Below are 72,089 nucleotides of genomic sequence, written 5' to 3'. Positions count from 1 at the left end.
GCTTTACACACCACTTCACTTATCCGATTCATTTTCCTGGTGATTTCAGCGTGCAAGCGACAGTTCAACCTTTTTAAATCGTGAAACAGGAACTCTGGTATATCATTTCAATCCAGCACATGTTTCACCCTTTTTTTATGTTTAGGATCCGATTGTTTCTTTCTCTGATCAATGAGTGGGTGCTTAATTTTATTTTTACATACTTCATTCATAATTGTAACTAAACCATTTTACTACACAGTTTCTTTTCTTTACCGGTGGGATTGTATTCCTGACGCTCATTATCAATGGATCGACGACACAATTCCTTTTACGTTCTTTGGGTTTGGATAAGCTATCAGCGGCAAAGGCGATATTATATTTATTTTTGCCCATCTTGAGAATTATGTGATTTTATTTGTAGAGACTAAAATGTACTATCTGTTTTGTAATGTGTGTTCAGCATTGCACAAACATTAGTTATATTTTTTCTTATCTGAGTTCCCTCTGGTACTAATTCTGATCTCTGTACGATATCAGAAACGCATCTTGGACTACACAAGGTATGAAATGATGAATAAGGCACTGGAAGCATTTGGTGATCTTGGAGATGATGAAGAACTAGGTCCTTCTGAATGGCCCACGGTGCAAAAATATCTTGCTTGTTTGAATAACCTGGAAGAAGATCAGGTGCATCCTCACACTCAATCCCAGAATGAGATTAACATCGATGCTATGAATATAGAAGACACCCGAGTACGCCTCTTAAATGGTTAGTCCATCTGTACCTGTTCTACAGTAATCTTCTCTCTCTCTCTTTTTTTTTTTACAGTTTTGGCTTCAGTCCAAAATATGAAGCACAACTTGCAATTGACTATGAACTCTATTTTGGTGCCAGGAGTCCAAGCTGCTTATTGGAGGATGCTAGACGAGGGAAGGATAGCCCAGAACACTGCAACTATCTTAATTGGATCGGTAGATGAGGCAATGGATTTTGTCAGCCATGATTCCCTGTGTGACTGGAAGGGCCTAAAATCCCATGTTCACTTTCCAAGTTACTACGGATTGCTCCAGAGGAGCATCTGTCCAAAGAAGCTGGCGAGCTTATTTACGGTGGACCGGTTAGAGTTTGCATGTTACATATGTGCTGCGTTTCTCCGTGCTCATAGGATTGCGAGGAGGCAACTGCACGACTTTATAGGTAACCTGGTCTTCAAATCTGAAAAGTAGACTGGATTCTACCTTAATTGATTGCTTTCTCTTAAACTTCTACTCCATTTTTTCAGGCGACAGTGAAATTGCTTCTCTTGTAATCAGTGAAAGTGAATCAGAAGGAGACGAAGCAAGGAAATTTTTGGAAGAGGTCCGACATACTTACCCTCAGGTTTTGCATGTTGTAAAAACAAGACAATTAACATATGCAGTGCTAAAACATTTGGGCGAGTATGTTCAGAATCTTGAAAAAGTAGGGATATTAGACAAGAAAGAGATGATACATCTTCATGATTCTGTGCAGGTAAGTTGAATCTAAGGGAGTTGCATTTATGCTATTACCTTACACCCGTTAATATACATACACATCTTTCCAATTGGTTCTCCAAATACTAATTTAATTTGCATGCCAGACTGACTTGAAGAAAGCTCTAAGGAACCCTCCTGTAGCGAAGATGCCAAAGTTTAATGATATGTTAAAAGTCCATCCTCTCCTGAGAGCACTTCCTTCAAATGCACGTATGCATCTTGAAACATGTACTAAACAATTATCAAAACCTCATGGAGTAGCACTTTGTAAAGAGGGAACTGAACCAAAAGGAATATGGCTTGTTTCAAATGGAACTGTGAAGGTAAATCAATTTTAAATCGAGTATCAGTTATTTTATATAAATTAGTTTCTCTTCAGATTTGCCAACGACTATGTCTGAATCTGATTTGAAAGAGACTATAAACTGTTATATTGCAGTGGGGGAGTAAGGCTTTCAGAAATAAACACTCTTTGCATCCAACATTCTCACATGGAAGTACTTTAGGCCTCTATGAAGTACTTACTGGAAAGCCCTACATCTGCAATCTCATCACAGATTCTGTTATATACGGTTTCTTCATTGAAAGTGAAACGATACTATCCTTGATCCAGTCATATCCTTCTGCAGAAGATATCTTGTGGCAGGAAAGTTTCTTAGCCATTGCCAAAACCCTTCTTCCACAAATATTTGAGAAAATGGCTATGCATGAATTGAGATCCCTTGTTGTGGAAAAGTCAGATATGAACATATACATAAGTGAAGAAATTATAGAAATACCCCCACACTCTGTTGGATTTCTATTGGAAGGGTTTATTAACTCCATAACTGATCCAGAGGAAATGGTGACATCTCCCGGAGTGCTGTTACCCTCGTACGGAGATTTAAGCTTCCTCAATTTGGAAACATCAGGTAAGCAAGAATTAACCTATCTTTGTCGTTCAAAAATATATCAAGAACAGAACATATTAGATCATTTATGGGTTCTCTTTTTATTTTTTTTGGTAAATGTAATCTGTCAACTTCTACATGGTAAAGCCATGTGATTGACTTTATATAATAGATACGTCCTGTTATGACGATAGAATAACTCAATAACTTTATACGAAAATTGGGTTGATTACAGGTCCCAAGGCTGGAACCTCGTACCAGGTTATAACAAGAGCTAGGGTGATTATACTTGACATGGCGACAGTTGAGGCTGACACTCAACCACGAAGGAGAGCAACATCTTCATGGAACCCTGCTGCAGTCGAATCCCCTAGAGGCTTAAATAGAGAGCATGGTGGTCTAGTGAGTTGGCCTGAGAACTTATTCAAACGCAAACGACGCCAATACGAGGTAACCTATAAGCTATAACTGACAGCTGTTTATTTGCAAAAACAGTGACTCTCGTGCTTGAATGATTTGTTTTAAGATGCAAGAACCTTATAATGCTTATACGGTAAACTGTGTGCAGTGATATGCCCCCATGATCCCCTGTCTTCGTATGGATGGTGCACTTTGTTTTAATTTTTCTTCTGCAATTGTAGATCAAGTTCTCCATCTAATTGTTTGTTTATTTCTCCAAATCAGAAGCAGGGTAGTAGCTTTAGAAACTCCAGAAGTTTCAAGAGTTCTCAGACGAATGAACTGCACAGTCATTCATACCCAAAGGTTCCATCAAACGGACAGGTTAGACCATTTGTGTCCGTCGGATCAGAAGGGTCTAATACTGCAAGAAAAACTAGCTTCACGCTTAAAGAATTTACAAGTTCAGATGAAAATTCTGTCTGCAGAAACACTAGTGAGAGTGGTAGAGATGATGTCTCAAGTGATGAATCTGGTAAAGAAGAAGAACTCATCGTGAGAATCGATTCCCCAAGCAGGCTTTCGTCTCAACAGCTACCATTTTCATCCCAGAACCCGTAGATGGTTATGATTGTGCTATTCATAATTCCCTTTGTGTGCTCGTGGAAGAATACAATAAAAAACAAAATAAAAACAGCTTCAAGAAGCTTTGGAATATGGAAGGAAAGATGTGAGATGCTCTTTCAGAATAAGACTCCAATTCCAAAGAGCACAGCCAGAAAACAACATCTGTTCATACTTATTTGTATAGAAGTTGTAGAAGAAGAACAAAAACCCACAAGTGAACCAGCATATTCATCAGAATTCTCACTGGAACCCACCCATGCATCCATTTATATCTGTAACATGTGATGCATTCCATCTTTCTAAGAGTGATGGAGCTGGCGTTGGACTAGTCTTATGCGATTTTTCAGGTAACTTCAAAGGTTGCAGAATAAGGTTAATCCATGGACACGGAAGTGCTGAGCGCGCAGAATGTGGATGCTATGTAATACTTCAATATTTTTAATAACTGGCAGTGTAATTTCTAGGAAGATAATGTACGGCCGCCAACAAGCTGACCAAATATAGCAGAAGATTTGGTGTTTCCAAACATTATTTCCAGGCTTTTGCTGGAGGGACATAAGACCATGTAACAGCTTAGCTTTATTGTGCAGCAAATAAAGTTCTTTCAATAAATTTAGTTTCTTGAATGTTGATAGATGTTCAACTGCAACAGGTGAGGACAGAAATGGCTACTCAAAAATTTAAATAAAAACTAAACAGAAATAAAACAAGCCAAAAGGCTAAAATAACAGGAAGAAAAAAAAAAATCTGCCCAAAAATCTCAAGTTCTTTACTGTGTAAAGAAACCCAGTGTTCAAAGAACACCATTTGGACTAGTAGCTTCTGCCCCAGTAAGTCCACTTTTTGGCGGGTTTTCCAGAGGCGCGAAGCACAGCGTCCCCTCTGGGAGCTCTGGCTGATCGAAAGGGGTGCAAAGAGTCTTGCATGCTCCCGTCTCACCCTTGGTACGTTCTTTAACATCTCTTTCGACTTCCTCCTCATCACACCAAGGAGCTAAGATCATCTTCTTCTCATTTAAGGCCGCGGTAAACTCTTCCCATGTCTTAGCTACCGTAATACAAGCATCACGTTTTTTCTTTGCAGCATCAAATAGGCTTTGTTGGACATTGTCCAGTAGGTCTCTAATCTGATCACCAATATGGTTCTTGACATATCCTGTTTTGCTCCATTGTCTCGGCAAACAACACGTACCTGGTTTCTGGCCATATCCTTTGGACCTATCTCAATCCTCAAGGGAACTCCTTTCAACTCCCAGTGTGAATACTTCCAACCAGGTGAGTAGTTGTCTCTTAGATCTGTCTCAGCACGGAAACCGGCTCTATTCAACTCTCTAGCAGTTTCAGAACAAGCATCACAGATGGCTTGAGTGTCAGCATCTTTGTAAGGCACGGGAATAACTATGACTTGGACAGATGCAACTTTAGGTGGCAATACTAATTCCTTGTCATCTCCATGAACCATCACCATCACTCCAATCGTTCGAGTGCTGTATGCCCAAGAATTTTGCCACACCATTTGCCTTTCTCCCTTGTAATTCTCAAAGTTGATATCAAACATTTTAGCAAAATTTTGGCCAAGGCAGTGTGATGTTGCACCTTGTATTGCCCGACCAGAATTTGGTCTGACCTGGTCGACATTATGTGCATGACCGTTATGAAAATTCTTGAAATTAATTCGGATTTTAATTCAAAATTTATTCTCTCATTAATCACTCTTAACGCACAATAAATTCGACCTCTCTCTTCTCCCTTATATAAACCACTCGACTTTTTCATTTCAACTCGTGTCCAGAAGAGCTACTATCCTCTTCTTTTCGTCTTTCTTCCTCTGTGTGGTCGTTTACTTTTAGTCTGTGCAATTTCTGTTGGGTTCGTAAGAGTGGCCAAGTACTGTAGTGCTAACAGTGCTTGGAACGGGCAGTTTTATCCTGGATACGACTTGACCACAGGGTATAGGCATCACTCATTCTTGAGGCGTACCGGTCAACTATCGTGTTAAGGACAACGTGTTGAACACGTGACTCTGTCCTCTGTGTGCTGTCCGTTCGACCTTTTCATACTCTCTATAAATCTCCATCCTCTGCACTTTTCTTCATCTTCAACTTTCACAAGCCTCTTCCTGCTGCTAGTCTCATGGAGTCTCCTTGGTTAGTTTTACTTCTCTTCCTTGATTTTGTTGGAACTGATCAAATATTGGAATGTATCTTGCTTTGTCGTCAATCTTATCATTATATTAATTCCCATACTGATTTTGTTTCAGCAAAAGCACCTCTAGCACCAGATTCAAAGTTCAGAACCCTAAGGTTCCCAAAAGCTCGCAGCCTAAGGTTGTTGTCAAAAGGAAGCCTGCAAATAGCAAGGTAGTAAGAAACATTCCTTCTTTTAGTAACAATATTGTTGCCTTGGTTTCTTATCTGAGTTGGTATTCGCAGGATGCCGAAGATGGTCAGAAACCCGCCAAGAAACCTCGCCAATCCAGGACTATCAAAACTACGATTACCTTTCCTGATTTTAATTGCCAAGTGACTCCTACCGCACCTTTGCCAGCTGAGCCTTCATTACTAACTACTCCTGCCTGCGAAACCATCGCTACTGATGTCGCTCCTTCAACTGACCCTATTGCGAATAAAACAACCACTCCTCCCCTTATTGATCCCTCAAAGATTGATTCTACTCTAACCCCTTTTACTAATCCCCCTCAACCTTTACTTTTAAAAGACATACCCGTTGCGAAAGACGATTCGATTGCCCAGTCTTCTCTCGCCACTGCTTCCATCATCTTACCTTCTTCACCCTAACCCTTCTTGGAGGTAAGGAAATTTCGGAAGGAATCGACATTGCCTTTAGGGTTTTGTCTGATGTCCTTGATGATGTTTGTACATCTTCCACAGATCCCATCAAACATAGTGTCTGCGGGACTTTGGGAAAATACTTTAGTTCTGAAAAAGCCGTTCTGCAAATGTCTTTGGAGAAGAGTCTTCAAGCTATGACTCTATAATGTGGGGTCTTCGCCTCAAGAATCAGAGGCTTGAGAACATTTCGTTGGACTGCGACAATCTTCGCAAAAAGAATGGAGAACTAAAAGGTATGATCTTTTTGTTTTCGCTCTAGTAATATTATGACCTTTTTATTTTTGCTGGTTTATTTTTTATTTTTTTTATTTTTACTATTATCTTAAAACTTTATTGGCACATTAAGCTTTAATTCAGAAACGAGTAATGGAGAGGTGTGACTTTCAATTCGCTGCTGAAGAGGCTCGTGCTGACAAAGAGGCCTTGTTGGACCAATATAACCGATTAGACAACCTTTATTCGTATTATGTTGGCCAAATTGACGACCTTACCAATGAGAACGCCCAATTAGTTCAAGAACAAGAAACATTAAGTAGCGAAATATCTCGCCTCTCTTATTCATTACTTAAAGCTGACTTGGAGCTTGAAACTTTATCAGATGAAAATAAAACCCTGTCTCAAGAGAAGCGAATTCTCCTAAACAAAGTGGCGATATCTTCGCGACAGCTTAGTATTCTCCAAAGATATGTGATGATCATGAGCGATCTCTTCGCTTGTTGAGAGATAAACTTAAGGAAGTGACTGAATCATCCACCGCTGAGAAGAATAAACTCATCCAAGGTAGAATAATTATGAGTACGAAGATGAACCAACTTAAAGAACAATACACTCAGTTGAAAGAATCCCACACTTTCCTAGTAAACCAGAATGCTTTACTTGATTATGATGAGAAGAAACTCCAATGTCGCCTTGAAGGTTTAGTTGGTGATAGTTTTGATGATGCAATGAATTGCTTGGAAAATAGTAACTTTACCCTAATAAAACATCTTATTTCGCAGAAGGAAGGTGGTCATAAAAACTGATTGCCTCACTCATCTTCTTATCTTTACTATTGAATGTTTTCTTCGCGAAATTGTGGCTCTATTTACAGCTTTTTCATTATTTTTTTTCGCAGTGTCTGAGAGGAGTCTTCACTCTACCATTTTTGCTTTGGAATCTGAATTAGCCAAAATTCGCAAGGAGAATGCGAGATTTTTTACTGCTTTTGCAAATTTTCGCGATCGTGCATAAAGAAGATTTGATTACCTTCAACATCTCAAGGAAATTGAGAGCAGAAATTGTCAAAGAGAACTTCTTCGCCAAGTTCACCTTAAAGCTCAAGTTCTTGTGAATAACATCTTGCTTTAAAATGCACTTCCTCCTACAACAGTCCTTCCTCTTGAAGTAGAAGCTGATGTTGTTCCTCGCGAACCTGATAGTGATTATGATTACGAAAGCGGTGATGAAGCCACTCTTGAGGATGGCGAAGTAAATTGACCCAATGAGGAGGAGAATTTTGGCGGTAACCAAGATGGAGAAGAAGCTAGAGTGGATCAGGAGAAGGAGAAGGCTTGCGAAAATGAGAAAACTGGCGAAGGTCTTCATCCAACTCCTCCTCGCGAAGCTGATGTAGAAATCTGAAATTTCTTTAATTACTTGACTTTTTCTTCTTGAATTGTTTTATTCCTATTTTAATACTATTGCGAGTGATTTATTTCAATGAATCTTGAAGTTGATTTACGTTTTTGGTCGCCCATTTATTGGCGAGAAAGATAATGCAACTTCTTTGTTGATTCCCATACTTGCCTCTCATTATCTTTATTATATAAAAATGGGTCTATTACCTGCAAGATATTAATTAGTTAATGTTTATAAAGTTACTTTTGTTTTGTGTGGTCTTATTTTGCCTTACTAAGTAAAGGTCTTATTTCGACACCCCCTGTCATTGTGACAAAATCGCAGGACGTCTTTACACTTTCATGTAATGACCCATTGATCTTGTCTTATCATTTTCTTGTATTATTTCCTCAGCAGGATATTTCTCATGCGATAATATGACAGGCCTAAATATTCTTGTGAACATAAATCCCCATGACATTGCCGTCTTGCGACGAAATCGCAGGACGTCTTTATACATTCGTGCACCGACCCATTGATCTCGTCTTATCTTTCTCTAGTATTATTGCCTCTGCAGGATCATTGCACAAATATGACAAGTCTTAAAACTCCCGTGAGTAAAAAGCCGCACGACATTTGCGTCTTTCACACTTATCATCTCCCTAATGGAGGGTGTCGTCCTTATCATCCCCCTGGTTTCCCCTTCAAGGAGGCGTAACTCTACCATACAAGGTTGGCTCCTCCCATCCGGTTTCTAAGAACAACCAATTGTTTTCGCGGCCTTTTATCCCTTCGCCGATATGGCTCATGGTTACGAGACCGCACCTAAGTGGGGTTTTCTTCGGACCGAGTGCATCATAGCCAAGACTTTCCAGGAATGGCCAGGTACACTCCAGAATCACCAGGCACTCTTGGCTCAACCGTGTACCCCGGCGCCTTGATCGAGTTCTGCACTCCTTAGGAGAGACCTTCTCAACTTAGTCATCCAACCTAAGTGATAAGCTTAGGATGAAAATCCAAGGCGCCTGTCCTGGATGGGCTTTATTCACCCAAAATCTTCATGACTCAGGTTCCAGTGGCGGTATAGCCTTCCCCTGGGCCATGCAATATGTTCCCCCTTATAGGACGCACTTTAGGACTTACATATGCCTCTTGCGAAATTTTCGTGAACTAGGGTGTATGCCATAGTAGGATTGCCTCTTTCATCTTTTGTTCGTTCATCTTTAATTTTCTTTTGTAACATCCTAATTTCTGCGAAATTATCGCATGTCTTCATTCTTTTTTGATAGATATAATTTCACGTCTGCACTTTTGTAATATTTTTCAATTTATCTTTCCAGCGAATTTCGCTAGACTTTTTACGGATAATATTTATTTAGATATAATCTGTTCCACGGTCGATCAAGCTTGCGACCAGTATTCTTTCCCTCGGATCCATTAGTTTATGCCCTTTTCCAACTATTTCTTTAATGGTGTAAGGTCCATCCCATTTCTTTTCTAGTTTTCCAACATTTCCTCTCTGATACACTGGTATTTCTCGTAACATCATATCACATGGATGGAATTCTCTTATTTTGTCACGTTTGTTGTATTCTCGAGCTAATCTTCGTTGATAGTTCTCCATGTGCCGTAGAGCCATTTCTCTCTTTTCTTCTAATTCACCCAGTTTTGTCAAGATCAAATCTGCACTTATATTTTTCTCCCATGCTTCTCTCTTTGTTGTAGGGATAATAACTTCCTTTGGTAGCACCGCTTCAACTTCATACGTTAAACAAAAAGGTGACATTCCTGTAGATTCTCGCCTAGTTATATTATATGCGTAAAATGCATTATGCACCTGCTCGGACCATGCTTTATTATTCCCCTCCAATTTATTTTTCAACGTATCAGCAATTGTCTTATTTGTTGCTTCGGCTTGTCCATTACTTTGTGGATATAAAGTGGTAGATTTCCGACATTTTATCTTGAATGCACCAAATAACATCTCTATGTTTTGCCCTTCAAACTGCTTGCGATTATCAAATACCAGCTGTGTAAGAATTCCAAATATCAGCGAAGATTAGCTTCTATTTTTGAATATGAATGTGAAGACATATTTATCGCGAATGTGTTGTACTGATTTTACTTCTGCCCACTTTGTGAAAAAGTATGTCGCGAAAATCAAATATCTTCTTTGTCCAGATCCCGGTAGAAATGGCCCCACAATGTCTATCCCCCACTTTCCAAAGGGCCACACACTTGTTGATGATGACAAAGGTGCTCCAGGTGCATATATTATTTTATCATGTGACTGACACTCTTCGCAACGCCTTGATACTTATTTCGCATCCTCATGCATGTATGGCCAATAGTATCTTTGCATTTTTTTTTTGTATGCCAATGATCTTCCTCCACTATGGTTACCAGCATCACCATAATGTAAGGCTTTCAGTATTTCCTCTTCTTCTTTTCGCGTTAAGCATCTAAGAGATGGTCCGTTAAACGACCTTCGATACAATACCCCATACCTAAGTTCATAATTAGTCGCACGAATCTTTAATTTGTGTGCTTCTAATATATTTCTTGGTACTTATCCCTTCTTTAGATATGCATGAATTTCAGTTTTCCACTCCGCGTCATTGCTCGCTTGCTCCTCTTCTCCATCTTCTACTATCATCACATATGCCTCCTCTTCTTCTTCTTTTTTAATGGATGGCAATAAGAGAGTTTGTATATTTATGCACCTCGCAGTTGGTTCCACCATCATGCTGGGGATAAAAGCAAAGGCATATGCGAGTCTATTATCCTTCCTTGATATGTGTCTCCATTTCATTTTTGGTATTTTCGCTGACAATTCTTCAACAAGTTTCTTGTATTTCTTCAATGAGGGTTCATTCGTAACGTATTCTCCTTTTATCTGGCGAATTACTAGATGCAAGTCACTGGTGATTCTAGCATTTTCTAATTTCATTTCTATTGCGAGTTGCAAGGTATGTACCACTGCTTCGTACTCCGTTTCATTATTAGTAGATGCGAACTCTAATCTGAATGAGAAAGCCATTTTCACTCCTTCTGGAGAAATGAAAACAATTCCAACCCCGTTACCTTCCCATTTGATGATCCATCTACCAATATTTCCATCCATTAGGTTCTGTTAGTATGTCTCTTGGATTCCCATGCTCTTCTTCTACATCCATCATCTCCTCCACGGCTTCGTCATCTTCTTATGGAAATTCTGCTAAGAAATCTTCAACAACTTGTGACTTTGGAGAAGATAGTATTTCATACTTAATCTCAAAGTATCCCACTTGTGCATTCCATCTTTCAACTATGCCTTACCTTTTTGAATTTTTCATTACTGACTCGATTGGCACTTTTGTCAATACCTTTATTTTATGAGCCTGAAAATATATGTGAAGCTTGAATGTTGCATAAACTAGTGCCAGTATTAATTTTTCGATCTTCGAATAGTTTTTATCTGCCGCATTAAATGTCTTACTGATGTAATCGATTGGCTTTTCTACCCATGCATCCATTCGCAACAACACGACACTTAAAGCATGCGAGGTTGTCGCAAGGTAGATCAACAATTCTTCCCCGGGATACGCATTTTGTAAAATATATATATTCATCAGGTGCTCTTTTATGCCTTGCAATGCTTTCTCGCAATCATATATCCACCTAAACTTCGCTCTTTTCTTAAGTATGCTGAAAAAATGCTTGCATTTGTCTGATGAACGTGAAATAAATCTTCCTAGAGAAGCCAAGAATCCATTTAAGTGACGTACATCTTTCACCGTCGTCGGGGTTGGCATGTCGCGAACTGCTTGTACTTTCTATGAATCAACTTGTATTCCTTCTTTGGACACAATGTATCCTAAAAAAATTCCCGATGCAATACCGAAAATACATTTTTAAGGATTTACTTTGATGTTAAACTTCCGCATCTGTTCAAAAATTTCCTTCAAATCTTGCACATGATATTTAACTTCCTTACTTTTCACCAACATGTCATCCACGTACACTTCTAACATCTTATGTATCCACTTCGCAAACACCTTTTCTATCATCCTTTGATATGTTGCTCCAGCATTTCGCAAACCAAAGGGAATTTTCATATAGCAGTACAATCCTCTAGGTGAGAAAAAGGCAGTGTATTCTTGGTCCTCTTCAGCGAGAGGGATTTGATTGTAACCTTTATATCCATCCAAAGAAGGCATTCTATCATTCCTTGCCACTGATTTGACATTTGTGGAATATCTGGTAATGGAAAACTGTCCTTTGGACAAGCTTTATTTAAATCACTAAAATCTATGCAAATTCTTATCCCTTTATTCTTCTTAGGTACCACGACCATGTTCTCCATCCATTCTGGGTATTTAGCTTGTCGTATTAATCTTGCGTCGAGCATCTTCTGTAATTCTTCTTCTATTTGGGGATGATATGTTGTTGTTATTTTTCTTATTCTCTGCTTGAATGGCCTTGCGTCTTTGCTGATCTCCAACTTATGACATGCAATAGATGGGTCTATTCCTGGCATTTCGTCCATGCTCCAGGCGAAGATATCTTTATATTCTCGCAAGAGATTGATTGTTCTTTCTTCCTCATCTGTATCCATTTTCGTTCCAATCCTTAATACCTTTGGTTCTTCCATCGTTCCAATATTTACTTCTTTTGTTGGTTCCGCTGCGGTGTAATTTTCTTTGGATTCTCCCATTGGTGTAGGTTCTTCTATCTCGTGTACTGGTTCACCTTCTTTATCTGGAATTTCGCTGGGCATTCCGTTTCCCTCCTCTGCTCTTACCATGTATGCTCTAAATTCTTCTTCCTTTCTTTCTTCCTTCGCCATTTTCCAGCGAAATTTTCGCCTCTTTGAGCGTCCTTCATAACTTTCCACTTCTACTTGATAGCAAGCCTTCACACCATTGACGTCTCCTATAATTTCAACTAATCCACTTGGCATCGGGAATCTGATACATTGATGCAATGTTGACGCCACTGCTTTAATTGCATGAATCCACGGTCTTCCCAACAACATATTGTAAGGTGACTCCATTTCAACCACACATAGTGTCACTAATGTTTCAATTTCTCCAAGTAGTATTGACACCACTATTTATCCTTTTGGTTTTGTTGTTGACTTGCCGAAACCATGGATATGATAAGTTGAACAAGTCATCTCTTTATCTTTGTATCCCATTCCTTTGAATACATGATAGAACATTATATCCACCGAACTTCCGGTATCCACCAACGTTCTATTCATCGCCCAAGTTTCTAAAGACTTCGCTGATACATCTCTCCCCTGTCGCGCTGCGGTCACTGTAATCACCAACGGATTTGTGTGTTTTAAGTTTTCCCTTGGTATCTCTGCTGTCGTGAATGTGATTTCCTGCTTTTCTCAATCCTTCAATGGTGATATCTTTTCCACTGTCATAATCTTCTTCCCTTCAAAATCTCTTTTGTGTATTCTTCCTTTGATATTTTCATGGAACTCACCAATCATTGTTCTTGTTATTAAGCTATACTCCAATCTTCTACTGCCTCTTCTCGCTTTTATTAGCTTAACCATTGCTGGTATATTGATCTTTTTCATCTCAAACTTTTCTAAACCATAAAAATAATCTTCAAACTTGCTTTCAAACAATCTTCACCAACAGGTCCCTGTTTCTAGCACCAATATGTAATTGCAGGATTTCCTACAATCACACCCTAGTAAGATTCCATAAACATTCACTCGAAATTATAGCATAATCATCAAAGCTTTATTAATTTCTCTATGGAATTTTTACAAGAACATCAAGAACATAATGAAATAAAGAAAATAAGAGTTGCTATTGATCTTCTTTCTCCTATTTGCTTTCTCACTACTCCAAAAAATATTTCCCCCTCTCACAGGTCTGCTCGGTTCCTTAGGTATTCCATGGTGGATGACAGCTAAGACAGTCTTTATTTTCGGATCTGACACGCGTCATTCTCACAAGCTCACAAGTGATTTCTTTGAACACGTTATTTAATCTCGCAAGGTCTTCACAATTTACTCGTGAATAAACTGACGTCATTCGTTATGTCATTCTTCGAATGATCTGCGATGATCTTCGCATACACTTGTGAGTAAAACTTCGATGGGATATCACTGTTACGAGATTATGTTCCTACAACTTGAAGGGCAAGTCACGATGTCCTCTAATTCTTTTTCGAAAGTAGGGATATATGACTGTTTCGTCTATGTGATCCTCCTCCTTATTTTGTCACCCATGCAACCTCTGAAGCGAAGCCGTCTATGTGATCCTCCTCCTTGTGTAAGGAAGCTTCAGACACGAACAGAGGAAACTTGCAATCCTTGACCTCCATTTTCTTGATATCAGCATCGAATAATGTTTTCATTATGTTCCAAATATCCATCGACCATGGGAGGAGGATATATAACCCAGATATATCATAGTACTCGAGAATTTCACTACGGACAACAACCTCCGAATACCAATCCCCAAAATTTTCGTCTCTCTTATTAGATAACCCTAGACTGGTCTTTTTTTTCACCTCCTTACTTCTTCCCCCACCACCTCCGCTGCCGCCTCCTCCAATCACGACCAAGTTAGTCAATCTGACGATACATCAACACACCCACACAAAATCAAAATAAGAACCAAAATTATGAGTATAACCATGAGAGGAGGAGAGAGAGATTTGCATAAAACTCATATAAAGATTACAATTCTAAAACAGTCTGCATATATTTCATTAATCAAAATCATCATAGTCTTTTACAAACTTAAAACAGTAACACATAACTACACTATATTCCTATTTTTTAGGATCCATTTCTCACATCCTAAACACCATCAACTACTTCCAAAATGGGGAAGAAGTGCAAGGGAAGTAGGGAGGCGATTCTGTGGAGAATAGCCAGGCGACGTTGACTTTGTCAACAAAAATTTTCTCGTCTATTCCTAATTTGATTCAGCAAATTACTTTCAATCTCTTTTTAATTTTCATGTTCTTCATCCGATTCTCTCCTGTTTTCCTAATTTTAATTTTATTTTTGGGTATTGATTCTTCTTGTTTCGATAATTTTCTTTTATGACCTAAATTAGGGTTTTCAATTTTGCTTTTATATTTCCTGATTAATTATAGTGTTGTTCGATGTTTGAAAAGTTTAATTAAATTTATATTGTTTTCTTTCATCTCTAATCTTATATCTTAGTTTGTTTCTAATCTAGCTCTTACTTTGTTTTTATTATAGGTCATGAGCTAATGGAGGTGCAGTCATAGAGTTTCCAGAAATCATCATGAGATTCTTAAAACAACAGTAATCTTTGGGTTGTCAGGCAGATATCAACGTCTGGTTTTGGTTCACTGATATGGGTATTATCACAGTTTCTTTGATTCAGATTCATCGTTTGGTATTTTCAGATAGTTTAAAGGGTTTTGATCAATGGTTATTGGTAGGAGCTTTATCAGAATTATTTGACATCCTACCTAGAGTAGGGATTTGATTATTTTTTACAAAAGAGAAATACTTAATGTTTATAAGTATTTTGTATTGGGAAATGAATTTTTTTATCAGGGTGATGCTTTTTAGTACATTAAGATCAGCTCAGTAACAAGTATAATAAGAGTATGAAGTTTTATCTATCAAGAAGGTTGTTTGTTTAAACTAATTACTCATCACAAGGCATCAAAAGTTATGTTAAATTTATTTTATTGATAATTAGTTGGAATTTTAAACTCAAAACAGGTTGTAACTAATAATTATAAACTAATGGAATCTTTATTGAAGGTGGCTCACTCAGAATTTTTACTACACTTGGAATTTTACCTGGTTTAGGCTCAGTCATTTGATGCTCTGAACTTGTAGAATGGGAATATTGTTATGATTTTGTTCTGTTGTTAATTGTTTTATTCTTAAAGGAAGAGTAGTCAATTCTTAACTTCAAGCATGCAGCTTGATTGTCCTCCTCATTCAATTGAGTTTCTAAGAGAAGCATTTAGACTATTTGGTTTGCACACTAGCCTGCAATGGATTGTCAACTCAATTTTAAAATTATGTCCGTATCATTACTCCTGTGTTGCCATGCTTAAGATTCTTTCAATTTGCTCTGATACTGTTGTGATATGTTTATTTATACTTTAAGAGTTTCCTCATCTTCATCACATCCATTCTTCAGTTCAGTCCCTTTTCTACTAGTTCCATTCAGTAACTAGCCATGGCATTACCAGCAGATCAAGTTAGATTTTTTCACCTAGATGAAGATGTTGAATAATTCCCACATAGGTTTGCTTCCTTGTTATGTGATGATACCAAAAGATATCATAAAACCTTTGCCAAGCATCAGTTTAATAGGATCTAGCCTATTGCTGCAGTGGATTTTAAACTTGCCAAGCCTTATATTCTGGGAAGTGGTAATCAGAATTTATTTGTAGTAATGTTCAAGATATGGATATTACTTTTCTTGCTAGGCCAACTTTATTTTTTGGTCAACTATTTGTTGTACAAACTCTTAATGCTTTAGAGTCTATTTTTGAACTTGTTGGGAAGACACTCTTATGCCAGTGCAGATATCTATCCACTCTGATCTGGTCAACATGGGATTGGTGCGAGAAGTTTTCAATCAAATTGGAAAGTTTGTTGCTTCCGATACTCCAGCTGGGAATTGGTATGAAGCTAAGTTGTTGGTTCCACTGAAAACTCCTCTCAAAAGGAAAGTTGTATTCAACACTAGTAACCGACCTTATATTATGTATGCTTTTTACCCTAAACTTCCTTTTCGTGCTTGCAAGAAATGTTTTGTATTGTATCATGATGAAGCAAAGTGCAATGAGATTCTGTCAAGGATTATTATCAGAGCTCTTCCAACTCCCTCTTCTCGTGCTACGCATGTTGCTGTTACAAATGTCAAGACGCATGATGAAATTGGTGAAAGCTCGAAGTCAAAGATCTCTGTCAGTGAGGCTATTGTCAGTGACCATTCAAGGCCTTCTGCATTCTCTGTCAGCCTTCAGCCATTGGGTAGCATCGGTAACAGGAACTCGGCCTTTTCTCCTCTTGTTTTTCCGACTGGTTACCTTCTGTGTCAGCATTAACCATTAGATAACCTTTGAATCCACATATTCCCCCTAATTCTCCCCGTGCATCTTTATGCTTTGTATCGCCTTTTGATAATTTTAGCTTGGAGGATAATGGTAATGCGCAAGACCGCAAAGGCAAAATACCAAGAACTGTGTTTGGATCCGTTTATTTGGAGGCTATCTCTTTTTCATCGACCTCAGCAATGACGCCGACTCCACGTTGGCCTCCACTCACTTCTGCTCCTCCGTTTTCTCCTCCTGCTGCCTCTTCCTTTAACATTGGAAGTTTAGGTTCTATCTCTATTATGAGTTCTGTGATTAGTAATGTTTGTTGGGAAACTTCTTGTACAACTTTCTCTCAATCTGTTGTTTCGTCATCAAGTTTTACCCGCAGTTCAGACTTTGAAATGAACTTCTTCACTGATGGTTTTATGCCGCACACTTTTGATCATGATCTCTTGCGTGTACCTTCTCAGAATGAAGATTTCAAAGAAACTATTATTCTAGAACCAGTACCACTTGCCTCTCTTCCACCGGAACCGGTTATTACTGATGAGGAATTTGAAAGAGAAGTGGATCTCATGATGATGGACGATGACTCTATGAATGAGGATACCTCCATGGCCCATGACCCTGTAAGTTCTTTAATTCTTGCTTATCATTCTTGCTTTCATTTTTTATATCATTCTTGCTTTCTTGGGTAACCTCTGTTATTTTTTGCTGCTAAATTTTATTTCTTATTTAGAATGCATTTACTTTAAATGATGAAGTTCTTATGTTGGACTATAAACGGATGTTGTTCAGATAAAAAATAGAGACATTTACTTAGCCTCTTTAGGAAATATAGGTTAGATGGAATTTGCTTATTAGAAACAATGGTGAATGAGGAAATAGTTAAGAAGTACAAACATCATTTACCTTATGATGCTTGGACTATCATCCCATCAATAGGAAAATATGGAGGTCTGGCTTTCGGTTACTTTGAGAAATCTTCCATTGAGATTCTAGGAAGTTCCCTAAATATGATACATATTTTGTGTGATATTTCTCCTGCAATCAAAACTATGTTGTTTCCTTTGTTTATGGTTCCCTTAATCTTGCTGGTATGTGAAATCAGTGGAACTTCCTTAGTGACATGCATGATAATAACAAGAATCCTAGGCTTCTTCTTGGAGACTTTAATTTTTTATTGCATGACTCGGATAAACTGGGGGGTAATTCTTTGAGCTCTTTCCCACCTAATTTTTTTAAGGACAAGCTGCTTGATATGAACATGAATGAAGTAGTCTCTTTTGTCAATCCCTATACTTGGTGCAATAGAAGATTTAAGAATCAGAATGAATTGATTTTATAAAAATTAGACAGGGCTTTCATGAATGATAAGTGGGTCACAGTACTTCCTCAAACTCGAGTTACTAATTTAGGGAGACTTTATTCTGATCATTGTCTTGTTTTACTTAAATGCTTTCATTGGATGAAAAATTTAAATGTCCCGTCTAAATTATTTAAATGCTGGCAACTTGATCATGAGTTTAAAGATGTTTTATCAAATTCTTGGTCAAAAAGAGTGGTTGGTTCTCCTACTTATGTTGTTGTGAATAAGCTCAAGAATGTGAAATTTGAATTGTGTAATTGGAACATTAACTCTTTTGGTCATATAAAAACTACTATAAGAAAGCTTAATTCTGAATTGGAAAGGTTACAATCTCTTCCTTATTCTGCTCAAATTGGTCAGTTCATTTTGAATTATTGAAAGCAGCTAGATTATTGGAATGAAGTTGAACATAGTTCTATAAACAAAAATCAAGGATAAATTACTTCACCCAATATGATAGAAATACTCATTTCTTCCATAATAAGGTGAATCTTAGGAAAATGTACAACACAATTCATACAAATAGAGATGAGCAAGGGAACTGGCTTGAGGAAAAGTATCAAATAGTTAATCTGCTTTCCATGCATTTTAAGAAAATATCTTCAACTTCCAATCCTAGGCTTGATGATATAGAGGAAGCCTTACAGTATGTTAGTCCTATTATTAATGAGGATTTTAATTGTACATTGATTGCCATTCCCACCCCTCAGGAAATTAGAGAAACTGTTAATAACCTTGATTCATGGACCTCACCAGGCTCCGATGGTTTTCAAGATGGGTTCTTTCAGGATAATTGGGAGATTTTGCAAGATGAGGTTGTTTTGCATGTTCAGAATTTTTTTAAACATAGATATCTGCTAAAGAAAATTAACTTTTCCTTCATTGATTTAATCCCTAAAATTTATAATGCTTCTTCACCTCATGAATTCAGGCCTATTAGTTTAGCTAATACAGTTCACAAAATAATTTCCAAAATCTTAACTAACCGCTTGAAACCTTTTATGGATAGATTAATTTCACCTTTTCAGTCTGCTTTTTTTTCCAATCGATATATTCATGATAATATAGTTATTACTCAAGAGATTCTTCATTCCTTCAAAATAAGAAAGAAATCAAATAAGAATGACTATTTACCTATCAAGCTTCACATTTCTAAAGCTTTCTATAAGCTGGAATGGTCTTTCATTATTGTTGTCTTCAAAAAGTTGGGTTTCTGTGAAGAACGGTGTCAAATGATAGAGCAGTGTATTAGTACTGTTTCATATTCAGTCTTGGTTAATGGTTCACCAGGTGAAACTTTTTATCCCTCTCGTGGTATTAGGTAAGGTGACTGTCTGTCACCTTACATTTTTATTTTGTGCATGAATGTTTTATCACAATTGTTGGTAAAAAAGATTCAGAGAATTTGATTCAAGGCTTCAAGTTCAAGAAGAGCAGCCCTTCAATCTCTCATCTCTTTTTCGCTGACGATTGTATGCTCTTTTGGAAGGCTTCTTTCACTTATGCTAGGAATCTTCTCAAGATTATTAATATTTTTGCTCAAGCTTCAGGACAGGCAATTAACTTTGATAAGTTTGGATTTATTACTAGTAGGAAAATGCATCATAAGCATATAAAAATATTGTCTAGAACCCTTATAATGAATTTCCGTAGTAACTCTGAAAAGTACTTAGGAACACCTCTTTTTGTTACTAAAAATAAAACCAGTTCTTTTAAACTTCTTATTGAAATGCTCTACAATATATTAGATTCCAAAAAAAAAACAATCTCAATGTGGCAGGGAGAACCATTGTTACTAAACATGTCTTATCTAATTTAGCAGTTTACCAAAAGGCTTGTTTCCCTCTGCCGAAGACTATTACTTCCAAAATGTATTCAATTCAGAAAACCTTTTTATGGTCTAAAAAGAATCCTAAGAAAGCTGCTTTTTTTCGGTCTTGGGGGATATTGGAAAATCCAAATTAAATGGTGGTTTAGGTATTAGAAACACGTATGCTACAAATGAAGTTTTCATTTGTAAGCTTGGTTGGAGAATCATGAAGCAACCAAGCTTATTGCTTTCTCATTTTATGAAAGACAAATACTTTCCTAATCAGAATCTTCGGGAAATTGATAAAGCTGATGCTTCCTTTTCTTGGATATGGAAAAGTATTGTTAAGGGTTTGAAGTTTATTAAAGATAACTCAGTAGTTAAAATTAATAATCTGATTTCTACTCGTGTTTGATTTCATAAATGGATTCCAGGGAATTTGCACCCACCGGTACCCAGATTTCCTACTCATGGTCAGTATGAATATGTTCATGAATTGTTAGATACTCAGAATGTTAATTGGAATCTCGATTTAATATCAACACTTTTCACCGAAGAGGAGGTTAGTAGAATTAAATCTATTATAACTAATATTATACAAAATGATGAGTTAATGTGGGATTACACCAACGATGGTAAGTTTACTATCAAGTCTGCTTATAAAGTTTATATGCAAGACTTTCCATCACCTGCTGACTCTTCCTTCTGGAGGAAAGTCTGGGCTATTAATTGCTTACCTAAAATTAAGTTTTTCTTAAAAGAATGATTTGTTCTTATATTTCTCCTCAATCTCAATCAGTTTGTTTGCCGGTTGTCAATAATATGGTCTGGGCTGCTGATGTGGACCATTTTATGTTTATAGATGGGTTTGGGTGTTATTTGGTGTGATCCTACAGGAAATGTAAGAATCTCTCGTGCGTACTTTGGTGTGATGTCACATGCAATAGGTGCTGAAGCTGCTGCTCTTATTTCGGCCATCTCTTGGGCAGAAGAGATGCATCTTACCAAGATTGTCTTTGTCAGTGACTGTTTATAGCTTGTTCAGTTCAGCAATGGTGTCAATAATAGCATTTCTTGGAGAAGTAGTGACCTTGTAGAGCAATGTCGGCAGCTTGTTTCAAGTTCTATGTCTTTTAAAATTATGTACATTAAACGTGTGAAAAATAAACTGGCAGACCGGCTTGCACGCCGGGCTAGAAAACTTGGTCTTAAGGATCTTTGGGTCTCTATTCCTCCTTTTTTGAACTATCTTATTAGGAAGGAGAACCTAAAAGATATTTGTATCTCTGTTATTTCTCTGTTAGGACACTATCACGACCGGCACCAAGTCACCAAAACATTTAACAAACCCTTATTCGGTTAGACCCACTTTTACTAAGACCACAATTTTAGCAAATCTTAAACACGTTTAGTTAAACCGAGTTTGGATTACATATTAAGCCCGTTTGCTTGAGATCCTCCATGACAGACAGTAGCAATAGATAGTAGTACTCTGTCGTTGATTAATTGGAACGATTTGATGTCTGGTGAATTCATTAAAAACCCTTATGAGTTAATTAATCACCATGTAATAAAAAAACAAAAACATCAGCTGTAGATAATCTGTATATATATAAATTCTTAACTATGACCGAATCCATTGCAGATTATTAAAAAACGGATCAAACATACCAGAAATTCGTGTGCCCTAATTTGTTCTTGCAGCGCACTATACAGCGACAGAGATAACCAAGAAGAAGAGAAAGAACGGACTGAGGTTTAATAAAGGGAGGTTTTATGTTCTTTCCCTAATTGACTGAAGGAGAGTATTTCCTAATTAAGACAAGAGTCCTCAACAAACAACACAAACAGCGGAAAAAAAAAAACCAAAACGATAGATTGAACGACACTTTTATCCCGTGAAATCCGCCACTCACAGGTGCACATGCCCCACTTTATCCCATTTATGATCTCGATGTTTAGAATGTTACCGTAGACGTCCATTGCCCTCGGGACAGATTTTGTGGGAGAAGTTGTCGGTAGGTGTAGCATCTTCGCAAAACAATCCCTTTTATATGAGTGAGATCCTTGGTATCAAAATAAATAAATAGATATGGGTGGGATCCAACCACGTATAAATGGGCCCCATAACCTCGAAGAAACAGGTTCGATCCTACTGCGAGACGAAAGTTTTGGGGTTATTTTTTTAAATCTTCTTTCTAAGAGCATCTCCAGTAGAAGGTGAATTTATTTATTTTTCATGATACATAGGATTTTACACCCCCATTTTTTGAGTGTTACTTTCTATATCCAATAGAAGGTGAATTTATTTATTTTTCATGACACATAGGATTTTACACCCCCATTTTCCATAAATTCATATCCAATAGTAGGTCAACTTAACAACATTTTTAATTATTATTTCCAAATAATTATTTCTAAACCAATAGAAAAAACAAATCACTTTTATTCTTTATCCAAAAAACTAATCTTAAAAATAAGATCCTTCACCATTGGAGATGGTACATGAGCAAAACATTGTTATTTTATCCATATATATAAAACCCCATAACCGGGTTGCGCTGCTTGAGGCTCCCATCGAAAACACTTGTATGAATAGGGCCATGCCTGTAGACAGAATATGTGTTAGCAAGTCAATCCCTCTCCTAGGATACCAAAAAACCGGGTCGAACTTCACCAGGTCTGCCCGTATCCATAGAACAAGATCGTGGCAACATAGACCTAAGTGTTCATATTGGACCCTTGGGAACCATCACAAGGACGGTCGGCCTATATATTTGAAGGAGAATGTCGTGTCGTCCAGCGGAGCCTAGAAGAAGGTAACTCGGAACCTAGAATAAGGTGACTCGTCAATAAGGATATAAATAAAAACTCCATGTAGGATTTTTAGCAAACATTATTGGATATGCTCTTAGAGCATCTCCAATAGAGGGTGGATTTATTTATTTTTAATGACACATAAGATTTTAGACCCCCGTTTGGCATAAATCCATCTCCAATAGTAGGGTCCTAAAATTTAGGAGGGACCAATTACTAAATATTAAGGTGTTCAAGAAAGTGTTATCTACACCTTCGGTTCCACCTCCACTTCATGTTTTTAACTAATTTTCTTTTATTTTTAAGGGTTAACATTCTCACTGTTGGATATGGTTTATTAGATATGAGGTCCTATATTTACTCTATGTGTAGACCCCTTAAATAAAACGACTAAATAAAAAATCCACATAAGATTTTTTGCACCTTCTGTTGGAGATGCTCTAATAAAATTTCAGATTCTTAGACACTAAAAAAGTTGGTTATAGGGTGTCTTCATGTCATAGTTAATGTCTAAGTTACTCTCTATCTAAAATAAAATCCTAAAACTAAAATCAAAAACTAATTCTAATTCAAAAAATTTCTCCTCTTTTTTTTCTAAACTTTCTCTCCTTCATCAACCGTAAATGCTTTGTTTAGTTTTTCAATTGTAATCATTTCATCGTCTTCGATCAATCGGTGATTCAAAATAGTTATAATCGTCGATTGAATCCTCTATTAAAGATGTGGAAGAAGCATATTGATAGAAAGGATGGTAATCAACAAACAAATTATGTTTGAAATGAATAGATTGACTGAAAATAGTAGAAAAAATTTGGTTTCAGAACCACTTACGTTGGGTTTTCCAACCGTAACTTTTTCACAGTTGAGTTTGACAAAAAAAATAAAAAAATAATGTCATTAATTTACAGTTGAGTTCGACCAAGAAAAAAAAACAACCGTAATTGGTTTACTGTTGGGTTATATCCAGCTACAGTTGGGTTCGACCAAGACCAAAATTTACCATTATACCGTAACATCCAACCATAACCGGTTTATAATTGGTTTTCCCCGATTTTACCTAGCTACAATTAGGATCTCATCTTCACCTAATGATAAATTTTTCTTACAGTTGGCTACAGAGGATCAACCCAACCATAAATTGCTTTGAAAAGGTAAAAAATTCAATATTTTTATATAATTTCACCAATTTTTGACATTAGTTGGTTAATTTAAAATCTAGGGTTTCAATTGAGAAAATAAACTCCAAAAAATTCTCTCTTTCTTTATCTACTTTTTCCTCCCACCAAAGTACTACTCTTAACTTAATCTATTTTTTCAATAATTGGATAAAAAACTTATGAGTTTAGTTATTAGCTACTTAGATTATTAACACTAACTACATACCTGTTGTTTAGCCAATATGAAAATATTTTAGATAAAGGATTTTTGAAATTACTAACGGGTGACCCGCTTTTATCTTATTAGTGAAGTCCCTATATTGGAATGTGAAATCCCTATATTGGGTTTCCTTTTTTTATTATTATTATTGTTTTTCTAGAATTACTCTAAAAACATTTCCAATGAGACATCATGATCCTTAGCAGGCAGATGCTAAACAAAGCATCCTTGAATCATTTTTACCGAAACTTTATTTAATTTTAGGAAGTTCATGATAACTGTGAAGAAGTATTACGCTTTTTATATACTGATATGAAGAGTCATTTTTTTTTTTTTGAATATTAAGTAATAGTATTACAGAATTCTAAAGCTTTGATGTGTCATAAAAACTTAAATTAGTAAGAGATTCTTTTCTTCCTTTCTTAGCCAAAAGATCTGCTGCTTTGTTTCCCTTTCTGTTGACAAGCTGAAACCCTCTATAAAGGAAACCAGTGTAGTTGCTCTCTTTTTTTAGCTTCTTCTAAGATAACTTTACTATGCTAAATGATAGTTATGTCTTATCCTAATACGTAGTTAATTGTTGCTTTGTTATCCCCTTCAATGACCAGATTTTGCAGTTCCTCTGTAAAGGCCCATTTTGTTGTGTGCAGTAAAGCTAGAGCTTCTGTTTCTCCAGCTGATGAAGTTTTGGACTTTTCCATTCCTGCTTCTTTCAAAGTACATGTCCAGTTCCGTAAGATAAAACCAATACCTGCATCAGATTTAGAAGATAACCAACAGGCATCACAATTTATTTTCAAAGTTCTAGTAGTTGGGAATTTCCAACTATCTTGAGCACATGTTGGTTTACTAACTTGAGTACTTATTATGTTTTGTGTCACTGGATGTCAGTACTCATAATGTTTTGATATCACTAAAGCTAACTGATCATGTATTCTTTTTTTTGTTTTCAAACACCCTAAGACACCTTCTTTTCCAGATAAACCAGCATTTGGTTGCAGCTAGGGCCATTGAAAAAAGATAAAAAAAAACTCCTTGTACCGGAACTGGCTGTAAATTCCATATAGCTTTTGCATAATCACATTCAAAGAATAAGTGAAAGGTTGAGTCTTCCTTTTGTTGGAAGAAGACACAATTTTCTTCAATTCCCAACTTCATTCTTGTTGGTAATGCATCTTGAAGAAATTTACATATATATGAACAACTTTATACTTTGAGATGTATCCATTTTCCACAGTCCTCGCCAGAACTTTTTTGTTTGTGAAGAAGTAACAGGAGATTGGTTTTGCAATTTTGCATATAGTGATTTCACAGTAAAATGATTTTATCCCTTTTCAGAGATCCATTTTGTGAAGTAAAGAGTCTAATGTTTGTGATTTCTTCCACTAAGGGTTTTTCAAAAATAGAATTCAGTAGGTTTATGTTCTACTTTTTTGTTTCAGAGTCTATTAACTCTGATACAAGTGTTATATTGGAGTTATTTTTGAGAACAGATTTTGGTAAAATATCTTCTCTTGTTGGTAGCCACTTATCTTCCCAAATGTTTATTGATTTTCCATCCCCCACTTCCCAGATACTATATTTTTTATGTGTTTTATTCCTTGGAGAATGCAGTTCCATATCCAAGAAGAGTTTGAATTCTTTTTAGATATAAGAGCTCCATTAATCTTGAAATATTTTCCTTTGAGGATTTGATCCCACAAATCATCTGGTCTGCTGACTAATCTCCAAGCTATTCTACTTATCATAGTGTTTATGGGAGAAAACTGCTTCTGCGGATTTTGGTATTTTCGGGTGTGTGTGGGTGAGAAACGAGTCTAAACCCCAAACAATATACTGCACGTGGAGTACTTTGATTCGAGAGATCAATATGTACAACCCTGAACTAACCAAGAAACGTCCGTTCCAGGTTTGCTTTGGTCACAAAGTGAAGGAGAAGGGTTGGTCTGAGCAAGGGAAGCGAAGAGAAGTGTCGAGACCAGAATAGTCAGTTGTGAAGGTGTGGTTGCTTTACGACTTGTATCAGAAGGTGGAGTTGGCTAGCAAGTGAAGACCTAATTAGGTGTTTTCTGTATACTGTGTTAATCATACCAAAACTTGTTGTCTGGTGAAAATAGGTGAAGCCTGTTTATACAAGTCATAATGAAACATAACCTGGTCTCGTAAGAAGTCGAAACGGTGGAGTAATGGAAAAGTGGTGTAACGTGTAACGTTAGAATTTATGATTCCATGATGAAGGGAACGTTTATTCCATTACTTCTTTCCATTACTCACCGCCTCACTTTATAACACTTTCTTGTAACGGGCATATTGCATGCCGCACGCTGTAAACCTCCAGACCAATATGCTAGTGAGTATCCCCCAGTTTGTGATGTGTTTGATGTCTCGAATGTTTTCATGGAAAACATGTAGCGCTTTGCTACGTGTGGTAAGTCAAAGTCAAGAGACTTCCCGTAAGAAAATAACATGTGGTGTTATTGGATTTGGAATGAAGCGGTGGCCATGTCCAAGGCTTGGAGTGGCGCAGTTGCCATGGCTTGGCGAGGCCAAGGCTTTGGAGTGAAGCGGCATGTCATTGCCTGGCCAAGGCTTGGAGTGGAGCGTCTATGGCATGGGACTGGAGCGGCCACGAACATGGCATGGGAATGGAGCGGCATGGCCTGACATGGGAGTGAAGCGGCCACGACCATGGCATGGGAGTGGAACGGCATGGCCTGTCATGGGAGTGAAGCATCCACGGCCATGATATGGGAGTAGAGCGGCATGTCCTGGCATGGGAATGGAGCGGACACGACCATGGCATGTGAGCGACATGGCCTGGCATGGGAGTGAAGCTTCCATGACCATGGCATGGGAGTGAAGCGGCCACGACCATGGCATGGGAGTGGAGCGGCATGGCCTGGCATGGAAGTGGAGCGACCACGGCCATATCATGGGACTTCAGCGGCCATGGCATGGGACTGGAGCGGCCACGACCATGGCATGGGAGTGAAGCGGCATGGCCTGGCATGGGAGTGGAGCAGCCAAGGTCATGGCATGGGAATGGAGCGGCCAAGGCATGGCACGGGCATGGCACGGCCAAGGCTCGAGCTTGGAATAGTTAATGCTTTAGAACAACGCGATGGCCAAGTTATGGCATGGCAAGGCCAAGGCTTAGAATGACGCAGGGGCCGAGTTATGGCTTGGCAAGGCCAACGATTAGAATGGCGCGGTGGTCGAGTTATGGCTTGGAAAGTCCAAGACTTAGAATGGCGCGGTGGCTAAGTTATGGCTTGGCAAGGCCAAGGCTTAGAATGACGCGGTGTCCAAGTTATGGCTTGGAAAGGCCAAGACTTAGAATTTATATTGGTTGGATATAGATAATGCGTCAAAATTTACAGAGCATCTGGGATGGTTGCTACATGCACCAGTTCTGGATAAATTTCATACTTTGAACGACTCAATAAGTGTGCCAGCGGAGAGGTTTTGCGTTCACGGCTCCACTGTCTTACTGAGTGACGTCGCATCGGATGTAAGTATTTTAAGATTTTATCCCTAAGCTAAAAACACCATCAACACATCACTTGGTTCATTATTTTTGCTTCTTTGAAGCCTAATCCTCCTTGTTCTATTGGTTTACATAGAAAATCAAAAGATTTGATGTAGGCACCTTTTGCGTTGGTGTTTTTCCACTACCAGAAATATCTCTGAATGTCATTAATTCTCTTAGTTATTTTTTTTTGCAACACAAAACAGCTCATAGAAAAGACTAGCATACTGGATAAGATGGACTTGTTTAGAACAATTTTACTAGGTTGGGATAAAAAAATTCCTAGCTAGTTTTTTATCTTTTGTTCCATTTTTTCTATGATGCAATCAAAAGTTTTCAGTTTTGATCTATCAATGAATAAAGGAACTCCCAAGTGAGTGTCTCTGATGTTTATTTTCTTAATTTTCAGCAACCTACAGATTATCCCTTGGTGTTTGTTATGGACTGTTTTGTTGAAAAACAGTTCAGATTTAGAGAAACTTATCACCTGTCATGAGGCAGAGGTGAAGTGGTTAATAGCATCCAATAGGTTTTTGCAGCTGACAAGGTCAGCTTTGGTAAACAGAAGCAGATCATCTGCAAAGAGTACGTGTGAAATTGGTTTAGTTTTAGGGGTTAGTTTGATTCCTTGAACAATTTTTGAGGATTGCAGATGACACAGGAGACGAGAAAAAACCTCCATGCAGAGTATGAAAAGATAAAGAGATAGCGGGTCTCCCTGCCTAATTCCTATAGATGGTTTGAATTTTTGACAGGGATTGCCATTAAGGAGCACATCAATAGAGATGAAGAAATACATTGAAATATCAGTTGGCGCCACTCTTCCGAGAAGCCGAAAGCTCTCATTGTGTCTATTAGAATTTTCCAGTTGCTGCTGTGTCTATTAGAATTGTCCAAATAAAATTGTAAAGTAAAAAACCAATAATAAATAAACAAATGATATGGCATCTGACTTGGGCCTAGTCGGATTATGACGCGAGCCTGATCCACACCATAAAGATAGTAGGTATTTGAACCACCGTAACCCAACGTGAGTGACGAACACCCCCAGAATGATAACAGCGAGCAACGATATCCTAAACAGAATATCTTCTTTATTGACGAAAATATTATTTCCACTCAGAAAGCAATTACAAACCCAAAATCAAACAGAAAATCAAATTAAATCAAATACCTAATTCAATCAATCAATCAAATCTGGGTTTGTGTTTGAATAAAAAATCAACTAAAGAGATCTTTCAAATTGGGTTTTGATTCTGTTGGCAGAGATGAATGGTGGCGGTGGTAGAGGTAATTACAGAAACCCTTGTTTAACGATGCATCAACCACGGGCATCGTTGTTAGTCTATGGTATTAAGCGTATTGAAGGAAGATCATGGCCTGCTCCTATTAGAGGTAGTATTAATCAAATCCATCCCTGCTCTCTTTAAATTTCCCAAATTAATTTGTTTTTTTTTTCAGAATGTATCATTCTAGTTATGAATTGGACTTCTAGAGATACAGGCAAATGAGTTGGAATACAGAAATTTAGTTTTCATGAGTTCTGGCACCATTCAAATGATGTTAAGTTCTTAGGGAAGAGTCCCCGGATGAAGAACAGATGCCTGTATTTACAATTTAAAGTAAGATGTTTAAATGAATTGACAAACATCTAAATTACACATTGAAGAAGTACTTGACTATAGGTTGAAGGCTAGAAGAGTGTTCCGCTATACATATATAATGTTCTTGAAGAATTTCAATTTTTGAAAGCTCATATAGTTTTGAATCTTTTGATAACTATTGGTGTTTTTGTGTACTTTTTGAAGTTCATCTGAAACTTTTGGGAAATCTTGTGATTGATTAAGAATGGAACCGTAATTTATGTATCCTTAGACTTTTTATGTGGAGAGTAATATCCTTTAACCTAATTTATGAGAAGAGGCTTGCAATCTCCAAAGCAGGTAGCTAGGCAAGGAACAAAAAAATCCCCCCCCGACCCTGATGTATGTGGGGTTTGGAGCCCAAACCTCTTGCTATAAGTGTTTAACCACCATTAACGGGACACTTACGTCGGGAACTAATTAGAGCACACTAGTATCATTTTAATCACTTAAGCGACAAGGGCAATTACCCATGCTTTTATTTCAATGATGCATTTGTATATGAATAATCTTTTGATATTTTTCTTTAAGGACGACTCTGGATCCACGCTGCTGGTAAAGTTCCGGATCAAGAGACAATCAAAGCAATGGAAGACTTTTATAGAGAAATCTATAAAGTGAACGGAGTTGAAGAATTGAATTTTCCAGAGCATTATCCAACTTCACGACTATTAGGTATCTTAATTGGTTCACCTATTTGAACCTACTTTACTTGTAATTTGCAGCATAGTGCCGTAGTTCAGTAACTAGTGGCATAGTGTAGAAGTAGCTATAATCCGTTTTCTGGAAAAGGATGATGTGGATTCCTTACTAGTTTGGCACTTAATCCAATATTCAGGTTGTATTGATGTGGTTGGATGTCTTAGGCGGCATGAAGTCGAGTGTTGGGAGGAGGTACCCGAAGGGGTAGGTATTGTAATTTATCTTTTGTTTTCGGCCATTTGAGTTTTCTCCCTATACCATATTACACTTGATTTATCCTTTTTCAGTTCGAACTTTATGTTGTAATCACTTTTGCTTTTCTTCCAGGTGAGACTAGAAGCTCAAACGGATTTTTGCTGGCTATGTGAAAACCCACAGGTATGTACAGAAGTTCTAGTTTGCAGTTGCTAGAGGTTTGGGACAAAACGCTGTTGCAAACCTTTTCATTTTCAGCTACTTATTTTTCTCCCAAGTTTATTGATCAGATCATTCTTTTTTGTGCGGATAATATCTAAGGATTCTTGCTTTTTGTTTTTCCTATTGGCTTGCAAAAATTAACTGTTTCTGGTTACTCAATTAATTCTTGTCCTCTGAACAATTTAGAGATTATTGATCCCATTTGAGATGCGAGGGTTTCAAGGTGTTTACAACTTGGAAAGAAGGGTAAGTTCATAGCACCACTATCATATTCTGCTCTGCTTTTTTTCTCTTCACAAACAATCTAAGTTACTCACTTTCGTTTCCTACTGAGACTTTTCAGATATATGACGCCGCAGTTAGAGGTCTGAGTCCGGTTAAAAGTCCATTACCTGTAAAGTTTCCACTTCCAGATTCCAGAGATCCTTTCTCGCTAAAACCAGGATCACTTGTCTCGAGCTTGTCTTCCTTAAAAGTATCTGAAGTTAAAAAACCAGAGACTCTTACAGCAGCTATAGCTGGTGCACGCGCTGCAGCTATAGCTGGTGCACGCGCTGCAGCTACCCAATACTCAAAGCAACCTCAGAGGTCCCAACTACTAACACAATCCCACAAAGAGATAATCCAGATTCTAGAGAAGCATGTAAGTTTAAGAACAAATCAAATAATTCAGAACTGAATGAAAGGCATGTTGCAGAGTATGATCGCCCAGTTCAAAATGGAAATTTGGCGCATAATGTAAGAAACAGTCAAGAGGTTTTTGATGGTACAAGTTGTAGTAGCCAAATTCAAGATCATAGTAGAGATTGGAACCATCGATCGCAGGACAGAACTGTCGAGGAGTCCAGAAGCCCTGCAACCATTGTCTCAGACAGGTCTCGACTACCACAAAATGAACGTTACAGAGACCAGGGTGGACGAAGGAATTGGTAGCGGTACTCAAGGCAGTTCTAGAGATAAGAAACTCAATGTTGGGACTCCTAAGGTATGGAACCTTCTGGATTTTTTTTTTGAAGTAATTAGTAGAGAAACGAAAAAATTGTCCAGGGATGAGGAACCTATTAACTTTTGACACGTGGTATGTTGATGAGGGTTCATTAATCAGCACCTGGAATCGAATCCGACGATGGGTTAATAGGTTCCTTTACCTCGTGGACACTCATGATTTCTCATGTCACTTATTGCGCATGCCTCTGTGACTCTGTCTTTCCCCTGGTAAAAATGTACTTCTAATTTTTTTCTAGGTCCATCATTGTTGTTGGTAGAGTTAGAACTATATCAATTAGTACATGTTATGATCTACAACTAGTGTATTGACTAGGGATTGACGTGCAGATTTTCGCGGCAAGAATGGAAGGCCTTAGGCCTGCATTATAAGTGTTTGAACCATGGATTCATTAAAGCACAGACTTGAATGGCTATATATGGATGATTCAGTACAGGTATTTCGACGGACGCAGGCGAATGGCTCGCATAAGAGTGAAACTTTTTTTTCAGGAATAGCAGAGTGTGCATGTTGTACTATAGGTAGTTTTAGGCCTACGAATTCTACTACGGTACATGTTATGATCTGCAACTCTTATAGCTTCCAATAAACCCATTACGTGTAGTAGTTAGTCTGTTGCATTTGATAAAGTGATCAGATTATGGGTCATAACTCGTAAGGGATCCAAGAATGGGGTGATAAATCAATCGAAAGCCCAAAAATGCGGTATAAAATGATACAGTAACCTACCTTTATCCCAGTCATCTTTTACATATACAAAACTTTTGTTGTGTCTAATACTCACTCACGCTTCAATAGACATTATCTTCTTGCTGGAGTTTTTCGGAGGTTCATTTCTTTGGTTTGTTGCTCTAGTTTTGAGCTTTGCTACGTATTGGTCAGAACTTCACAGTAGCAATTCCACACCTAAAGAAATGTTCTCAAAAAGATCCCCAATCTTGGCAAGGACAATCAGCACTGTCACCAGGCGTATGACGTTTTAACTGTCACTATTAACATTCGATTAGATCACCCTCTGTTGCATGAAGTGTAGGAACCTTGACTCTAGGAGGTGTACCAGACTTGTACCATCCATTAGGGCAAAAAACTATATAAAGAATATCACTAGGCTCATTTTCCAAGTGATACAATTGCTCTCCAGCAGCAAAGCTCCCAAGTAGCTGGTATGACCGCTCTGATCCGTCCATCGTGAGACACATATCATCGGTACATGCTGCTAACTCCATTTGAGTCTGATAAATAAACTCCAGAGTCGCAGAAATCTCTTGCTCGAATTGATACAGTGGTCCACTTTGGAAATCTATTTTTCTCAGCTTGCACAATCCCTCTCCTAACTCCATCATTGCTCCTCTATGGTTCTTGTTAAACAAGTGATGAAATCCTACCGCGCACTGTAAAATCCCATGAATAACGGTCCGTTGGGGGTCTTCTGCTTTGAGCCATAGAGCTTCAAGAAAATCATGACATTTGTAGTATTCTCTATTGTTGAATAACAAGACTGCCTTGTCAAATCTCATATCTTCTTCATTCTCTTCTCCATTCTCTTCGAAAAAGAACCCATCATTAGTCAAGCGATACGAATGAAGTGCGAAGTGGAAATTCTTTTGCTTGGGGTGTTCTTCTTTGGAAAATTTTAGATTTCTAGATTTTGAAGAGAAAACGGGAGGACGACAACGTGCATCTTGGGGTCCGAAGATGAAGTGTTGTTTAGAAGGAAATGTTAGGAGGTGAAAAGATTAACCGTTGACTGTCATTTTTAACGTTTACTGTTTACTGATTACTTGACTTCCGTTTACCTATTTATTTACGGCTTTGCTATTCTATCCAAACAAAAAAAGAAAATCTTCTTTCTTAAACCTTTGTTCATAGCAAAAGTTGATTGCAATTGCAATTGCTTATCTGAATTTCTGGGTTGATCGGGATTGCTTCCGAAAGGACGAAGGTGAAGAGAAGGAGAAACGATGAGTAGTAGCAGTATCTATGCTGCATTTGGTAATGAATTATATATTAGTTTGTGGTATATTCAGCAGAACCTGTTGATTCACTTCAGAGATGCATGCGGGAGCGGGTATACCAAAGTTGGCAATCATTGCTGAACCGTAAGGGTCCATACTTCTTCGAATTACATTTCAACCGATCAAGAGCGCGCCATATATATAATCTGCATATATATGGCGCAGGTGGTGATATCTCCCGTTTTATTGACAAGGGTTACGGGGGACCATTGTTCTCTGCAGCACTGCAGATTTATCAAGGAAGAGAAGGAGAATTACGAGGAAGAGCAAGTGTTTATGTGACTGCAAAAAGCGTGAGTAGACACGTGGCGCCATATTAGAGCCGAAGCAACTTAGTATTATACGATTCTCAACATTTGATCTTAGCCTAATTTGTATAGTTTGTAAGGAAAGAAGATACATGTAATTTCCATCTCCCGGCAGTTCTTATAGAATGAACAAACTCAGGGTTTGTTCATTTTACTCCCACTACGGATTCAATAAACATCAAAATTGGATGTTCAAGTCAACAGATCCAGCGTGCGCTTTAGAGAAGGTCGGACGGGCTCGCCAAAAACGTTGGCATGTGAAACAAAAACGCCAATGCTTGTCCTTCTAACGCGCGTGATTACTTCACACGCCAGCGTTCAGATTAAACACGCCAGTGTTTTAAACCAAAGCGTCAACTGCTCCTTCTATCCGACTTTCATTGTTCTTTTGTTTTCCCTATAAATTCATTTCGTCTATGGACTCAAAACTCACACACACCTTCTTCAACACTACCTCAACATTACACAATTTTCATAACGTTTCTAACTTTTCTTTTTGTTTTCAAACAAAACTATTCATATCAATTCAATCTTTCAGAAAAATTCTCATCTCCATATATTGCATTTCTAACAAATATGGCATCCTCACAACAACGATCACTACAACAAACACCACAACAATCACAACAACAAACACAACAATCACAACAACAAACACAACAATCACAATAAAGGAACATAGGAATTCGTGGTCCCAAGTATACGATGGATGAAGAGGAGTCACTTTGCAGAGATTATATATTATATACATTAGATGAAATCAATGGTATTTATCAAGAAAAAAAACTTTTTATGGTAAGATTTTAGAAAAAGTTGGTGAAGAAACCGATAACACTAATATACGCGATGTCGATGGGTTGAGTCATTGTTTTCACACAATTTCAACATTCCTCAGTGAATATGTAGCTTTGATCACTCAAATGTGGAATAGCAGAAGAAGTGGTGAAGGCGAACCGGATGTGGAACGAAGATATCGAGAAGAGTGGCAAAGATCCCACAAAGGTTGCAGCTTCCAACATGAAACTTGTTTCACCATTTTGAGGGTGCTTAACAAGTTTAATCCATACTTGCTGAAAGGTCATCAAGTGCCTGGAAGATCACCACATGGTCCAATCTCACAGGATTTTCATAATTAAAGGTATGCTTGACTACCTGATGGAACTCCAGGTAGTCAGGAAAAACACAACACTAATCTAGACGTTAACACCAACTCCAAGAAAAGAAGAAAAGGTGGTCAGAAAGCAAAAGCAGCGAGAGACGCATCCCAAGGAGCAGCAGAAGGAAGTTCAAGCGAGTTCAACTATGCTGAACACAAGGAATTCGAGATGCAGATGGAAGCATATGGAGCTAGGTACCATGGAATTGCGACAAATAATCAATGAAAAAGTCGTCTTTCGCGAGAACAGTATTACAGGGATTGTAATCTAAAAAAATTACTCGCCTTGGACACTACAAAAATGAATGAACGACAATATGCTACATGGACTAAGCAACAGGATGCTGCCGAACAACAATACCCCACCGACTAACAAGCCCCTCAACAAACTGGCGAGTGCGTGAATGTGGAAGAAGACGAAGATGATTCCTCGGAAGAAAACGAATAAGAATTCAGTCTTGCTTAGTTAAGTTTAATTTCACTCTTACTTAGTTAAGTTTAATTTAATTGTATTCGGTTATTTAAATTACTTTTAATATAATTGTCTTTATTTTAATTTTAAATGTACTCGTTTAAACAAACAACTTTAAATTAAAAAAAAATAATTAAAATAAACAACACTGTAACATCATCTATTTTCATAAGTCTTAGAAAACATATTAACTAAAATAAACAACACTATAACATATATCTCCCTCTTCCTCTCCCTCTGCCTCGCCCTCGCGCATCATCTCTTCCTATTTTTAAAGCCCAAAAATGCTTGGTTAAATCTTGTCTTAGTTGTCCATAGATTCCCTTTGGAGTCTGTCAGTGGCAAGTCTATATTTTCTTGCCGGGCGCCCATGCTCTACCACAAGATTCGGCCTCAAATCTTCATCTCGAAAACTAGTCCAGATTGGGTCATCCCTTGTTTATTCAATGACCATGTTATGCAGAATGATACAAGTCAGCATAATTTTGTTCATTTCTTGAATATCAAAAAAGCGTGTCGGCCTAGCTATGATGGAAAACTTTCTTTTCAGAATGCCAAAAGCGCGTTCAACATCCTTTCTGCATTTCATTTGTTGGGTGTTAAAGTACTTCATATCCTTCGAAGACGTCGGTCCAAAACCTACCTGTTTATAAGCTTGAGCCATAGTTGACCATTCTGGATAGATTCTGTATGCTAAATAATAACCCTGAATGTAGTGATTACCGTTGATGGTGAATTTACAGTGCGGCGCGACCACATTCTTAATATCTTCAAACAATGGTGACTTATATAAAACGTTCAGATCGTTATTTGACCTGAGAGTCCAAAAAAGGCATTCCAAAACCAACAATCATAAGTGGTTAAAGCTTCCAAAATTACAATTGGTTTTGGATAATGACCCTTATTTTGGCATGCTCATTCAACCGGACACGCATGCCACATCCACTGCATGCATTCAAGACTTCATAACAATCCTGGAAAACCCCTCTCGGTGTTTTCTGCAGTTATTTTTTGAACATCTTCCTGAGTAGGCTTTCTTAAAAAGGATGTACCAAAATGCTCAACAATTGTTTCACAAAAGAATTTGAGATACCTACAGGCGGTTGTTTTCCCAATACGAATGTAATCATCCATGAAATCTGCTGGTACCCCGTAACAGAGTATACGGAGGTCCGCAGTGACCTTTTGTTCGGGACTAAAGCCTCGTATATGTCGTGCATCATACTGATAATTAAATAAAGGTTGTACCTGACAAAGCTCGGCAATAATCCTTTGCATCAAGTTGCGGCCCATGCGGAACCGTCGCTGAAAATCCTCATCGGAATATACACAATCATGATTAAAAAAATCATGCATCATCTTTTCGTGGTAAAAATGTCGATTCCGCCACGTCCATCTTCTAATCAAAACTTCATATAGCTCTAAAGGCCTTGGTATCACCCTGAATTGTAATTGCAACATAAAATTTCGTCCCATTCTATCTTGATTTGCATCTTCGTCCATTTGACGCAAAAACTCCATACACATTTCTTCATCTTCCTCGTACAACATTCATCCATCTCCTTATCCCTCATAAGATTAATCGGATGAAAGATTGTTGTGAATTTGTGAGATCAAATTCGAGCCGTATTTATAGAGTAGATAGCCGTTCCAGTGACCATTAAAAAGTTGTTGTTGGCGTTCTTGGCTCAAACGCTGGCGTTTTCATTAGACACGCCAGCGCTGATGCTTCAATCGCCAGCGTCATCCATTCGTCCCCGTGCCAAACTATCACTCGCTCACTGGTTTTCCATAGTGCAAAATCCTATTTGACCATCCACGTGGCTCAACAAACATTTACATTTGAACATTACCATAGGAATTGCCCTAAAGAAAGAAATTGGAGAGAGAGAGAGAAGAGACTTATTCTTATATTCTTGTTCCCCTACTACTATCACCTTGGAATTAGAGTTTCAACAAAAAGTCATTAATGGAGTCTCAATGTAATCTCAATACTCATAGTAAAAACAATTCGTGAATGTAGATCCCATTATGGATCGAATAAAATCCGGTGCCAATCTCTATATTCTAGCACTTACATTTTATATTTTTTATGGTGAATGATGTTTAGATCTAAGAATTTTTATTTAGGTGTAGTTTGTAAGATTTCCTGGAACTACATTTTGACGCTAGAAATGGTTTGAAGGAACAAAAGATTTATCCTACCTGAAATACTCGCTGATTCAAAAAAAGTTTGAGTGAAGTTGGTTGTTGAGTACATCTTACCAAATATTTGTGTTTTAGGGGAAAAAATTGGAAGATCCAGTGAAAGACTTTCATCTTCAATCAACAAATATCAAATAAGTTCAGACAAGGAAAAGAAATATACGAGGTTGATATATCAAAAACGGATCTGATGCACAGTGAAATCAATCACAGTCCTCATCAACAAGGATAAATCTACTACTTATGTTTTTAAATTTGTTGTCTAAAACTCGGATTTGATGATTACAAACAAAGTTTTGGGAATCTTTTTTTTGTAAAACCTTTTCTTATTTATCAAAAAAATCTAATTCTCTTCAAAAATCTTGATTCAATATTAAATCAGATGGCAGATTTACAATCAAATGAGTATGGATATACAAACCCATTTCAATGAATTTCAAATATCCGAAGTATTTTTAATTGATTCAAATAGATTTTCGGTGATGATTTCTGATCTTCGTGTACAGGTTAGTTTAAAGCCTTTCTGATTCACTCATCAGTTTAATTGGCTGTTGGCAGCAACAGGTGCTCAGCATGAACTGCTGACGATGAAAAAAGTAGTCATCTCTTAGACCCACGATCTTGTCGCTAAATAAAGACCTTGCGAGGCACAAAATATAAGATGAGGTCAATCGCAAGAGTACTAGGCGCCTCAGATATAAACCCCAAAAAAGCCTAACAATATCACGTAAGGCGAAATAAGATCTTAACTAGGAGGCGCAATAAAACCTCAAAAAGAAACAATAAAACCTCGTGAAGAAAAAAACAAGAAATAAGGCCTCACTGAGGCAGAAAGAAAAATGAAAAGAAATGTGCTTTCCAAGGCAATGAAAGATCTCGTGGGAGCAAGATGAAGCGATAAGGAGACATGTTCTCGCCAATGGGGATCGCTAACAAGATAAGTATTATGAAATTTCAAGCAAAATCTTATTGCATGTGAAATGCTTCTCCACTAATGCTAGCACAACCAAAATTCTAATACTTAAAATGTAATTACGATGGCATAATATTTTTCTTTCCACCGGTTATCTATTATGCCACTTTTAACACCACCAGCGACGCCATTGCCGTAAAAACGTCGTGTCATTATAGCATGGTTCAAAAACATAAAGAATGAAAATGCAAATGAACTAAACTATATTAGTTCTTTCTGATTGACCGTCTTCTACAAAATTTGGTAGCCCTTTTTGGTGAAAATATTTATCAAAAGGAGATGGATATCGATCCCGATAGATCATTAGAGCACCTGCAATGTTTCAGCCATCATGTCATTTATCATACCTAATGGTCAAAGAGCGTCAATTTTTTCGATCAGCTATCTCACCGTGATAACGGACATCCAGTTTATTAAAGTGTCCATATTCGGAAGTCATGGGCCAGTCATTATTTGTGAATGAGTGCATTCATCGTTATGTATATTGATTGGGTTTCTCTGCTGCGTACCTGTCTTCAATAATTAAATACCCCTGATTTTGACACCCAATAATAGACGTGTTATTAGTGAAGTGAAACTCTGTTAGGAGTTTATCAAGCACTATTAAGAGATACGTAGTGTTGGGCTCAAGAATATGTCTTGAGACCATGTTTTGAGACCACCTTGGACAGTCCATTTAGATGGACTGACTTGGACAGTCTATGTAGAGAGTCCGTTTCCGTACGTAGCAATCTTGAGACCCAAGTAATCGGTCTCAAGTCGGTAGGTTTAGGGTTTGTATCTTGGAACCCAAGATGAGTCTTGTATAAATTGAAACGTGATGAATGAATGAACACAAGGGAATTACCAAACTTAACATGGCATCACGAGCCGGTTAAGAACCCTAACAGAAAACAATGGAGGGTGAAACAGGATCATCCAAAGGGAAAAATATAGAGTATGATATGCAGAAGAAGAACCCAGTCTACCATCTAGGATCAAGTGATGGTCCAGGTATCATCATAACGCCGATTGTTCTAAAAGGGAGTAACTATGAAGAATGGGCTAGAGCCATAAGAAGATCATTGATAGCTAAAAGAAAGTTTGGTTTTGTTGATGGAACAATCACGAAACCTGAAGATAGTGACCAGTTGGAAGAGTGGATTGCTGTCCAGTCGATGCTTGTTTCATGGATTAGCAACACGTTAGACTCATCAATTAGATCGAGCTTGGGAGACTATGATGATGCAAACTTGCTGTGGACACAGTTGAAGAGAAGGTACTGTGTTGTGAGCGGAACAAGAATACGTCAGTTGAAAACTTCGTTAAGTGAGTGCAAACAAAAGAAAGCGGAAGGTGTAGCTGAGTACTTTGGGAGACTCAACAAGATATGGGATGAGATGATGACATACATGAAGGTACCTCAGTGCAAGTGTGGTAATTGCACTTGTAATATCGCATCACAAGTAAGTACGTTGAGAGAAGAAGACTTTTTGCACTATTTTTTGATCGGATTAGACTCTGTGTATAGTTCCGTGCGAGAACAGCTGTTGGCTAGAGACCCGTTGCCATCAACAGATATAGCATACCAGACAATGGTCAACTCGGAGCGTCTGCGTATAGGAGAAGTAGCTATATCCACGGAGGTACATGACAATGTGATGGCATTCAGAGTGCAATCTGATCAACGTCAGTTTAACAATACATATGATCCTAACAAGCATTGCAAGTACTGTAACATAGATGGACACTCAGAGGATGGGTGCTTTCCACGTATTGGATATCCAGAATGGTGGGGAGACAGACCTAGAGGTGGAAGAGGATCTGTTAGAGGAGGCAGAACCAATGGCAGAGGGCGTGGTGACACTAACTTTACCAGTGGTAGAGGAGGTAGAGGACAAGGTGCAGGCAACCAGGTTCGAGCACACAACCTCAACATATCAGATGCAAGGCATTCAGGTGGAGCATCCTCATCAGAAGCGTCAGGTCTGACTGGAGTCAAAGCAACACAGCTTCAACAGGTGCTTGAGTTTTTAAACTCCAAGAAATCCACGCCTCAACTCCAAGGTAAGAAGAATAAAACTGTGTGGATTGTAGACACGGGGGGGAAACAAATCATGTTACATATAAAAAGAGATGACATGAGTAGAGATAAAAGATTATAAAGGCATGCATATTGGACTTCCAGATGGGAAGTCCTTTTCTAAGAAGATAGGAACTGTTATTCTACTGGGGGATTGAGGACTAGAGAATGTGCTTTATGTGCCTCAGATACTTGTAACTTAATATCGGGTACAACACTTATTGATGAGAAAAGATGTATTATCCAATGTACTAACAGTTTATGTCTTATACAGGACCGGTTGACGAGGAGGATGATTGGAGTGGCTGAGAGACAAGGTGGACTGTATATTTTCTGTGGTGTGCCTCAAGTTGAAGTTATGGCTGTTATGGAGATACGTATGAGCTATGGCATCGGCGTATGGGACATCCGTCAGAGAAAGTGCTGCAAAAGTTACAAGGAATGAGTAGGTTAATAAAGAAGAATAATGATGCTTGTGATATCTGTCCACGAGCAAAACATCATAGGAGTAGTTTTGCTAGTAGTTTCAGTAAATCCAGTTGTATTTTTGAGTTGGTTCATATAGATTTATGGGGTCCGTATAAGACTCAGTCATCATGTGGAGCACATTATTTTTTGACAATAGTAGATGATTTTTCAAGAGGTGTGTGGATTTATTTGCTTCGAACCAAAACTGAAGTTGAACAGACATTTCTTAACTTCATTGCTCTTGTGAAGCGTCAGTTTAAAGAAATCAAAATTGTCAGAAGTGATAATGGAACTGAGTTCAATGCATTGCGTGGATACTTTCGAACCAATGGGATAGTGTTTGAGACATCCTGTGTCGGTACACCACAACAGAATGGAAGAGTTGAGAGAAAACATCAACATATAATGAATGTGGCAAGGGCTTTGAGATTTCAAGCCAATTTGCCAATAAGGTTTTGGGGGGAATGTGCATTGACAGCTGCGTATTTAATCAATCGCACGCCTACACCTATTTTAGATCATAAAACTCCGTATGAGCTTTTGTTTGGAAAACATCCCCCATATCATCAGTTGAAGGTATTTGGATGCCTGTGCTATGTGCATGATCAAAGTGGTAGAGGGGATAAGTTTGCGAGTAGAGGAAGAAGGTGTGTCTTCCTTGGGTATCCGTTTGGTAAAAAGGTGGCAAGTATATGATTTAGACACGAAACAATTTAGGGTGTCAAGAGATGTAGTTTTTTGAACATCAATTTCCATTTAAGACTGAGGTTGTATCGCGTAAGATGGCGACTGAGATGATGCAGTCGAGATTTAAGACTTCATCTGTGACTGATCCACGGTGTATTGGCTGAGAGCTTCAGTACAGTCCTGATGAGTACTGGAGTGATGAAAGCAAGAAGAAGTTGTATTAGCTCCTCAAGGTGGGGATACAACTGAGACGGACAACGTTGGAGTTTCAACTGAGACAGGCAGCACTGATGGTTCAGCTGAGACCGAGGATGCTGCTCCTTCTACTGAGACTGAAGGGTGGTGTTTCAGCTGAGTCCGAGAATAAGCAGCATGCAGAAAATGTTGCTTCTCGCAATAATGTTGTTGATGGTGAGATGGGTAAAGGGAAGCGTCAGAAGCTCCCTTCTAGCAGACTAAAAGGATTTGTGACGCACACCATTCGAGAAAACAGTCTACCTCATCCTCATTCTACACAATCATCATCCTCAGGTACGCCTTATCCTTTGACATATTATGTTAGTTGTGATAAATTTTCTGCTGTGCATAAGAAATATCTTGCAGCTATAACAGCTGGATCTGCACCACGCAACTTTAAAGAAGCCATGAAGCATCCAGGGTGGAGGAAAGCCATGGAAGCAGAAATCCGAGCTTTGGAAGAACAAGGTACCTGGGAATTGCAAGAATTACCGCCGGGCAAGAGAGCACTAGGAAGTAAATGGATTTACACGGAGAAGTACGATGAAAATGGGAAGTTGGTACGATTAAAAGCACGCTTGGTGATCTTTGGGAATCATCAGGTTGAAGGATTGGATTATAAAGAGACTTTGCACCAGTTGCAAAAATGACAACGGTACGTACTTTTTTAGCTGTCGCAGCAGTTAAACACTGGGAAGTACATCAGATGGATGTACATAATGCATTTCTTCATGGAGACTTGGAGGATGAGGTGTATATGAAGATACCACCTGGATTTGCTAAGGGTCAGACAAATATGGTGTGTAAAATGAAGAAATCATTATATGGTTTAAGACAGGCTCCTCGTTGTTGGTTTGCCAAACTATCAACAGCCTTGAAGAAATACGGCTTTAGGCAAGCATACTCGGACTATTCTCTTTTTACTATGACCAAGGGAGACATACAGCTTAATGTCTTGGTCTATGTAGATGATTTGATTATTGCGGGGAATAATCTAGTGGAGATTCATACATTTAAATCATACTTGGGACAATGTTTCAAGATGAAAGATTTGGGAAAATTGAAATATTTTCTCGGCTTGGAGATAGCTCGTAGTAAACAGGGTATTTATATATGCCAGAGGAAATATGCATTGGATATTATCATGGAAACGGGTTTATTAGGAGCTAGACCTGCTGAGTTTCCAATGGAGACTAATCATCGTCTGGCTTTGGCGCAGGGAGATTTGTTTGTTGATGTTGAAAAATATAGAGACTAATTGGTAGACTGATTTATTTGGCCGTGACTAGACCTGATCTTACATACTCGGTGCATACACTGTCTCAGTTTATGCAACAACCGAGAATCGAACATTGGGAGGCTGCACTTCGAGTGGTTAGATACTTGAAAAAGAATCCTGGGCAAGGCATTTTGTTGCGCTCTGATAGTAACCTGAGTTTGCAAGGGTGGTGTGACTCAGATTGGGCAAGTTGCCCTTTGACTAGACGTTCATTGACAGGATGGTTTGTTCGTCTTGGGCATTCCCGGTGTCTTGGAAAACAAAGAAGCAACCAACTGTTTCGCGAAGCTCAGCTGAAGCAGAATATCGATCCATGGCAGCAGCAACATGTGAGTTGAAGTGGTTGAAACAATTACTTGGTGATTTGGGGGTTCGTCATCCACATGGAAAGCTCCTGTGTGATAGTCAATCAGCATTATACATGCTCAGAATCCAGTTTTTCATGAACGAACCAAACATATAGAGTGGACTGTCATGTTGTTCGAGATGCTATAGTACAGAAGATTATATCCCCTTCTTACACTCCTACGGCGGTGCAATTGGCAGATATCTTCACCAAATCATTAGGGAAAGCTCAATTTCAAGGTCTTTTGTCCAAGATGGGCATTTGTGACCTACATGCTCCGTCTTGAGGGGGGGAGGGGGGTTAAGAGATACGTAGTGTTGGGCTCAAGAATATGTCTTGAGACCATGTTTTGAGACCACCTTGGACAGTCCATTTAGATGGACTGACTTGGACAGTCTATGTAGAGAGTCCGTTTCCCTACGTAGCAATCTTGAGACCCAAGTAATCGGTCTCAAGTCGGTAGGTTTAGGGTTTGTATCTTGGAACCCAAGATGAGTCTTGTATAAATTGAAACGTGATGAATGAATGAACACAAGGGAATTACCAAACTTAACAAGCACGTATAGGGACGGTACTTACGCGGCAAGGTAGCTAATTTCATGGACTGGGGTGCAATTGGGTAACGTGTGCAGTCTAGGAATTCTTTTGACAATCAAACTCCTGCTCTATCTTGTGCTCTGTATATTTTCCTATATTTCCTGTAAATCTGTTTTGTTGTATTCTGGTCTTTCATTTAACCCTAAACACGCATTTAGGAGTCCTAATGTTACTCAAATTCCTCCTCTGCATAGGTTCTCCTGTTTTCTTTGGAATCTCTCTAATTCTTCCGTTATAAATACAGTCTCAAGGTATCATCTCATCGCACAAGAAAATCAGAGTAGCTAGCTCTAGCTGCCTGGTAACTTATTATTTCTAGGGTTTTGCTTTCAAGAAAAACTTTCGACTGTTTTCTAGGGTTCGTTGTGATAATGGAGATGGAGATAGAAGAAAAACTTGAAAGGATGGAGGATGGAAACAAAGCACAGGGGAAAAGGAACTAACAGTCGAAGAGATATTTTAACGCACGAAGTACCATCCTGGAGATCACAGCTAACAATCAGATCAATATTTGTTAGTGCATTATTAGGGTTTTTATTCACATTCATTGTGAGGAAGCTCAATATTACTACTGGAGTAATACCTGCTCTTAATGTTGCTGCTGGTTTGGTGGGGTATTTCTTTATCAAGGCATGTATTGGGATTGAAATCGGGTTTATCGAAAAAATTACCTTGGTTTTTTTCAAGCCAGCCTTTTACTAGACAAGAAAATACAGTAGTTATTCAGACTTGTGTTGTTGCTATCTCTGGAATCGCTTTTAGCAGTGGATATGCAAGTTATATGCTTGGCATGACAAAGATTATTCCAGATCAAGGTCCAGCAATGTCGTGACCCTCAATTTGGGAATGATGTATGGGTTTCTTGCTCTTATCAGTTTTGTTGGTCTCTTTTCTATTATTTCTTTAAGAAAAGTTATGATAATCGATTACAATCTGATTTATCCGAGTGGTACTGCTGGTAGTTTTTTATGGGCCTTCTTCCAATGGTTCTTTACTTCAGACGAGGGCTGTGGGTTTACGGCTTTCCAAACTTTTGGTCCTCAAGCCTTACTTTGATTTATCAAGTACCTATGTCGGGGTAGGAATGATCACATGTTGCTTGGATCCATCGCCTCGTGGGGACTCATGTGACCGCTAATTGAACTACATGAAGGTAAGTGGTACCCTGCGAATCTCCCGCCTAATAATTTAAGCGGTCTTCAAGGATATAAGGTGTTTATAGCAATAGCCATGATCCTTGGAGATAGTTTGTTTCAATTTATTTTTGTGGTATTCAAGTCCGTAAACAACCTTATAAAATCGAAGGACAAAGATGTTGGTGGTGAGCCTGTAGTGAGCTACGACGATCAACGTCGAACTGAATACTTCTTGAAAGATCAAATCCCAACTTGGGTCGCTGTAGGAGGCTACATTGCTTTGGCGATCCTCTCCGCCATATGTGTTCCTCTTCTAATATTCCCTTCATTAAAATGGTACCACATCATGATAATTTACATTGTCGCACCTATCTTGGCCTTCTGCAATTTGAAAAATTGGTCTTTGGCTTCTACCTACGGTAAGCAATTTTTGTATTTGGTGCTTGGGTTGGTTTAGATAATGGAGGTATCATTGCCGCTCTAACCCTTGTTTCACCAATATATATGTTCTTTAGCCAAGTTATTGGAACTTTTATTGGCGTTGTCTTGTCTCCGGTGGTCTTCTGGGCATTCTTTTACAAAGCCTATCCCGATCTTGGGAAAGATGGCACTTCAAATCCAGCCCCTTTTGGAGCTTTATATCGTGGTATTGCGCTTCTTGCTACTCAAGGTCTATCAGCTCTTCCAAAGAACTGCTTGAAGCTATGCATTGGATTCTTCTTCTTTGCCATTTTAGTAAACATAATTAAACAAGTTATGATGCATTTCAAGAATAAGGCTCAGAAGTATCTTCCAAGTCCCATAGCTATGGATGTTCCATTCTACTTAAGAGGATATTTTGCAATCGACATGTGTGTTGGAAGTTTATACAGGTAGTGGAGGGAGAGGAACGACAAAGCTGAAGCTGATGTTTTTGTACCTGCGGTGGCGTCAGGGTTGATTTGTGGTGACTCGCTGTGGGGAATGCCAGCTTCTGCACTTTCGTTGATGAATGCTGAACCTCCCATGTGCATGAAATTTTTATCAAGGGATACAAACTCCAAGGTTGATGCACTCTTACAAGGCTAAGTTGACTCATTCAAGATTATATTCATGTTATGCAAACTGCTATTTAAGTACTATACAAGTCTTTTTTTTTTTTCTTTTATTTATTTTTCATTTTTTTATTAGATCTTTTAGTCCATGAACGACTGGTTCATGGTACTGCATGTGTTTCTCTTCTTTTGATTTAAATAAACAGTTTATATATCTATATAATTAGCTTGCGTGTTATTATAATTACTTACTGGTCCCGTATCCTGTTATCATCATTATTTACTGGTCTCGTATCCATTTGTATGTGTTTTAAGTTATGGACGCGCGTCATTCGCAGATTAAGAGTTACATCCCCAAGGCACTTCAGTGTTTTCCTATACTGCAAGAGTGCACTCCACCTGCAGTAATGCTATCACAAATAAATTTCTAGCACTGAAATTCTAATTTTGCACAGTATGTCGGTTGCTTATAGTTTTGCGAAAAGAAAAGACGCTTGGATAATAGTGTGAGGAAAACACAGACTTTTGAGAAGGGTAACCAGAAAATAAGGAAACTAATATATCATACGCTAGAATAATCTAGATGACATTACGTTAACAAAATCGAACATCATCAATCAGTTGATATGCCATCCCAGATTTTTTCCATAATCATAACTCATAAGCCAGTAATGTATTGAAATTTCAGCTGCCTGGCCTGCAAGGATAGCAATTGAATGATGCTATCTTGTAATTATATGTCTTCTGCATATATTGGTCCATGCTACAGAGTTGTTCTGAGGTCCTGGCCATTTGATTATTCCACCTGTTACAAGATGCTCTAAAACCAGCAAAAACAACGAAACGACCTCGGTGTTTTTAAGAGTGGCAAGGGCCTCACAAGCTCGAGAGACCAACAGATTCCCAGCTAAGCTTATTGTTCCCCTCGAAAATATTAAAGGAGCCAACACCATGCTTTGTATCATCATCATCGATAAGAGTTGCCATATGAACAGTCTCCATGATCTCAGCAATACGCTGCTGTCTTGTGCGGAGGTCATCAAAATAATCGGTCACAACATCAGGTGGTGACACATTTAGTGCTGATGCCAACGGAATCGTAGCCCGCACAACAGGAAGTTCCATGCGACGGCATGCAATAAAGCAAGAAATACAAATGATCTTACACATAGGAAGATGGCATGCATCCTCCGTTTAAATCAAGATGAACACACCGACATTGAGAGCTAGCCTAGAAGCATGCAGTGTATCATCACACAAACCCGAAACTAAAGCTTACATGTTTTTGGCAGATAAGAGAGAGACGTTGTTATGTGATGTTTAGAGATGGGTAATGTGGGAGTGACAGACGATTGAAGCATGTGTGGCAGTGACAGACGATTGAAGCATGTGTGGGATGATGGCAGGTGATCATGGGAGTTGGATGTTTAAAGGATATGGCAAGCCAGAAAAACCATCTACAGGAAGGTATTTCACCGATGTCCAAAAGAAAAGAAACTCCTCCTGCTGCTCCATCCACGGACATAGCATCAACAACCTTTCAAAACAAGCATCTTTACACATCGTTTTCTCTTTAGTCCTCATACTTTGTCTGGGCTTTCTAATCTTTTAAGCAAATAGGTTTATGACTTCCACGCAACAGACAATCAAGACCTTTCATCTCTAAACGGTGGAAAAAGATCTTCGCTAGACAATCAACCGAGATTGATTTGACGAAGATATGCTGAATGAGAAGATGCACATGCTGTTCTCTGTTTTTAATATCGACAACAATGTTGATCCCTCCAGGGCACAGTTCCATGGTTTCCTGTGCCATGAGGAACTGTCAATTGTGTGTATAAGCTTCACTTGTTATCCTATTAAAGATAAAATAAATATTCTTGGAAAACCATTCGATATAAAAAAAAAACCCAACCAGACACACCTAACATCAAGTTGTGACTTGTGAGTACGTAAAAGTAGTTCATATAAGAAGCAAAGAAAAACTACAGATACCGATAACAGCACTAGTGACAAGCATATTGATTGCATTTCTGAAGATGTTTCTCTTAACATTTTGATAGTTGCACTAGTATCACTCGTATGCTGTGGTTAAGATTCTGTTTGTCACTAGTATGTTTCTCAAACAAGTTATGGCAAACAGAATCATTCATATGTTGTTGTTCTGTCTATTACCTCTTTAAACTTCCTTCGATGTGGACTCAGGAGTTGGACGGAGTGGGAGTACAGGTTGCATCATCCGTTAAAGGTGTTTCTCCACGAATAATGATTGCAGCTCTGAAGATGTGATGTAAGAAGGCGCACACACCTCCATAACAACCATATTCAGAGCTGCAATCATTATTAATTCGTTGAGTAATATTTTATCGGATTTGGCAACCTGCACTCCGACTCAGTTCCACTCCCGGTTCCACATCCAAGGAAGAAAGTTAAAAGAGCTAATAGAGAGCAACATACGAGTGATTCTGTTTGCCATATCTTTGATAGAGAGTAAACTGGGTTTTACAGAGGGTTTGTTTTTCTATTCTTTTTTTGGTTCCCCAACTTATATATAGATTAGGGAGTAAATGGGTTTCACGGAGGGAAAAAGATGATGAGTTTGGGAAAAAAAATGATGAGTTTAGGATGCAAAAGAGCGTGACCATAATTTTGGGTAGTTTTGAAATGGGGAAAAGACCATCCTTGTAGGTAGTTTGAGAATGGGAAAAAGATGATCCTGTTAGTGAATCATAGTAAGTGCCATGAGGAGGGAGCCAATGGCCACCATAGAGATTTTAAGGGCTGCAGTCTACATTATGGTCCTAAGATGGAGTTAAATGATCATTTTATTGTTACAACATTAAGGCTAATAACATTCCCAAATTTGACACATTCTTTTACATGAAAGGAGGACTAGCAGACGACAGATCCTACTAGGCAGTGTCCGGCTGTCTTTTGATAGGATTAATTAAACCGTTCAAGCAGAATTAGGCGTATGTAAAACCCAAGAGACGAGTCTTCTCAAAAATGGGTTAGCTCTAATGTGGAAGAATCATTCTTCCTTCATACTCTTTCCTTCATCGCCTTCAAGAACAGAGAAAACCTTGCAGAAGATTAATTTGGGGTTCCGGTACAGTCCATTCTTGTAAACTACAAGAAATTTATCAATACAAGTTGTCCAAATGCATAAACTGGCAAAGGGTTAGGTATGGTGTCATGTAATCCTGCGTCAAATTTGACGCTGTCGATACTACACTCTAAAAAGAAGCAAGCATGTTAAAATTAAGGTTAACAATGGATCTGCAGTGAAATTCACAAAAGACTTGCAAAGGTGTGTGAAAATAAAGGATAACAATGGTTCTACAATGAGAATTTGGCTGGAAAGACAAGTTCCCTAAGCTGTGTGATAATGGGTGGCAGCTGTTGTTCTAGAGGCAACTATATAACACGGTTTTGTTACAAGAGAGTAGAACTGCACCAGGAGAAGCAGCTACTTGCTCGATAAAAGGATTCCTTTTTAAGAAACTAACATTACAATCCTTAACAGAAAAAACCCCGTTTTTTGAGGAAGATTAAGACTGAAGCGGAATCATTGCACTGATAGAGAGCCACTGATCACGAATTAAAGAGCCTGGTCTTCAGCATATCTGAAAGCAGAATTAGTAAACAAACAAAGATTGATTGCTAAATCTTTATCAAAACATCCAGGGAAATATCTAACATAGTATGATACCCCAAGGTGATTCAAAATGAAATTTTTGACCAGAATTGAACTAAAAAAGTAGTTTTAAAATGACAAACGCTACAATGTATTAGACTATTAGAGAAAGAAAAAATTAGGAAATTTACAGGGTGGATCAATGATATCAAATTACAAATACATAACATAACAAGACTATCATCTATCATGACAAAGTACAAACCAATATATTTGAAACTAACTCCGTGTTGCCACTTTCCCACACTTTGGGCTACCAACTTACTGAAGCCGAATCATTGGAATGATAGAGTGCACTTTGTTGGGGAGAAATATCGCACAACATAGATCCATAACCTCACTATAACCAACCTAAGCACGAAGACACGATAATGATTAAGAAATAGGTAATCATGCGACATGACTAAAAGGAAACGAAGAGAAGCTACATGACAAAGAGAAGGCGACAATGATCTATATAGAAGAAGCCCGAAGAAGAAGGTAGCAACGTGACAGACAGGGAAAACTCTCTAAAACCTGGAGAATAGGACAAACCGATACAAAATCCGTCATCAAATGAGAACATAATTATCTTCTACTGACTATCTGCCTATATATGGATTCAAATGAGAGAGAGAGAGGGGCAGGTTGAGATAGGGTTCATTTGAGTGAGATAAGTTATCAAGAGAGAAAATAAGTTTTTCAGTCTACTTTCATCTTATATTTCTCCATTATTATATGTAAGCTCACCTTGAAACTCTTGTAAGAACATCATATACTCAATACAAAGGATTTGTGAAGATCAAGCTAGTGTCAAATTGGTGAATAATATAATTAATGTTTGAGTTGATTAACATGACTTAGGCTTTTGTATTATTATCTTTATAACGGGGATAGTTGTGCGATTTTCCGCAATTACATTTTGGCGCTAGAAACAGGAAGGATTTATCGTCACCTGCTGATTATCAGTTGAGAATCATTACTTTTCAAAGTCTACGTAATGGTCATTTGTACCTCATTCGCACTTCATCCCATCATGAAGTTTCAACATGTACGCCACTGTCCTATTTGAAAAACCATATCAAAGTCTACTCATTCTTTAAAAATCTTGAAAATCATTAAATATTCAATGAAAGCCTACCTCAAGATATCTTATCAGTCACTAAATACCCACCAAGTCTCATTTGTTAAGCAGTCCTTACTAGCAAAATTGTGCGACGAACTTCGAGAGACGGACATGTCATTGCTACGCAAAGAAGCAATAGAGTAGCAAACAGAAGGGGAGTGAAAGATGAAGCCGAGACTTCGGATGCTGCAGAAAGACGAGGTGCAGAGCGACAGAATCAATACCGCAGCCTGCTCTCTATCATAGAAACAGACCAACAGGACAACAACATTGTCGCCCACAACCCAATAGTGCAAACTCACAATGAAGAGAGAATCATCTACGAAGAAGGTGATGTACAGACAATTGATACTGAAACCATGGAATAATAGAATCAGGCGATGCAAGTTGGGGGCGCAAACCCAGAAACGAGGATAATTTGACCATTCAACAGCTAAGGGAACGAATCGCCCAAGACGGGAGAATTGAAAGAGAACTGAGGCAAGCACCTCGATCGAAGCAGGGAAAGAGACGCAAAATTAGCAGAAGAGCATGCAAATCTAGCACGACATAACGCCTTGCTAACATAGGAAATAATTGATTGAATGAAGGTGTACAGACGTGAAATCATACAGGGGAAACAGAAATTCAAACGAGTAGAAGTTCTTCAAGGCGAAGAAGAAAACGTCGTACAACAAGTAGAGAAGTACACAACGACTGTGAAGAGCACGAACTGGGAATACGCGAAAGAGAACGAGAAAGAGAAATCACACGCGACAGAGAAAGAAGGTTGCAAGAACGAGCCGAGATAAGAAGGAACCGAGAACGGAGAGAAAGACCAGAATACGAAATTCAGAAATACGATGGAAGGAGAGGAAGTAGCTCAAAATGCGAAAGTCAAAGCTGCAGAAGAGAAACATATCTGGAACGAGATACCAGGAGGGCGATATAAAGGAGTATGATAAAACAAAGAGGGTTGATGGAGCCAAAACATAGAGAAATAGAACAGATCGGCGCGAATCAAGCTATACTGCAACAGCTCTAAGAACTCAAAGCTTCAATGAAGAACATTAATAGAAGGGGAGGAGGAAGGATGAAGTTAGCATAAGCCATAGAAGAATCAGAGAGATCAACATTTTCGTGTGACATACTACAAGCGCCAATTCCCGCCATATTCCCTTTGCCTATATTCTCTAGCATCTTTGATGGAACGGGAAATGTTGTACAACACATGAAATCCTACAACCTCACGTTAATGCCATGGGCTCAGCACCAGGCGGTATTATGCGAGTATTTTCCAACGAGCTTAATCGGGAAGGCTTTACTGTGGTTTGATAATTTGTCCGAAGGATTAGTGACCTTGTTTGCACAGCTGGGAAATCTATTCTTGGGAAATTACATAACCATAATCGGGCCAAAGCAGGCCTTGGAAACGCATTTGACCTAAAGAATATGCCTGGGGAAAGTTTGCGAAGTTTGACTACGCGATAGAGAACCATGTGCAGTGAATCTGCAGGAGAAGTATCAGAGCGACACCTAATCCTTGGCTTCGTCAATGCTTTGTACGCTACATATCTCTTATATGTGGAAATATTCCGACATAGACACTCGATTGACATGCAATAATTTAGGGAGCACCTGGAGGAATTTATCGCACTAGAAGAAAAACAAAAAGAAATGGAAATCAATACAACTGTCATAACAGCCGCAAAAGGAGGGAGAGTGAAACTCTTACCGCGACTTTGAGGCAACGTGGAAAGTACCTTGGACGTTGAATAAACAAGACCAGTAAAAGCAAGCACTTAGAAAGAGGTATCTTTGTCAGGTAAAGACGAAAAATGGTTCATAAAGGAGTACGGAGATAGAGCTCATTCATATAATTACCCAACAAGGAGACACGACAATCAGGGAGGAAGATATGACAATGATCGAAGGGCAGTTTATAATAACAACCAAACATTTGAGCGAAGACCCATAACCCACTGTTTGAAGATGTCAAACTCCCAAAATTGAACACCCCAATAGATGGAAATATAGGGAGAGAACCTCCACATGGATATAGAAATGGCTAGTATTGCATATACTATCGGTTTCATGGCCACAACACTGCGAATTGCAGAAACGTGCGGAGATTCTTACTGGAATTAATCGAAATGGGAAGACTGAACCACTTCCTGGAAACAAGTGAACCACCACTTCAAGCAGTCATACATCGCATTGAGATCGGGAAAAACTTGAGGAAGATAAACTCATTTATCCGTTCCGCCAAAGATATCAACAACTTTCATGCTAATGTACTAAGCCAAGTTTACAAGAGGGACCATGAAGGTAGGGAGATACACCTCGTAACAAAGAGTAAACCGCTGGAAGAATGACAGAAACAAAAGATTTCTTTCACAACAGAATATATACCTGCGGGAGGAATGCACACAGATCCATTCGTTATCAGTATGACCAGAGGCCACACTCTAGGTGGGAGGAGTATGAAGAAGAGAGAAAATTTCCCTGGACGATAAACAAAATCCTTGTTGATAGGGGAAGCGCAGTGGACATCCTGTCTTACCATGCGTTAAGAACCATAGGGTACAACGTCTAAGATCTGGTCCTGTCCACATACACGGTCTATGGATTTAATAGTGTCGCGTCGAAACCCAAGGGATAAATTACCATGATCATTCCCGCAGGAACCTGGAGGTCGTGGTAACATTTTGTATGGTCAATGTAGAGTCACCTTATAAGCCATCGTAGGGAGGCCTTGGGTTCAGGGGGTAATGGGATTCGCGTCAACTTATCACGGGCGAATCCAATTTCCCATGCCATCCGGTATAGGAGAGTTCGCAGGGGACTGCATCAGTGTGAATACATGTAATGATTTAGACGTGAAGCAATGCGAAGGAAAGACGAAGTTAAAGGAAAAACAAGAACAGAATGTGAAAGATGACAAATGGGCAGAAATGCTAATGATCAATAGAATAAGGACAGAGACAAGACGCCATGAAAGAAAAGGCAGTCGGAGCGGGAATTCCAAGCGAAACACAAATAAAGAGGACAAGATTGAATATGGAGCTGACGATGCGAAAAGAAATTTGCAAAAACTGAAGAAAGTTTATGAACAAAGCGAGATGGCAAAGAGCGACTACTCACAAGAAACTGATGCCACATCATCCCCTGAGTTGCAAAGTACATTCATAAACGCACACGCACAACTCGCCTTACTCAAAACCGGAGGAGATACGCTATTTGGCTTAAAAAGAAGACAAGGAGAGAGCTTGCGAGAACTGGTATTGAGGTGGAAAGGCCACAACGGTGAAATTTCAGATCGCGCAATAAGTAATGAATCGATCACTGAACAAAAACTAGAAATCAAGATCGGCTCCATGGGAGTAACAGCTGAAAGCAACAATAATGGTGTGTCTCACAATTAAAGCCATGCCCCGAAAGGCGAAAATGAAGTAATGAGCCAGCTATGTATCAACTGAAGAAGCACTAATGTGAAACAAAGTCTTATCTATGGGCGAACAAGCCAAACGCGAAACAAAGTCTACACGACAATCTCGTAAGACCTCAATAGGGGTAGCAAGTTATTATTTAAAAACTCTAATCAGGGAGGCTGGGTACCCGATTTTGTTGTGTCAACTTAGTTCGCATTATTGTGCGACCGGAGGACAACACAATGTGTAAGAGGAGACCATAAACCCTAACGCGTGTCATATTGGAGAACTCTGGAAAACTAACCACTCAACGAAAGGTTCTCTGGTATGGGTAGTAGAAACATGACAAATGGAGTTAGAAGCTGGCCAGGCTTGGATCTGCACCAGGTCCCAAAGAAACCCCACCTAGGGTGTGATCTCGTTCTCATAAGCCATATAGGCGAAAGGAATGAGGTCACGGTCGACAACGGTGGTTGTTGAATAAATAGATTGGAGGAGCCCAACTGAAATAGTTAGAGATAACTTGCTTGAAAGGGAAATTCAGGGGGATTATAAATGTACGACACCCTCCATTAGGGAACTGAATTGTGTCAAGGACGGCAATGTGTCGAGGCTTCGTAATCCGGGAGTATCCTAGGCTTGGTATACTGTCGCAGATATAACCTGAGTATGTAAATATACTAACACAGATAATACGAGATCAATGGTCAATGACTCGCAAGAGCACATGAAACCGAGATTTCGTGCCCAATATTGAAGATCCTACCCAAGAAAACCATAAGTCCTTTAAGTTTTCTATGTGGGGGAAGAAAATAAGACCTTATTTAGGAGTCAAATAAGACCTTACTTAGGAGTCCTATAAAGTTTCGTGTGAATATGAAGGTTCTGTGGAGCGCAAAGGAAATTGAGGCAATCGTGCTGAGGCATGTGGGGATCGTAAAGGAAGCATACTCCAACTAAGCTGAGTATACTTTCTCACGAACTTTAGAAACATTTACTCACCTATGCATACTAAATAGTATCTGAACTGACACTCATGCTCTCCCTGTTACTATGCGACACACACCATATACAGTTGAACCTTGGCATAGGAATACTAATTATTTACGTAAAAAATTGCGTACCTAGATAGCACGATAAGAGACAAGTGAAAGGCTACCTTTTCGCATTAGCATACTACTCGCATTACCATATTGGTTAGCACATGACTAAACATAATATTAGTACTTTGTCCATCCCTCAAAACCTCATCTAGTCCCCTTGTGCCAACACTAGAACCGGCCCCTTGAGATAATATTTGAAATAAAGACCCTCCTTCAAAGGTGCAAAGCAGAGGCAAGTACGGGAATATTAAAATTCCGTGCTTTCCACCTTCTCAGTCACACCTAGAAACATGCTAAGAAGAATCTCAGGAACAAATACCTAAGATATAACCATAAAATTAGGATACCTTACTCTATTTTTTAAGTACATAAAAAGAAGAACAATAAAAACCAAGTTCACCCACCCCACCCCACTCCCAGCACCCACATAATCATCCAAGACTAAAGCAAAGATGTTCGCAAAATAAGGAAAGGAACAAAAGACTAGGAGGAAGCGGCATCAAGGACGACTGAAGAAGAGTGGTAACCTGAAATGTCAAAGCACCTTCACCATCGGCAGTTTGTTGATCTGATACGCCACCAGCCTGAGAACCATCGTTTTCCCCCACGGAACTATCAGTATTAACAGGACCAGACTTACCACATCAACATGCTCGTCTTTAGAAAGGTCCGCGTCCACACCTTCCTCTTCCTCATCGTCACTAACAGGAATAAGAGGATAAATTTCGCGTGGGAGCCCATGCTTTTCACAAACCAAGTTGACCGCAATCTGAGCCTCTTCATTTGAGCGACGTTGGGTCGCCTTATAATATCTTCTGCTAAGCCCATCTCTAAACACCTGATATTCTTGCTCCAAATCCTCCTTAGAATTTCACAATTCGTCTCCTTCCTGCGAAAAATCAGACACTAAATGCGACGCCATAGAAAGTTGCCGAGAATAAGTATCATGCGGTCTGATAGATTCTTCCAACTTCAGCTTCAGCGCGGCAATCTCATGTTGGATGACTCCGCAAAAAGTTGAAAAGAAAAATAAGTCAAAAACGACGAAGCCTTGACAGGAACATAAAACTGAGACAACAGTCGCGGTAGCCTTCACGATTACCTTAATTCTGCGAAGCAACTATATAATATTCACCCGAAACTATAGAACGATAGTTAATATCCTGGAGCAATTTAAGATCTCTTAGAGCCTTATCTCTGCTTTGGAGGGCCTCATCTCTTTCATCAGATACCTTTGCCAATTTCAACGCTAAATTACTAACTTCGTTCTTCTGAGATTGAAGAGAGATCTCTAGTAAATTGCGGTCTCGTTGAAGCCTATAATATGCGCTATCAAAATAAAGCTTATTATCCTTCAAACCACGATTATCGTCAGAAAGCTTGGATATCTGCTCCCTCAAGTAATTGACAGTTTGTTCAGACTTGCAGAGCTCTCCAGTCATATTCAAGCGACGTTGGTATTCCTATAACACGAATTCTCAAAGAAAACGCAAAGAGCGAAAGAAAATAAAATATTGTCAACTAGAGAAAACCCTACCTCTGATTCAGCAGCAATCAACTTATCGCGTCTCGACAATTTAGGCGAATCTGCCTTTGAAGGCGAAATAACTGAGGAAATAGAAGCTAGCACGGACCATGGAGAGGTCTCAATGGACGCATTATTCACGACAGAATCAATGACACTCCCATCGTTCCCAACACCATCAGTAGGAGACGAACAAATTGTTGCTGCAGAAGAGTCTTCGTGGGTATGTGAATGAGCGAGCATAGATAACGGTTGAGCGAAAGACAAGAGGACATCTCTCCCTTCTCCTGAACAGAAGCCATGAGCGAAATCGGGCTTACCACTGCTACGATTTGATTACTACGTGACACCTTCTTCTTCTGAGGAAAAGCATCATCAACTCTAGCCGATTGGTCCGAGGCAGACTTTCGTTTCCGAGACTCGACCGATACCTTTTTCTGGTCACCAAAAAGATTCACCGAGGGTTTGGAACGAATGCGTCCAAGGTATGGGAAGCATGGGACTATTATGATTCAACACAACATCGGCAACAACAACAAAAAACAAAGAAAACCTAAAAATGACCGATTAACCATCAAAAGCTCAAATAAAACACAAATACTTACCGGGGAGATGATTCGGTAAAGGAAGGAATCGTAGATTGGCTTGACATGATGACAAAAAATTTCAAACAAAAAAGACTTCTATAAAGACAAATTCTTTCGAAATAAAGGAAAAGAGGAAAAAAGAAAGTAAAGAATATGAATCTCTCTCTGATTAGCGGTATTTAATGAAGCAGACCAATCGGTTACGGCAGTAACCGGTCAAGTACAGATATATTGATGTGTCGATCAATAAGAGATGAGTAAATGCACGTGGAGATAGACATACGAAAAACCGAGAAAAATGTCGGATAAAAGAAGGCAAAAATTCATAAGAGCAAATCAAGGATTCTCGCATTATTCCATTTACAAAAGAACAACGCGAGAAGAGGCAAAATGTAGAGAGAAATATCGCACAACATAGATCCGTAGCCTCGCTATAACCAAAACGGCCCTAAGCACGAAGAGTAATCATGCGAAAAGACTAAAAGGATGCAAGAGAAGCTACACGACAAAGACAAGGCGACAATGATCCATATAGAAGAAGATAGCAACGCGACAGACAGGGACAGCTCTCTCAAGCCTGGCGAATAGGACATACCGATACCAAATACGTCATCGGAGATCTTGCAGGTGAACATAGTTGTCTTCTACTGACATATCTGCCTATATAAGGATTCAAATGATAGAGAGAGAGAGGCAGGTTGATATAGAGTTCAGTTGAGTGAGATAAGTTATCAAGAGAGAAAATAAGCTTTTTAGTATACTTTCATCTTATATTTCTCCGTTGTTGTATGTAAACTGACCTTGAAACTCTAGTAAGAACATCGTATACTCAATACAAAGTGTTTGTGATCAAGCTAGTGTCAAAGTGGTGAATAATATCATTAATGTTTGAGTTGATTCACATGACTTAGACTTTGTGTTATTATCATTATAACGGGTGTAGTTGTGGGATTTTCCGCAACTATACACCTCAACAAACTAACAAAAGGGCATGGTTCGCATCATTCCTAAAAATAGAAATAGTCAACAAACAGAGATAGATGGTCAAATGTTCATAGAAACAACCTGAAGCATTCTGACTTCAAATGAGACACAGAGGTAATGTGAGTTACAAAACCTATTTGAAAGAATTGTATGCCAAAAACATAGACTTGAACTCCAATCACTTCAAAACAATATTGGTCAAAACTCGCGACATTCATTTTGATGTCAACTTGGGGCTTGTTGCTCGAAATTTTCTCCCAAACAAATGTTGGAAAAATTGGGTTTCACAAAGGATGAATGAATCAGAGAAGAAAGTGTTGCACTCCAAAACTTTCAAGGCTTGTATAAATTTCTTTTAGACAAATATTTCTACCCTCCCAATAACAATTGGCGATTACAACAGGTATGCGAAATATTGCCTTCAGGATACAATGAAAGCCCTGCAACGAAAACTGAATTCAAGGTTTGTACCCCTTGATTCAATCAAGAACACACAAAGAGATTTCTGATTTCTGATGATGCTTTTTGAAACAGAGAAAACAGATTGATTTTTCTTATATGTTAAACGAAACTGGGAGAAGCTATTTATAAAGGGTTTTGCACCTGTTGGGAATAGGTTTTTATTCGCCAACAGGTTTCTATTCACGAAACGTCAGGTTCCTTCATCAACAGACATCAATGGTGTCTTTTGGATTCGAAATTTTCGAACAGGCTTTTATCGGCCAAATAAAACCTTCAGTTCATATCCTGGATTACTTGAGAAACGACATAATATTCCCACGGCTTGGGCTATGTCCGGTCTTGTGCAATGCATAGCATACATAAGACTCCCAATAACACTAGAATACTCAAGTTGAGCATGAGTACGGCCGGTGTTCTTCATTAACTTGATAGTATGGTCTAAAGGAGTAGGTGCTGGATTGTCATCAAAGTGACCATATTTCTTGAGAAATTTCTCAATATAATGAGATTGAGTTAAAACCAACTCATCTCCCTTTCTTAGGATCTTAATTCCCAAGATTACATCAGCCTCTCCTAAATCCTTCATATCAAAGTTAGAACTAAGAAACTTCTTTGTTTCTTCCACAACAAATATGTCAGACCCAAAGATTAACATATCATCAACATACAAACAGAGAATCACACAACCAGAACTATCATGCTTACTATAGATACATTTATCCGCATCATTCACCACAAAACCATATGACAAAACTACTTTATCAAACTTCTCATGCCATTGCATAGGGGCTTGCTTCAAACCATAGAGAGATTTCACTAACTTGCAAACTTTCTTCTCTTGGCCTGGTAATATGAAACCTTCAGGTTGTTCCATATATATCTCTTCTTCTAAATCCCCATTTAGAAAAGCAGTTTTGACATCCATTTGATGCACAACCAACTTATGAATAGAAGCAAGTGCAATCAAGCAACGAATGGATGAGATGCGGGCAACAGGAGCATATGTATCAAAGTAATCAATACCATGTCTTTGTTTATAACCCTTGGCAACTAGCCTTGCCTTAAACTTATCAACTTCACCATCAGATCAATGGTGTCTTTTGGATTCGAAATTTTCGAACAGGCTTTTATCGGCCAAATAAAACCGTCAGTTCAAAAAACTCCAAGGCCCAAGCTTCTTCCAGATTAAAACAATTAACTTCAATTTTCTTACGGTCTTCGATTATCCCACATTCGCATTCTCATTTAATGTTAGATAGAACTTCTTATTCTTTACCTTTTAAATAAAGAATCGATTATTTTCACTACTAGATCAGAGTGCGAACAAAAAGAATAAAATTAATAGAAGAGAAAATCCTGAACTGGAATGCTACTGGCCAAGTAGTATAATTTTTCCTTTTATTTGCAGGTAACTGAAAATACAATTAAACATTCATTAATTATGTACGAACCTTATTAACCGAAGTCCATTTCGTCCAACGGGTAAGAATGAGTCCATCTCCAAGGGTTAAAACTAAAAAGTCCCTTAAATGAAAGTTAATGCCCTTAAATTTTTCGTTTCATATGTTTTGACGGTAACACGCATACTCAACTAATAAGCCTCACTTTTCAAATTCAGTGTTGAATGAGAATGTAGTGGAGAAATATCGCACAAGAAAGAATTACAACCTCGCTTCGTATTAAATCACCTTAAGGACGAAGAGAAAATGATTACTAACAAGTATGGCGAAGGATGATCATGTGAGTGAGAAAGAAGAGCACAAAGAATAGAGACACGACAGGAGCAAGGTGACAACTACCTCAAAACAGAAAGGACGTGAAGAAGAAAGCAGCAACACGAAGAGACAGGGACAGCTCTCAAAAGCTTGAAGAATAAGACAAAGTGAGAAAGAATCCCTCATTCAAAGATCTTGCACGTGAACATGGTTGTCTTTTACCAGGATATCTGTTTATATAAGGATTCAAATGGTAAAGATAGAGAAGGCTTGTATTCAATAAGTAGAGAAACCAACAAGAGAGAATAAGTTTTGTAATTTATTTTCATCTTATATCTTTTCATTGTTGTGTGAAAGATCACTTTGAATCTCTTGTAAGAACATCATATACTCAATAGAAAGTGTTTGTGAAAATCATATTAGTGTCAAAGTGGTGAATAATATCATTAATGCTCGAGTTAATTCAAATGACTTAGGCTTTGTGTTATTATCATTACAACGGGTGTAATTGTGGGATTATCCGCAATTACATTTTTGCGCAAGAAATAGGGAGGATTTATCCTCACCTGCAAAGTTGTCTGAAAAGTATCCCCTTGATTCATCACTATTCTAACCACCTGTTCACTAAGAAATACATCATTTAGCTAAGAATGGTGAGATTTGCATCAGAAGTTGGCTATCTAACGGCGTCGCAAAGAAGAAATGTCAACGGGAGAAGAAGAGAAGAAATACCTGAAGGAACCCGTGACGGAGGAAACCTACAGTGGCCAGAAAAGGTAACAAAGAGAGATCTGGACAAACCCCTGTATCAGATGACAGAGGAAGAACGAGCATCAGCATACAAGAATACAAGAAAAGACTCGCTCAGTGAAAGCAGAAAGAAAGAGTACTCATTTCAGGACGAGTAGATCTTGCGGTCAAACATGGACGACTCTGGATATAAAATCATAACCTGAGAAGAAAGATATAGGAGTACGAATTGGAGATAGAATACGGAGAAAGTTATAGAAGGTATCTCAAAGAAAGGGAGATTGCTGAAAGAAGACAAAGGGAAACCCGACTGAACGAGCAAGTGTGCGCCAATGCACGGAGATACGAGGAAGAAAGAAGACGTTTAGGAGTATGAAGGACGACACGAAAGAATTATCAAGGAGGCAGTTGGAGAAAAACAACTGACCGTGAAAGTCAAAATCAAGTATGGATAAGAAGAAATGCTGGGCATCAGGAGTGCAATACCATTACATCAACCGCGAAAGTTACGAAAGAGTTCCAAGAAAAAATCTTGAGGCGAGTTCATAAACGCGACTTTAGTGGCACCGAAATATAACTCGAAGGCAAAAATACCCCGCTGGAAGTTTGGCAAAAACAACCTATCACGTTTAGCGCTGCAGACGCCCCAGGAAATGGAAATCCTTACGAAGAAAGCCTAGTCATCACTATGACAATAGAGTCAGATCGCAGAAATGAGGACAGTGTGATACCACCCATGGAGGTTGATAGGGTCTTGATAGATAGTGGATGCTCGGTGGATGTATTGTTATATCACACCTTCCTCGCAATGGGATACAAGGAATCGAATCTCGCACCAGAAAAATATAATATCTTCGGGTTCAATGGGATGACAATAGTCCCAAAATGGAAAATCACCCTAACTATACCCGTCAAATCTTTAGAGACAATAGGAACATTCAGTGTCGTGGATGTACTCCCTATAACACGATCATCGGAAGACCATGGATACATGGATTCATAGGAATATCATCCACGTTCCATCAGTGTATTCGATTTCCCACTCCTAGCGGTATAAGAGAAATCAAAGGGGACACCAGTCGAGCAAAAAGGTTTCGAGACTCCAACGTTCGACATCATGAAGGGACAAAACAAAGGAAGAAAAATAAGGCAAAAGAGGCAAAAAGGGAAAAGGAATTTCAAATTTATATGATAAAAGAAACCGAAGGAAAAGGAATCCCAAATGAATTTCCTGAAAAGGATGGAGAACCCGTGAATCAATTAAAAGAACCAACCCCGCAAGGTGCGCCGATACCAAACTTCACCATGGAAGAACGAAAGAAGTCACCTTGGGGACAGATATCAAACCGAAGATGATAAATATAGGGACCACAATGGAAGGATACGAAAAAACAGATCTCGTGCAGTTATTAAAAGAATATCATGATTTCTTCACGTGGAACATGGGAGAAACGTCGGGCATAGATCCTTTCCTTGCCTGTCACAAGCTAGCCATCAATCCGACAGCAAAACCAGTCAGACAAAGAATACGTAAAAAGCAGAAGTATATTACGAGCATATTGGTGCAGAATTGCAGAAAATGATTGAGTGAGGAATCATCAGGCCAGCAAAGTATGCCTAATGGGTCACGAACATGGTGCTAGTCCCTAAAAAGAACAAGAAAACTCGCATTTGCATCGACTTTACAGATCTGAATAAAGCCTGCTCTAAAGACAATTATCCATTTCCGGACATTCATCATACGGTAGAGTAAGTTACAGGATGCGACAGGATTACATTGATGGAAGGTTACTCAGATACAATCAGATACCTTTAACAAAGGAAGACTAAGAAAACACATCCTTCTTCGCACCAAGAGGTCAGTACTGTTACACGCGAATGCAATTTCGGTTGGGAAACGCGGGAGCTACATACCAGCGAATGGTAGAAGAAGTATTCAAACCATGGATACCCACTACATTGGCGGTCTATGTCGGCGATATGTTGTTAAATGCAAAAGATTGGTGGATCATGCGAACGACTTGAAAGAAATATTCGAACAAATGCGGAAGATCAAAATGAAGATAAATCCTGCGAAATGCATTTTTGGGGTCGCCTCAGGAAAACTTTTAGGGTACATTTCTCTAAAGAAGGAATTCGCGTTGATCCCATCAAAGTACAAGCCATTAGAGAAATTCCTTCACCAGCTACAATCAAAGATGTGCAAAAACTAAATTGCCTGATCGCATCCTAGGGGGGATTCATACCGCTCATCCGATAAGTGCAAGAATTTCTTCAACATGTTGAAAAAGGAAAGAAAATTCGGGTGGACACTGGAATCCGAAGCCACACTTCAAAATGTAAAAGATTACTTGGAGAACTTATCAGTGTTACAAAAAGCATAACCAAATGGAGATCTAATGGTATATCTCGCCACAACACCCTATGCTCTCAGTGTATTACTTCGCTCAGATCAAGGAGTGGAGAAACTAATATACTACATCAGCAAGACCTTCAATGCTGCAAGAACGAAATTATACGAAGATAGCAAAACTGATACTGGTGTTGGTCTACGCGACTCAAAAACTTCGCATTTATTTTCATGCACACAAAGTAAAAGTGATGACCAAGACACCCATTGAATTCGTACTGAAATCTTCAAAAAGAGTGGAAGGATAGAAAGATGGAATGCAAAGATAAAGAAGTTTGGGATAAGTTTTGAAGTTCTATCCTCGCAAAAATCTCAAGTAATTGCGGACTTCATCGCAGAGTTTCCTTTGGAAGAAGACGGCACCGTGGATGAAATGATGGGTATTAATGAAGATTGCGCTGACCCGGAAGACCTATTGATGGAAATAATCCTAGAAGGTGGGAAATCTTTGTAGATGGTTCGGTGAATACTCAAGGAAATGGGATAGAAATTGTCTTCACTTCACTCGTGGGTGAAAGGATTTTTTTTTGCCTTAGGATGGAGTACGAAACAACAAATAATGAATCTGAGTATGAGGCAGTGATACATGGATAAAGATTGGCTGTAGAAATTGGATTGGATGATATCAGGCTTACCAGTGATTCGTAACTAGTCATTCTCCAGTTGGATGGGCGGTATAACATAACTGATCTCGCTCTACAAAGATATTGAGAGTTAGTGAAAACCTATTCAGACCTGATCCCGAGAGTCATTTGTAGACATGTATGCAGGGACAACAACTGACATGTTGATGCACTTGCATTCGTCGCCTCAATGATGGTAAACCCGGAGACCAAGTTCATTCGCATTGAAAGCCTGAGGAAACCATCGATAGATACCAAAATTCGCTCGGTGGATATCGTAGAAATAGAGGATGAAAACGAGAAAAGGAATGCCGAAAAGATTGATTGGTGAGAAATTTTTCATAAATCTCTGCAGAATGGGGAAGTCCGACGCGACAGACTAGAGGCACACAATCTCAGTATTAGAGCCACGAAATACGACTTGCGCGATGAAGTCTTATACATAAAATCTTTCCAGGGACCACTCCTAAGATGTTTGTCCACTGAAGAAGGCATAGAAATCATGAAAGTTGTACACTATGGAGACACCAGAAACCATAGCGGAACAAGATATTTAGCACTAAAAACAAGAGGACAGGGTTATTACTGGACACACATGAATGACAATGCAAGGGATATTGCCACAAAGTTTGAGGATTGCCAGAGATATGGAAAGCACGTCCATGCACTAGGAAGAACCCTGAATTCAGTCCTAAGTGTTTGGTCATTTACCAAATGAGGTTTAGATATAGTAGGACCCCTCGTACCAGGAAGGCGGGAGAGAAGATTCTTGATTGTGGAAACAGACTATTTCACGAGGTGGGTCGAGGCCAGGGCGACCCAGCATATCAAGGACAACAATGTTTTCTCATTCATATCCGAGCAGATCATATGCAGATTTGGAATCCCGGTGCAGTTAGTATCAGATAGTGAAAAACAGTTTGATGAATAAAATACATCCATGCTGCTTAATGCATTCAGAATCCAGAGAGGGAAATCAACCCCACTCTAACCTCATAGAAACTGTCAGGCTAAGGAAATGAATAAGACCTTGGATGATATACTAAAAAAGAAGCTCGACGGACACCACAAGGGATGGTGTGAACAGCTTCACAACACCTTGTGTGCGTACAATAGAACCAGAAGTGAAGCTACAGGGATGTCTCCATTATTCTTAACTTATGGGATGGAAGCAGTGTTACCAACAGAAGTCATGATACCAACCACCAAGCGTGAAGCTTTGGAGAAGAATCTAAACACATATCTCATACTAGCCAATCCCGACGACGCTGAAGAAAATAGAGAGATTGCATTACAACATATGTCCAACTATCATCGAAGACTATCAAGAGAATACAAGAAAAGCCAAACCCAGAAACTTTCAAGTAGGAGAATTGGTATTGTGCGAAATACCACCATACCAGAGGGAATCAGGTGGAAAGCTCGCGAAGAATTGGGAATGATCTTATATTGTCAAGATCATTGTTGGAAATAGATCTTATGAACTCATTGATCAAGATGGCAATAACACACTCACTCATACCTGGAACATCTTTTATCTTAAAAAGTATTATCCATGAGCAAACAACGCACGAAGGAAAATAAGCAGACGATGTACCTGATAAAATATTTTCAATGAATATGATACACTTCTCCAAAGAGAACAAGCCAACGGTGAAAGCAAAGTCCATGAAGCTATTTTGTACGACCTCAATAGGGGGCAGTAAGTTACTATTAAAAACCTCTAACAAGGGAGGATGGGGTACCCAATTTTGGTATGTCAACTTAGTTCGCTTGATCGTGCGATGGATTTTAGCATGATCTCGCAAGAGGCGACCATAATCCCTACAACGCGTCATATTGAGGAACCCTGGAGAAGTTACTATTTTTGGGGTGAAACAAAAGCCCATCCATCGGAGGCAACTGAGAACGAAACACTCGGCGAATAAGTTTTCCGATATGGGGTGTAGAAACATGATCAGTGGAGTAGAAGGAGTTCATGGATTGGATACACCGGGTACCAAAGAAACCTCACCCAGGGTATGATCTCGCGACCATAAGTCATATAGGCAGAGGAAACAAGATCACGATAACACTGCTTGTCGCATAATGAGATGGGAGGACCCAACTGAAATGGTTAGGAGTGACTTCCTTGAAGGAGAAATTCAGGGGGAATATAAAGGGACGGCATCCTCCACTAGGGAGCTGAATTGTGTCAAAGACAGCAATGTGTTGGGCTCTGTGCTCATGGGGGTATCTTAGACTCGGTATATTGTCGCACATCCGACCTGAGGAGGTAACAATACAAACACAGTTAAGACGAGATCAATGACCAATGACTCGCAAGAGCACAGGGAACTTAGATTTCGTCGTCTGATGTTGAAGACCATACCCAAGGCGACCATAAGTCCGTTAAGTTCTCTATGTGGGGAAGGTAATAAGACCTTATTTAGGAGGCGAATAAGACCTACAAGATTCGGGCAAGTACAAAATCAACATAGGCCACACTAAGACATTAAGAAGGTCACCATGAGGCTTCACTAAGACGCGAAGAACACGCACAAAAGGAACTTCACTCACATTAAGCTAAACAGTTGTTCATCATTTTTTAAACCCGGTACACAGGTGGTCATAACCCTTACAATCATAATAATAAAATAAATAAATAAAAAATTTATACCCGCTCAACAGCTAATTATCATTTTTTTTTAAACCCGCTACATCGCTGATCATAAAATAGAAATCTGAAAAGTTAACCACTCCCCCACACTTGATTCTAACATTTTCCTCAATGTTCCAAACAATGCAACCTAGTATGGGATACAAAAAATATTAGTAGGAGAAGCAAATGCAAATCAAAGAGAAGCGATTAAAAAATTTAACTTGATTGACGCAAGAAAAGAGCCATTTTTGATGTCGTTAGAGAAGTATAAGTATCGTTATTGATAACATGCAAGAAGTATCGTTGTTGATAACATGTGAGAAGTATTTTGCATAAAGTTGTTATCGGCCTCGCGTGAAGAAAATATTTCATTCAAATTTGTTGTGCGAAGAAGATGTTTGTGAAACAAATACTCACGAAATAAAAATGTTATATAAAAAATATGAAATGGACGGAACTTGAACTCGTGACCTACTGCTTGTACTCTATGTATGACCTGCTTGTCCTCTACGTATGGAAAAACATTTATCGCCTTTTTAAGTAGCTGATATTTGTTGGAAATCTAATCTGGAGATTAAATATCTATTTTTTACGAGACATGAATGATTATAAGAGATGAGACAGAATGATCCTAAGAGATGTGTCTGTTGGTTTTAGTTTTACTTGAAACTAAACGGTCAATAACCTAAAGGGAAAATTAGGTGCTGGCTGAAAGGAAACAATATTTTCATTGTCAGGTTCACAATTAATTTTTAGTTCCGTGACACCCATAATTATATGAAATTTTGGAAAACGTCTGCATAACGGGTTATGCATCAGGGGTATAATTGACAGCGCAACTTGGATATAACATATCTAAAAAACCGCGCCTTGAAATTTTATACCGTTGCAAATCTTTTTAATAGAGGTGATCATCATTTTAAGCAATTTTTTTGAAAACTTAATGCATAAGCATTATGCAGCCACAAAAAAAGATGCATAACACATTCTGCAGACCCATAACGAATTATGCAACCACTTTGTCGACTGCATAACAAATTACGCATACATCAAAAATTGATGCATAATGCATTATGCATCCATATTTACAGATGCATGTCAGGTTATGCATCTATTTTCTCGATGCATAAAAGATTGTGCAACAATTTTCTCGATGCATAATGCATTATGCATCCATTTTCACGACTGCATAACATGTTATGCAGATATTATTGTAGGTGCATGACAAGTTATGCAGTCTTTGTTTTTGATGGTTTCAATAGAAACAAAAAAATTATTGCACAATGTGTTACACGACCATTTTCTGGACTGCATAAAAAGTTATGCAACAACTTTTGTAGTTGCATAACATATTATTCAAGCATTATGACCAAAATCAACACCAACAGAGGAGTTAGGCTGTTTGGATTCCAGAGTAAACTGGCACACATAAAATCTCTGTCTGGACAAAACAACCAACCTAGCTTCTCTTGTTCTTGCTCCCAAGTAAACAAACGTATTATTGTTCTTTGGTCAGAGAATACTAACAAACTCAAGCGTACATAAATTTCAGAGTCTCAGACATATGAAATCCTTATTAGGCGTTAAATAATGGCACAACACAAAGTAATAATTAATAAACAGAAGGAGATGACTTCCACTTTTCAGGATAGTCAAAGAGGCAGAACTTAGGTGAATAGAGATGATACTGAAGGGGGAAAAAAGACACCATCCTTTCGAGTAATTCTTAAGCGCATCACACAGTCCACGAATTCCCTGTAGTGTATAATTCCCAAAAATTTCATCAACAACAAAACACATCCTAAATCAAACTTTTACAAACCAAATCCACAAAGACAAACTTACTTCCATGACATCACATACAGTCCTCCAACCCTCAGTCGAGTCTTTATAGAACAACGAATCAAATAAGCGTAGTCCAAACATGTTGTGTCTACCTAAAAAAAACTTGCGATAACCAACCATGAAGGAACCATCTTACAGGTCAAGTTCTTGTGCCGTCTAACAAATGGAAAAAAAATGTGTGCGTGCTTCATACCGAACATGTCCTCAAGTTGAATAGCCAGGATTGTGAAACCGGCATGTTCATGGATGCATACTTTACGGCCAATAACGATTCCTTCCATGTTAACCTTCACATATGCCCATCTCTCTTTGCTCTGGACAACCTCTATTTCTTCATCATCTAACATTACCATTATCTGATATGCATTTGAGATAGGGGCTTTCATGTACGGGTTCAGCTGATAAGATCAACCCATAAGCTCACCATAATCTGCTGAATTGACAACTAATCATCCGTGCAAAGAATTTACAAATATGTTAGTACTAAAAAACCCAACTGCGTAAGAAATAAATAAATGAAAAAAGAAAAGTCCAACTGCGTCTCAGATTCTGGGTTGGACTAAAAAACCCAACTGCATAAGAACTCTATCACCATCATAGTCAGATACAACCTTCCCCCAATTTGTGTGGCAAAAATCAGCATTAATGGAGCTGGGTTTTAGCAAAATTCTCGATCTGCATCAACAATTTTGGATTCTGGAAACTTAAATCAGAAATTCGGCGCGTGAAGAAATTCACATTAGAGAAGAAGAAGAGAAGGAATTGAAGAAGAAGCGTGAAGGAACATAATTTCATAAACTATGGATTTGAGAGAAATTTTCTCAAAAAAATTGGGTGGGCGCGTAAAAATTTACCCCTGTGGGTTTCACAATTGTAAAAATAGAAAAATGAGTTTCCATGTAGTTTTCACTGACCTAAAAGGTGGGGATGTAAAAAGACATGTTATGAACGGATTCTTTATGTGTCTGTTCAGTGCCTATATATTGTGAAACTACCTTGATGGAAAACAGACTCAGAATTTCTTTCAATCTCTGTCATTATCTTGTTTGTCATCTAATTACGATATCAAGAAGAGTTCAGGGAGTGATCTGTCGATTTTGTTGGTCGTCAATCACACAAGGCTTGTTGTATCCCAGAAGCGGTTTGCAATTCGATCCCTTCAACAACTCAAATCGAGTGGGAGCAAATAACGCTTTAAAGAAAGTGTATCTACGCGCCTCAAGCCATAATTGTTTCTATTCCATACCATAAAATTTCTAACAATTTTAAAGCGTTATTTTATCAATGGAATTTGGAATAATTACGGGTTTTGTTTAGGCTAGGCGCATACATCATAATTTGGGAGTTTTGGAAAACACAAGAGAAGGAAAAGGTGAATTCACATTCTGATTCCATGGCGTGAAGCGGTTAGAAGACTTGATGCTGTGTTTGTTGGAATATTTTCAACGCCGCTAACCAAAGGGGGGTCCTGGGGGGCATCGCCCCCCAGGCTGTGGTCGAATTCTTAGTGTTAACCAGTATGTTATGCATACTGATGATGACCCTAAAACTTATGCTGAAGCCATGAGTTCTAGAGATGCAAATTTCTGGAAAGAAGCCATCAATGATGAAAAGCATTCGCTTTTGACTAACGGGACTTGGGTATTAGTAAATTTACCTCCTGGTGCTAAAGCAATAGGAAGTAAATGGATATTCAAGAGAAAGTTGAGAGCTGATGGTGAAGTTGATAAGTTTAAGGCAAGGCTAGTTGCCAAGGGTTATAAACAAAGACATGGTATTGATTACTTTGATACATATGCTCCTGTTGCCCGCATCTCATCCATTCGTTGCTTGATTGCACTTGCTTCTATTCATAAGTTGGTTGTGCATCAAATGGATGTCAAAACTGCTTTTCTAAATGGGGATTTAGAAGAAGAGATATATATGGAACAACCTGAAGATTTCATATTACCAGGCCAAGAGAAGAAAGTTTGCAAGTTAGTGAAATCTCTCTATGGTTTGAAGCAAGCCCCTATGCAATGGCATGAGAAGTTTGATAAAGTAGTTTTGTCATATGGTTTTGTGGTGAATGATGCGGATAAATGTATCTATAGTAAGCATGATAGTTCTGGTTGTGTGATTCTCTGTTTGTATGTTGATGATATGTTAATCTTTGGGTCTGACATATCTGTTGTGGAAGAAACAAAGAAGTTTCTTAGTTCTAACTTTGATATGAAGGATTTAGGAGAGGCTGATGTAATCTTGGGAATTAAGATCCTAAGAAAGGGAGATGAGTTGGTTTTAACTCAATCTCATTATATTGAGAAATTTCTCAAGAAATATGGTCACTTTGATGACAATCCAGCACCTACTCCTTTAGAACATACTATCAAGTTAATGAAGAACACCGGCCGTACTCATGCTCAACTTGAGTATTCTAGTGTTATTGGGAGTCTTATGTACGCTATGCATTGCACAAGACCGGACATAGCCCAAGCCGTGGGAATATTATGTCGTTTCTCAAGTAATCCAGGATATGAACACTGGAAAGTAGTTTCAAGAGTTATGGCTTACTTGAAAGGAACAATAAATTTTGGTTTGCATTACCAAGGCTATCCCGCTGCACTAGAGGGGTACAGCGATGCTAACTGGAACAATGTAGAATCAAATTCCAAGTCAACTTCTGGA

General features: G+C 38.6%; 2 protein-coding genes and 3 pseudogenes across 3 annotated transcripts; 3 read left to right on the top strand and 2 right to left on the bottom strand.

Moving 5' to 3' along the window:
* Positions 1-4,038, top strand: part of LOC113341449 — an 8,012-nt pseudogene extending 3,974 nt beyond the window's left edge.
* A 171-nt stretch (positions 4,039-4,209) lies between these two features.
* LOC113341425 (proline--tRNA ligase, cytoplasmic-like) lies at positions 4,210-4,973 on the bottom strand. The gene is made up of 2 exons (XM_026586303.1): positions 4,608-4,973; positions 4,210-4,542 (listed from the first exon to the last, which is right to left on the bottom strand). The coding sequence occupies exons 1-2, from the start codon at positions 4,971-4,973 to the stop codon at positions 4,210-4,212; spliced, it is 699 nt and encodes a 232-aa protein (XP_026442088.1).
* A 23,910-nt stretch (positions 4,974-28,883) lies between these two features.
* Positions 28,884-32,501, top strand: LOC113341452 (activating signal cointegrator 1-like). Of its 2 annotated transcripts, none has more exons than XM_026586330.1 (7): positions 28,884-29,217; positions 29,997-30,140; positions 30,304-30,371; positions 30,495-30,545; positions 30,771-30,830; positions 30,928-31,569; positions 31,920-32,501. In XM_026586330.1, the coding sequence occupies exons 1-6, from the start codon at positions 29,091-29,093 to the stop codon at positions 31,261-31,263; spliced, it is 786 nt and encodes a 261-aa protein (XP_026442115.1). In that variant the 5' UTR covers positions 28,884-29,090; the 3' UTR covers positions 31,264-31,569; positions 31,920-32,501. The 2 variants fall into 2 exon arrangements, with proteins under 2 accessions (XP_026442115.1, XP_026442116.1); XM_026586331.1 differs by having other exon boundaries at positions 30,928-31,799.
* Positions 32,502-44,806: 12,305 nt separating this feature from the next.
* On the top strand, positions 44,807-46,599 carry LOC113341424 (annotated as a pseudogene).
* A 22,645-nt stretch (positions 46,600-69,244) lies between these two features.
* Positions 69,245-69,775, bottom strand: LOC113341423 (annotated as a pseudogene).
* Positions 69,776-72,089: the final 2,314 nt, after the last annotated feature.

The sequence above is a fragment of the Papaver somniferum genome, unplaced genomic scaffold (genome assembly GCF_003573695.1).
Source record: "Papaver somniferum cultivar HN1 unplaced genomic scaffold, ASM357369v1 unplaced-scaffold_29, whole genome shotgun sequence".
In the NCBI taxonomy this organism is placed as follows: domain Eukaryota; kingdom Viridiplantae; phylum Streptophyta; class Magnoliopsida; order Ranunculales; family Papaveraceae; genus Papaver; species Papaver somniferum.
Note: the sequence above shows the minus strand (reverse complement) of the source record. Positions and strands in the feature narration are given on the sequence as shown.

Coding starts and splice junctions, on each gene's coding strand:
- LOC113341452 (XM_026586330.1), top strand. CDS start 29,091: ATGAATGGTGGCGGTGGTAGAGGTAATTACAGAAACCCTTGTTTAACG. Junction 29,218..29,996: donor ATGGCCTGCTCCTATTAGAG/GTAGTATTAATC, acceptor TTTTTCTTTAAG/GACGACTCTGGATCCACGCT. Junction 30,141..30,303: donor TCCAACTTCACGACTATTAG/GTATCTTAATTG, acceptor TCCAATATTCAG/GTTGTATTGATGTGGTTGGA.
- LOC113341425 (XM_026586303.1), bottom strand. CDS start 4,973: ATGTTTGATATCAACTTTGAGAATTACAAGGGAGAAAGGCAAATGGTG. Junction 4,543..4,607: donor AGGATATGGCCAGAAACCAG/GTACGTGTTGTT, acceptor ATTGGTGATCAG/ATTAGAGACCTACTGGACAA.